The 72089-nt window shown below is 40.1% G+C and overlaps 1 long non-coding RNA gene and 1 pseudogene across 1 annotated transcript; both read left to right on the forward strand.

The window, feature by feature from the left end:
- Positions 1-6147: 6147 nt before the first annotated feature.
- On the forward strand, positions 6148-27136 carry LOC105376872 (uncharacterized). Its single transcript, XR_935606.3, has 3 exons — positions 6148-6234; positions 22116-22318; positions 25926-27136. It is a non-coding gene; the product is annotated as an uncharacterized LOC105376872 (long non-coding RNA).
- On the forward strand, positions 48598-48868 carry RN7SL795P (RNA, 7SL, cytoplasmic 795, pseudogene; annotated as a pseudogene).

Here is a 72089-nt window from a genome sequence, read left to right on the forward strand (position 1 = left end):
AAGATTTTTCTTCTTTTTGTGTGCTTTTGAAAAATTCCTGTGAAAAGTATATTCAAAATAAAATGTTATACATCTGTATGACGCTTTTTAGTAACCCAAATATTTGCATTATATTACATCACTTGGTCCTTACAACACCACCATATGTCTTGGAAGGAAAAAGGGGTATATCGCTTTACAGGTGAGGACTTGGTCAAGGGTACGTGAGTAGAAAGTGGACATTCAAGGTTTTGCATGAAGGTTTTTATAGAGCCTCGTTCCGTATTCTTCCCATGACATTATGGTGATGCTTTTACACTTTTATCCATAAACTCTCTTTATTTGTTTGCAAAGTATTCATGGTGTTGGAGTGCTTGTCCCTCTTGGGGATATATGTTGTGGCTTCCCCTTGGATCTCAAACCGTGTAAGTACAAACAATACCACGTGTTCTGTTCTCTTGTCCCCGTCCCTGTGTTCAAGGTAGCAATCAATCACTGTGAATTAGTAGTAATTCCAATTTTATCTGGAACATTTTTACAGTACTGCGAGCCTATGAAAAAAGTAAAATAGTAAAAAAAAAAAAAAAATTAGAGACTGGTAAAGTTTTATTTTATCTGCAAGTCTGTCATAAAAAGTGTACTTTGGCTTCCGGTACTCCCTTCTCCCAGGAATGAGCAATTTACGTGCATTCAGTTTTTGTGGAGGTGACCATTTTCCTTTGAAAACGGCCCAGTCTATTTATTTTAGCACTTGGTTTGGGGACGGGTATTAAATTCCGTTGCTGGCATCGCGCCAAGACAGTAGGCCAGCAGAGGCCGCTGGGCTGAAGCCTGCAGGGGTGCCTCCTCTGCCGGATCTGGCCAAGCCTCCTGCCAGTCGAGGCCCTTTACCTTCCAGTCACACCAAGAACTAAAACAGGATCAGCCAAAGGTACAATGTTTTCCCAAAGCGTTAAAAATCGATGCTTGGCTTGAAATACAGTCTGGTCTTTGATATGGTGTGTGTGTATGTGTGTATGTGGTGTGTGGGTGTGTATGTGTAGGCTGTGTGTGGGGTGTGTGGTGTGTGTGTATGTGTGTTTGTGGTGTGTATGTGGTGTGTGGCTGTGTGTGTGTGTACATGGGGTGTGTGTGTGTGTGTGTGTGAGAGGGAGAGAGTAAATGAGGAAGAGTCTCCACTTATTCTTTATGCCTTTATTCATAAGCTGAAGTTAGGCTCGGACTAATGATGATTATTATAATAGATCCCGCTATTTTTATACTGCTTTATGGTTTAAAACACATACGGGTTGAGCATCCCTAATTCAAAGCTCTGAAATCTGAAATGCTTCAGAATTGGAAAGGTTTTGGGCCCCGACATGTTGCCACAAGTGGAAAATTCCACGCTTGCTTCCTTTACTTTCCAGTGATTCAAAGGACACAAACTTTGTTGTATGAACAAAATTATTTAAAAATACTGTATAAAGTTATCTTCAGCCTATGTATACAAAATGTATATGTATTTTATTTTTATACTTGGGTCCCATCCCCAAGATATCTCATTGTATATATGCAGATATTCCAAAATCCAAAACAGTTCTCATCCCAAGCATTTCAGATAAGGGATATTCAGCCTATGGTAATGTGTGAGATCTGTGTAACTAGTTTGGGTGGCCAGGTTGGTCACTTAATTATAGGACTGACTGGAGACCTGGAACAAGGTCCCCTATATCAGGGGTCCCCAAGTCCCGGGCCACAGACCGGTACCGGTCCATGGGCCGTTAGGAACAGGCTGCACAGCAGGAGGTGAGCAACGGGTGAGTGAGCATTACCACCCGAGCTCCATCTCCCGTCAGATCAGCGATGGCACTAGACTCTCACAGCAGTGCGAACCCTATTGTGAACTGGACATGCGAGGGATCTAGGCTGGGTGCTCCTTATGAGAGTCTAATTAATGCTTGATGATCTGAGGTGGAACAGTTTCATTCCTAAATCATCCCCCTCAACCCCTGTCTATGGAAAAATTGTCTTCCATAAACCTGGTCCCTGGTACCAAAAAGGTTGGGGACCACTGCCCTATATGAAATCACATTCCTTTCTGGCCCCGACCAACTCCCTCCTGCATTCCTAGTCCTTCTAAATTTGTTCTACATTTTGTTTCTTCCCTAGCACTTACCACCTTCTGGTATGCTGTATAATTTATTGATGTGTTATGTAGGTTGTCTGTCTCTCCCTCACAAGGATGTAAGATCCACAAGAGCAGGGGTCTTGCTTTGTTTTATTCACTGATGTATGTCAAGCACTCTGACCAGTGCTTGCCACAGGACACTCAATAGGCAATTGATTGAATGAGTAAAAACCCAACAGAAAAGAAAAGAAGGATTCTTAGCCCAGTATGGAAGTAAAGGGTTATAACTTCTTAAGACGGATGTGAGGCAGAGAAGGGAGGTGGGAGTTGTCCCAGCAGTCCACAGACCTCTGGAAAAACTGGATCTTTCCTGCATGGATCAAGAGAGAAGCAACTCTTTGAACAGTGGGTCTTAATAGTTCAACTGCTACAACATAGACTGGGACAATCCATGTGCAACTCCATAATTTGGTGAGCAGGCCTGAGCTGGGTGTTTTTTTTTTTTTTTGTATGTTTTTGTTTTAAAAGAATATATAGGCATTGGCCGGGCTCAGTGGCTCACACCTGTAATCCCAGCACTTTGGGAGGCTGAGGCGGGCAGATCACAAGGTCAGGAGATCGAGACCATCCTGGCTAACATGGTGAAACACCGTCTCTGCTAAAAATACAAAAAAAAATAGCCGGGCGTGGTGGCGGGTGCCTATAGTCCCACCTACTTGGGAGGCTGAGGCAGGAGAATGGTACGAACCCGGGAGGCAGAGCTTGCAGTGAGCTGAGATCGTGCCACGGCACTCCAGCCTGAGCGACAGAGCAAGACTCCATCTCAAAAAAAAAAAAAAAAAAAAAAAAAATATATATATATATATATATATATACACATACAGGCATTAAGGGACTGGAAGGGGAATCCAAGAAGGAATAATCCATCTATCCTTTCACAATATATTGCTAAAACCCAGTCACAATGCTAGCTTTAACCATAGCATTTATTCTTATTTCCAAACTTCTAAATTATAACAAAGTTCATTTTGCCAGGTCTATATTTAAAATCTATAGGTTTTAAATAATTTAAGAAAAGGTAAAAAAAAGAGTGGCAAGTGTAAAGTAGATCTATATATCAAAAGGGCATGATTCTGGAAAGCCCTAGTGCTATATAAGTGGGCTTGTTAATAATAGATATGTGTTTCGCTTGGAAACTAAGGATCAGAGGATGCTGGTAATTTATTCAAAGACACAGTTACTAGTTGGTAAAACACTGAACTTCTAGTTCAAAGGTTTTTCCAAAGAAGTGGTTTGAATCAGAGGTGCAGTCATTATTCAAATGTCATTGACTATACAAATAAAAGGGATCTTGATGATCAACTGATGTTATTTCCTTATTTTACAAATTAGGACACCTGATCACTGATACGATTTTGCCATGTCCCCACCCAAATCTCACTTTGAATTCTTTTTTTTTTTTTACCTTTTTTTCTTTTCTGTTTGTTCCCATAATCCTCATGTGTTGTGGGAGGGAACCAGTGGGAGGTGATTGAATCATGAGGGTAGTTACCCCCTTACTGTTCTCATGACAGTGAGTGAGTTCTCACGAGATCTGATGGTTTTGTAAGGGGCTTCTCCCCCTTTGCTTGGCACTTCTCTCTCCTGCTGCTATGTGAACAAGGACGTATTTACTTCCCATTCCGCCATGATTGTAAGTTTCCTGAGGCCTTCCCAGCCATATGGAACTGTGAGTCAATTAAACCTCTTTCCTTTATAAATTACCCAGTCTTGGGTATTTCTTCGTAGCAGCATGAGAACCAAGTAATACAGTCGCTGTATTAGTCTGGGTTCTCCAGAGAAAAAAAAGAATGCTTACGTTTTACTTCATTTTGATGGAAATAGTCATCCTTAACTTTTATATATCTAATTCCTCTAGCAGAGTATACTTAATATAATTTTTATATGAAGAAAATATACTGCAGCGTATGTAAAATTCCTGAAATCAAAACAGTTAAAGCCAGTTAAGGAAGGGCCTTCTAATCTAGCGGGCCTTAACCATGGCTGCACGTTGCAGTCACCTGGGGGCTGTGAAAACTACTGATGCCTGGGTCTCACCTTCAGAGGGTCTGATTTAATTGGTCTGTCATGTGGCCAGGGCATAGTGGGTTTTAAATGCTCCCCAGGTGATTGTAATGTACAGCCAAGATTGAAAACCGCTGTTCTAAATAGAAGGCCCGAAACAAAGACTAGGGATCGTCAATGTTAAAATGCAAAATATAATTAGGAGCAGCCCCTTGGAGAATGACTTCTTTTCTTAATTCAATACTTTTGATGTACACATGACTTCTATTAGTATGAGTTTTGTTAGAAATCAACCAACCCAACCACAATGAAACACCCCTATATGCAGGGAGATTGTCTTTCCAAAGGTGTAGCTGTCGGGTTGTGAGAGAGTGAGAATTTCCTCGAGGTCTGAAACTACACCTGTGTGTTTTTTCTACTTCTCTGGGCTGTGTCAGACACAAGCTTGAAAGATGTGTGAGCATACTCCCTTTTCACTGCATGAACTGAGGGGAAAAGGCACTGGGCCTCGGTGGAGAAGGAAGGAGAAGGCAGGGGGTGGCTCATCTGCTAAGGCCAAGTATTAACTGGGCGTAGATAAGAAATTAGTACATGATGAAAGAAGAATTGGAATAGGGATGGGAGAGGGTGGCTCTTGGATCAATCCAGTGGTACAAGACATCAATGATGCCAATCTCAGATTGCAAGCCAAGCTCTTGTGGAGGTCTATGTTCAAGTGGACCGTGTGAGCCTCCAGCTCTACTACCTTCTCCTTGGAAGTGGCTCGAGTTAGTTACCAGACAGGCAGGCTCCACGTTAACTGGAATCCTTAGGCATGATTTGTATCCAGTTCTGACAATGGGGGTAAATAGGACAAAGGAAAGTTTCCGGGTCCTTTAGATGGGGCAACCCTCTGAGAGGCTCAGGCCTATTTTCCTTAGGTGGAGGACAAATGCAACTAATTATACATCTGGTCACAAAACTTTTAGAGATTGAGTTATACCCTCACAGTGGTGTACATTTATGACCGTTTACTTGAGGATGTGGAGAGGGGGAGGGTGAAAGTGCTCTTCCTAATACCATGTGCATGAAAGGGCCACTGATAACTGGCATCTGCTCCCATACACATTGTTCAAGGGACTGCCTCCCTGCAAGCTCTCAAACTGGGCAGAGACATTTCATCATTCCCTGGTGATCCTAAGAAGAATAGCTCTTTGTTCTTTAACAGAGTCAGAATAAAGTAAAATGATGGAGATTCAAAACTACAATTTTGTAAGTATACATTAGCATGCATACTAATGATAAAGATAAGTTATCTTTATTTAAAATCCATTTTGCAGGCTGAGATGTTTTCCCCAATTTCCCATAAGAATTTTTATTGAAATTTGGTCTGAATGATAAAGCAGGAAAGATTTTATTTTCTCTCCAGCTGATTCTGATGGAGGTAAAACAAAATGCCTATATGTTTATACCTGACATGAACTGAGAATTCCCCTGAGAGTCATAGATGGTTTGCTAAACTTTGGTCGTCAGGAAATCCTAGAATGCCACCTTATTCCGAAATAGTTTGCTATTGATGACCACTATAATATCATAAGAGTTGGTGATAGTGAATGGTCAGTTTGTCAAGAGGTCCTGGCCAATGGAAGGGAAGCTGCTTCCCTTATTTAAGTCCCCACTGTAAGATACAGATGGAGTCTGGCACAGCTCCAGGTGTAATTACAAGACTTGATTCAGTTAGGGGCCTGAATGGAAGAGAAGGTGAAGCTTGTCTGCGGTCTGGAGTCAAAGTAGCGAATTCCCAGAAAGCTCTGATTCAATTAAGTGGGGGAGGCCTCTGCCAGTTCCTGTTCTGTTATTGCATTTTTAAGGCTCCTGTCCACAGCAGAATGCCTGCTGGCAGTTACAGTTGATAAACTAAGTAGGAGTTTCCTGCTCCAGAGGGAGTGAAGGCACTGGCAGCCACCACTGGCAGCTGGAACTCCCAAGCTACTCCACGACGCGGGAGGTTGCCTGGCAGTCAGTTTTGATGACCAGGCCTAGGAGCCACTCTCAAATCCAATTCTCCCTACTTTTGAACCGATTCAGAAGACTCGGAGACCTTGGTAAGTTTGATCTTAACGATGGCAGGACTCCTTGGGAAAATATCTTTGGCATGTAAAACACTGGCAAATAGAACAGGGAATGGTCATTTAAATGCTGGTCACATTGCACTGATATCGATTTGAAAATAAAAAGAGGATTACAGCTCTCAGGATTAGGGTAGGATTGATTAATGTAGTTCTTTCTTCAACACCAAAGACACAAATGTCCTGAAGGAAAAATTGATGCTCACTTAGAAAAATAAAGCTAATAATTCCATAGAATTATAATTCTCATAAGGAGATCATCTTTTGTGTCCCAGATGATTTAGAAGAACTGCATTCCCCGATCAGCTTCTGTTCATGGTTAATGGAAACGTTTTTTAAACTGCCACTAATGGCAACAAGGCAGCCCTAATTTAAAGAGCACTGCATTCTGGTTGATGAGCAATATCAGAGTTAGGGAAGTAAGTTTCATGTTTTCGACTCAGAGTTACCGATGAAATACTAGCTTGGAAGTGTTCCTGGTTATTAACCTTTGAAGAAAGGAAGCTCATCAACATTTTATTAAACCTATTTTCTGTAATGTGGCCATCTTATTTACTAATCATCGTTCAGCTTACGCATTTTACTGCAGGCAAATGTTGAGGCGCATTTTGTGTCTATTCTCTTCTCCATCTTAACAAGCAATCATCACTGATATTTGAGATGTTAAAGTCTACAGAGAGAAAGAAATATTGTAGTCTAAAATCTCTATTATTTTTGGAACTAGCCTCTAGATTAAAGAACAAAAGATGGTATCAATTTATAGGCTTTTTTTTGTTTTTTTGAGATGGAGTCTTACTCTGTCACCCGGGTGGGAGTGCAGTGGCATGATCTCAGCTCACTGCAACCTCGATCTCCTAGGCTCAAGCGATCCTCCCACCTCAGCCTCCCAAGTAGCTAGGACCACAGGTGTGTGCAACCACATCTGGCTAATTTTTCATATTTTTGGTAGAGATAGGGTTTCACTATGTTGCCTGGACTGGTCTTGAACTCCTAAGCTCAGGCGATCCACCTGCCTCGGCCTCCCAAAGTGCTGGGATTACAGGCACGAGCCACCACACCCAGCCTAGGCACCATTCTTGATTAAGATTCTAACTGTAGAAGTTCAGGAACCTGAATCTTGAAACATGTGGTCAGTAATTATGGGGGTAATACGGAGAGGGAACACGCATGTTGGGGCAAACTGAAGAAAGCACCCCTGAGCAGAATCATATGGGACCACTGGTATCATAAACCAATGTGTAACATTTTGAACTTTGGAACCAGACAGACTTGGGTTCAAATTTTGCTGCCACTGTATGTGTAGTGGCTGTGTGACCCTTAGTAAATTACTCAATCTCACTAATCCTCAGTTTCCCAATCCCTAAAATGGGGACAATGAAAGTGTCAACATTATAAGATAACTTTGAGGATTAAAGGATAATGTTCCTGGCAAACAGTATGTTCTCAATAAATGTGTGCAATTCTTGGGGGCTGTTATTGGATGTCAAAATGATGGGTCTGAGGAAGTAGGCATCAGGCAGAAGAATATCTATTTTTGACAAGGACTGGTTCTTATAGCCTTTGTTTCCAAGACATTTTAAGAGAGGATTCAGAAGGAACTTGCCCTAGACACATGTGGGCCTAAGTAGAATATGAGTTTTATTGACTCAAGGATAGCAGGGTGTAATTTATGGATTGAGTCAAATTTGATCACTGGTATATTCATCAGCATATCATAAAAGAAAGTCTTGCATTGGCATGACACTCTTCCACCATTTTTTTTCTCTCCTGCATTGTTGGTGCTGACTCTCCCTTGGGTTCCAGCTATTGTAATTTAGGTTTTCTCTAGGAAGATTAAGGTTGTGCTGAGAGTTGGTGGGGGGAATGAGATGAGCATTCCTGGCAGAGAGAACAGTATGAGCGAAAACACAGAGACATGATTTACGGAAGGTGAAAACCACTAAGTGGTAGAATGAGATGGATAATGTGTGTCTCAGCTGATGAAGGGTGACTGAAGAAATGAATTGTATATGTTGTATACAATGCCTTCTTTTTCCCCAGAATCCTTCTTGTTAGGTCCTTATTTTCAATTTTCTCGACATCAAGAATGATTTATTTGTGATGCTCAATTAATTTGCAATTGAATCCAATCAATTCATTGATTCAATTAATATTTATTGAGGTTTTACTGGGTAGATTGTATTATAAATACTTATGTATTGCAAAAATGAGTAAGATGATAGATAATGTTATTTAATAAAGATGATAAACCATATATACAAATGATAGTGACGGACCCAATCATATTTTTACCTTCAAACAGGGATTTTAACTAGTGGGTTTAAGTAGGATGGTTGCATTCCATTCAAAGAAGAAAGACTCGCCAGGCAGTGATGAGTATTTACAAAAATATTCAACATTATTACATGAATTTATACTCAGAAGCTAAACATTGTTATTATGTTTATCAAAAGGGAACATGGGTTAAAAATTGAGAAACTAGCATTGTTATGGGTCTGAAAGTTTGAAAACATTTTTGTTTTCAGTTTCATTGAATTTCCACAACACACATGGTACTTCCATTTCATAAATGAATAAGTCACAGCCCAAATAGGTTAAGCAAGTTTTTCAAAACACAGATAATAAATGATAGGGATAGCACTTACCCCAGAGCTTCTGATGCCAAAGTGTGGGTTCCTTTTACAAAACCCATCACACAACTTCCTAAGTGGTACACATTCATATTCATGTTTGAATTGAGAGGATGTCACAAAGATCAGGGCATCTGACAGGATAGTAGTAGAAGGTAGTCTGAGGTAGTGGAAACTGAAGCGGTGATGGGAGAACTACAAGCAGAGAGCAGGACAGGACATGAAGAAATGTACAATCAGAAATATCTGGGGAGTGATGGGAGAATGTTTTAACTTGGCTGGTGTTTGTAGAGACATAGTGAGAGATAAGAGCAGATGGGAGCTTGTGGCTCAAGTTAATCTAGGGAAGCAGGGGCAATTTTTGAAAAGAGAATCAACAATCATCATGACATTTTAAGAAGGCAAATATGTCAGTGTTGCATGGGATAGATTCCATAAGGGGGGCATTTTTAGATGACAAAATATCCCCTGAAGGTCTTAGCTAATGGTAATAGAAAAGGAGAAACATTGTGAGTATTATCCAAATGCCCACCTGGCCTTGCCCGTGGATTGCTGAGAGGCCTCTCAAACAGGATATTTCCACCAACCTCTCTCTTTCCCCTTGTCTTTCACAGTTTTGTTCCTCTACCTGTCTTCTCAATCTTAATAAGTTGTCTCATCATCGAAGTCACTCAAGCCAGGACACTGTTATCTTCAATTTCTGTTTTCCTGGCAGTGAGTCAGCAAACCCTGTTGTTTTCGTGTGTTAAATACATCTCATATCTATCCACCAATCTCCATCTTCTCTTTGACCACATTAGTCCAAACCTCCATCTTGCCTAAATTTTCCTACTGCTTCTGTTCCCCATCCAGCTATGATAGATATATCTGTATTATATATGTAATATATATTAGGATAGACGTATATAAGACAGACATATCTATATTATATATGTAATATATTCTAATATATATAAATAAATAAATATATAGAAATAAAATAACATGTTGCTCACCTGCCTAAAACAGTTTCATTATTTCCCATTTTCCTGGAAGTAAACTTCAGACTCCTCACTGTGGCCTTCAGGACCAGGAGGATGCAACCCTGAGCATCTCTTCAGCTTCCTTTCCTTTGCCCTCCTCTCTCCCAGCATTCCAGCCACTGCCTGCATTCTGGGATGCACACGGTGGGCATTTCCTACTCAGAACCTTCAGAGCTCTTCCTTCTCTTTGGAAACTGACAGCCTCATCCTCTTGCCCTCTTTGGAGAAGCCTTCCCTGATGTGTGAGTCAGGTCTGTTTCCTTTCTGTTACTGCATCATCACTCCCAGCTCTGTTTCTTTATAGCACTTGTTTTATATTATAATATTTTTTGTTAAGTAATTTACAGTTTTGTTTCAACTACCGAATTATCCATCTATGACGGCAAGAACACATCTGTTTTGTTCACTCCCTTGCACTTAGACCCAGGGCTTGGAACAGTGCATGTTCTACAGTGTATTCAAGTATATGTCGAATGACTGAATGAATGATTTGACAACTGATTGAATGTGGGAAGAAGGGATTCTATGGTTAGAATTCTATGGTTAGAATTTTTAGGAGCCTCTAGGGCTCCTAAAAATGCAGCCTTCCCAGTGTTGTGCTGGTAAACTGGGTATCATCACAGCACTCCCTCACCCCGAAAAGTCTTAATTTATAGTGATTGGGCATATTCAAGGTATAAATGACTCCACCATGGCCAATTTCAAGCTATCAATGAGATTGATGTTGCAGAACCTGACATTGGGAAGGGATGTCCACATCTGGATCTCCAGCACAGCATTTAGTTTTCTCGACTTTCAAGGTCTCTTGTGGACTAACAGTTGTGCTGCTGGTGGTTTTAGAGGAAAAAGTTTAAAAACATCCTATGAACATTTTACATATTTGTAATAAACGTTTCATTACGATTTTCATAGAATGCCATTGCATTCTTAATAATACTTTTACTCTTAAAAGCTGTGCATGAACTCTATGGATTCCACTGGTCTGTCTTATCTAACTTCCAATTTATAGGAAGTTATCTCAACCAGCATATTTTTATATTATTTGCATGGTATTATTCAGATTTGTTAAATTTGCATGTTGAGTTGTTAGTTTTGTGTTGTATCATACTCATAATTCACAAAAATGGATCAAAGGCTTGAAAGTGTTTCATTGAGGAATAAAAATAGTGAGGAAAATAGCAATGCATATATTAAAATCAAAATAATTTCATAAATGCAAATAGTAACTGGGTTTCTAGGTAAATATAAAATGTGAATCTATGTATGCTCATAAATGTTGACTTTTTGAGTGTGAAGATTTTGAACAAGCAGTCGAAAGGTCATGTGTGAATGCCCTAACAGTAGATTTTTTAAGATATAGAATCCATTTATCCCTGTTTATTGTGGCATGATGTCTGGGCTAGAATTCTTTCAAAGTGTGGCACCAATCCATACAAACTTTGAGGCGTTTTAAAAACAAAACCCCATTACCTTTTTTTGGTAAGGCAATTGCAGATATTTAGAATAACAAAAAATTAAATATTTTCAATTTTTAAAATGGACTTTTTTTTCTCCCTCAGTAGTGGTAGAGAAATGACCAGTGCTACAGAGAGATTATGGAAAGGTGAATTCCTTAAAGAAAAATGCGTGCAATTTACAAACTTGACTGACAAGATGCTTGTAAAACCAGCTATAAAAATTGATTGGTTTTCATCCAGGGAACATGGCAATCAAGCCATTGACAAAATTCCATGATCAAACATTAGAATCAGTGTTGGAGGTTGCATAGTACCAGTGGCTGACACTGGAAAATCAAGGACTGTCATGCACATGTGCTCATAGATCTACGCTTCATGTCTGACATGAAGTACCAAGTATAGATGAGGGGAGACAGCTGGATAATTTTTATTTGTTTTTTCTTTTACTGAAAATATATACAATAAAAATTTTGTTGTTTAGTTAATCATTACTTTGTGAGCTGTGCTGGAGCCTGGAAAAGGATCAGTGGCACTAGTATTTTTTTTTTTAACTTTTATTTTTGGTTCTTGGGGACATGTGGAGGTTTGTTACATAGGTAAATTTGTGGCATGGGGGTTGTACAGATTACTTCATCACCCAGGTATTAAGCCTAGTATCCATCAGTTATTTTTCCTGCTTCTCTCCCTTTTCTCACCCTTCACCCTCAGGTAGGCCCCAGTGTGTGCTTTTCCCTCTTTGTGTTCATGAGTTCTCATTTAGCTCTCACTTACAAGTGAGAACATGTGTTATCCGGTTTTCTGTTTCTGCGTTAGCTTGCTAAAGATAATGGCCTCCAGCTCCATCCATGTTCCCTCAAAAGACATGATCTCATTCTTTCTTATGGCTTCATAGTATTCCATGGTGTATATGTACCATATTTTCTTGTTCCAGTCTGTCATTGATAGGTATTTAGATTGATTGCATGTCTTTGCTATTGTTAATAGTGCTGGAATGAATATATGTGTGGATGTATCTTTATGGCAGAATTATTTCTATTCCTTTGGGTATATACTCAGTAATGGGATTGCTGGGTTGAATGGTAGTTCTGTTTTTAGCTCCTTGAGGAATCACCATACTGCTTTCCACAATGATTGAACTAATTTACACTCTCACCAACAGTGTACAAGTGTTCCTCTTTCTCTGCAAACTTGCCAGCATCTGTTATTTTTTTGACTTTTTAACAGTAGCCATTCTGAGGCCGGGCACGGTGGCCCACAGCTGGAATCCCAGCACTTTGGGAGACTGAGGCAGGTGGATCACCTGAGGTCAGGAGTTCGAGACCAGCCTGGCCAACATGCTGAAACCCTGTCTCTACTAAAAATACAAAAAATTACCCAGGTGTGGTGGTGGGCACCTGTAATCTCAGCTACTCAGGAGGCTGAGACAGGAGAATCGCTTGAACCCAGGAGGCAGAGGTTGCAGTGAGCTGAGATTGCACCATTGCACGCCAGCCTGGGCAACAAGAGTGAAACTCTGTCTCAAAACTAACAAAAAAATAAAATAATAGCCATTCTGACTAGTGTGAGATGGTATCTCATTGTGGTTTTGATTAGCATTTCTCTAATGATCAGTGACACTGAGCTTTTTTTCATATGCTTGTTGGCCACATATATATTGATATAGTTTGGCTGTGTATGCACCCAAATCTCATCCGGAATTGTAGCTCCCATAATCCCCACATATTGTGGGAGGGGCCCAGTGTGAGGTAATTGCATCATGGAGGCAGGTTTTTCCTATGCTGTTCTCATGATAGTGCATAAGTCTCACAAGAACTGATGGTTTTATAAAAGGGCAGTTCCCTGGCACATGCTCTCTTGTTGCCTGCCATGTAAGATGTGCCTTTGCTTTTCCTTCATCTTCCTCCATGATTGTGAGACCTCCTCAGCCATATCAAGATGTGAGTCTATTAAATCACTTTTTCTTTATAAATTGCCCAGTCTCAGGTATTTCTTCCAGGCAGTTTGAAAATGGACTAATATAGTAAATTTGTGCTGAGAGTGGGATACTGCTATTAAGATACCTGAAAATGTGGAAGTGATTTTGGAACTGGGTAACAGGCGAATGTTGGAACAGTTTGGAGCCCTCAGAAGAAGACAGGAAGATGTGGGAAAGTTTGGAGCTTTCTAGAGACTTGTTGAGTGGTTTTGACCAAACAGTCCAGGCTGAAGTGGTCTCAGATGGAGATGAGGAACTTATTGGGAACTGGAGTGAAGGTGATTCTAGCTACGCTTTAGCAAAGAGACTGGTGGCATTTTGCCTCTGTCCTAGAGAACTGTAGAACTTTGAACTTGAGAGAGATGATTTAGGGTATCTGGTGGGAGAAATTTCTAAGCAGTGAAAAGTTCAAGAGGAAGCAGAGCAAAAAAGTTTGAAAAATTTGCAGCCTGATGATGCAATAGAAAAGAAAAACCATTTTCTGGGGAGAAATTCAAGCTGGCAGCAGAAATTTGCATAAGTAATGAGGAGTAGAATGTTATTCACCAAGACAATGGAGAAAATGTCTCCAGGGCATGCCAGAGACCTTCATGGCAGCCCCTCCCATCACAGTGGGCCTAGGAGGGAAAAATGGTTTCCTGGGCCAGGTCCAGGGCCCCCCTGCTATGTGCAGCCTTGGGACTTTGTGTTCTGCATCCCATCCGCTTCATCTGTGGCTAAATGGGGTCAATGTACAGCTTGTACTGTGGATTCAGAGGATACAAGCCCCAGGCCTTGGCAGCTTCCATGTGGTGTTGGTCCTGTGGGTGTGCAGAAGGCAAGAATTAAAGTGTGGGAACATCTGCCTAGATTTCAGAGGATGTATGGAAATGCCTGGATGTCTAGGCAGAGGTGTGCTGCAGGGGCGGAGACCTTGTGGAGAACCTCTGCTAGGGCACTGTGGAGGGGAAATGTGGGGTGGGAGCCCCTACACAGAGTCTCAACTGGGGCACTGCCTAGTGGAGCTGTGAGACGAGGGCCACTGTCCCCCAGACCCCAGAATGGTAGATCCACTGACAGCTTGCACCATGTGCCTGGAAAAGCCACAGAAGACTCAATGACAGCCATGAAAACAGCCAGGAGTGGGCCTGTACCCTGAAAAGCCCAGTAGCAGAGCTGCCCAAGACCATGGGGACCCACCTCTAGCATCAGTATCCCCTGGATGTGAGACATGGAGTCAAAGGAGATAATTCTGGAGCTTGAAGATTTGACTGCCCTGCTGGGTTTTGGACTTGCATGGGGCCTCTAGCCCCTTCATTTTAGCCAATTTCTCCCACTTGGAGCAGGTGTATTTACCCAATGCCTGTATCCTCATTGTATATAGGAAGTAACTAACTTGCTTTTGATTTTACAGGCTCATGGTGGAAGGGACTTGCCTTGTCTCAGATAAGACTTTGGACTGTGGACTTTTGAGTTAATGCTGAAATGAGTTTAGACTTTGGGGGACTGTTGGGAAGGCATGATTGGTTTTGAAATGTGAGGACATGAAATTTGGGAGAGGCCAGGGGATGAATGATATGGTTTGGTTGTGTCCCCCCCAAATATCATCTTGAATTGTAGCTCCCACAATCCCTACATGTTATGGGAGGGACCCAGAGGAAGATAATTGAATCATGTAGGGAAAAGAAAGATCAGACTGTCACTGTGCCTATGTAGAAAGGGAAGACATAAGAGACTTCATTTTGAAAAAGACCTGTACTTTAAACAATTGCTTTGCTGAGATGTTGTTAATATGTAGCTTTGCCCCAACCACTTTGCCCCAGCCACTTTGACCCAACCTGGAGCTCACAAAAACATGTGTTCTATAAAATTAAGGTTTAAGGGATCTAGGGCTGTGCAGGACGTGCCTTGGTAACAAAATGTTTACAAGCAGTATACTTGGTAAAAGTCATTGCCATTCTCTAGTCTCAATAAACCAGGGGCACAATGCACTGTGGAAAGCCACAGGGACCTCTGCCCTTGGAAGCAGGGTATTGTCCAAGGTTTCTCCCCATGTGATAGTCTGAAATATGGCCTCGTGGGATGAGAAAGACCTGACTGTCCCCCAGCCCGACACCCGTAAAGGGTCTGTGCTGAGGTGGATTAGTAAAAGAGGAAAGCCTCTTGCAGTTGAGATGGAGGAAGGCCACCGTCTCCTGCTTGCCCCTGGGAACTGAGTATCTCGGTGTAAAACCCGATTGTACATTTGTTCTACTCTGAGATAGGAGAAAAGCTGCCCTGTGGCGGGAGGCAAGACATGTTTGCAGTAATGCTGTCTTGTTATTCTTTACTCCGCTGAGAAGTTTGGGTGGAGAGAAACATAAATCTGGACTACGTGCACGTCCAGGCATAGTACCTTCCCTTGAACTTAATTATGATATAGATTCTTTTGCTTACATGTTTTTTGTTGACCTTCTTATTATCACCCTGCTCTCCTACTACATTCCTTTTTGCTGAAATAATGAAAATAATAATCAATAAAAACTGAGGGAACTCAAAGGCTGGTGCCGGTGCAGGTCCTTGGTGTGCTGAGTGCCGGTCCCCTGGGCCCACTGTTGTTTCTCTATACTTTGTCTCTGTGTCTTATTTCTTTTCTCAGTCTCTCGTCCCACCCAACTAGAAATACCCACGGGTGTGGTGGGGCAGGTCACCCCTTCAAATCATTGGGGTGGATTTTTCCCATGCTATTCTTGTGATAGTGAATAAGTCTCCTGAGAACTGATGATTTTATAAAAGGGCAATTCCCCTGCACACCCTCTTTTTTGCCTGCCACCGTGTAAGATGTACCTTTGCTCTTCCTTCGCCTTCCACCATGATTGTGAGGCCTCCCCAGCCATGTGGAACTGTGAGTCCATGTGAGTTACAGGTGCCTGTTTTTCTTTCTAAATTACCCAGTCTTGGATATTTCTTCATAGTAGTATGAAAATAGACTAATACATATATTTTCTTTTGAAAAGTGTCTGTTCATGTCCTTTTCCCACTTTTTAATGGGGTTGTTTGTTTTTTCTCATAAATTTAAGTTTCTTATAGATGCTGTTAGACCTTTGTCAGATGCTTAGTTTATAAAATATTTTTCCCATTCTGTAGATTGTCTATTTACTCTGTTGATAGTTTCTTGTGCTGTGCAGAAGCTCTTTTGTTTAATTAGATCCCATTTGTCAATTTTTGCTTTTGTTGCAATTGCTCTTGGTGGCTTCATCATGAAACCTTTGCCCATTCCTCTGTCTAGAATGGTACTGCCTCAGTTGCTGTCCAATGTTTTTATAGTTTTGGGTTTTACATTTAAGCCTTTAATCTATCTTGAGTTGATTTTTGTAAATGGTGTAGGGAAGGGGTCCAGTTTTAATCTTCTGCATATCACTAGCCAATTATCTCAAAACAATTTATTGAATAGGGAGTCCTTTCCCCATAGCTTGTTTTTGTTAGCTTTGTCAAAGATCAGATGGTCATAGTTGTGTGGCCTTATTTCTTGGTTCTCTATTCTGTTCCATTGGTCGGTGTGTCTGTTTTGTACCAGTACAATGCTATTTGGGTTACTGTAGCCCTGTAGTATAGTTTGAAGTTTGGTAACATTATGTCTCTAGCTTTGTTCTTTTTGCTTAGGATTGTTTTGGCTATTCTGGCTTTTAAAAAAATTCATATTTTTTTTTGAGATGGAGTCTCGCTCTGTTGTCCAGGCTGGAGTGCAGTGGTGCAATCTCGGCTCACTGCAATCTCCCACTGCTGGGTTCAAGTAATTCTCCTGCCTCAGCCTCCCTAGTAGCTGGGACTACAGGCATGTGCCACCACACGAGGCTAATTTTTGTATTTTTAGTAGAGACAGGGTTACACCATGTAGGCCAGGCTGGTCTTGAACTCCTGACCTTGGGTGATCCACCCGCCTTGGCCTTCCAAAGTGCTGGGATTACAGGTGTGAGCCACTGCACCCAACCTCCACATGAATTTTAAAATAGTTTTTTCTAGTGCTGTGAAAAATGTTGCTGGTAGTTTGATAGGAATGGAATTGAATCTGTAAATTGCTTTGGGTAGTATGGCCATGTTAATGCTGTTGATTCTTCCTATCCATGAACATGGAATGTTTTTTCATTTGTTTGTGTCATCTCTGATTTCTTTGAGCAGTGTCGTGTAGTTCTTATTGTAGAGATCTTTTACCTCTGTGATAAGCTGTATTTCCTAGGTATTTTATTCTTCTTGTGGCAATTGTGAATGAGATTGTATTTGACTTGGCTCTCAGCTTGGCTGTTGTTGGTGTGTAGCAATGTTAGTGATTTTTGTACATTGATTTTGTATTCTGAAATTTTGCTGAAGTTGTTTATCAGCTGAAGGAGCTTTTGGGCTGAGACTATGGGGTTTTCTAGATATAGGATCATGTCATCTACAAACAGGGAGAGTTTGACTTCCTGTGTCCTTATTTGGATGACCTTTATTTCTTTCTCTTGCCTGATTGTTCTGGCCAGGACTTCCAACACTATGTTGAAGAAGAGTGGTGAGAGACAGCATCCTTTCCTTGCACTGGTTTTTAAGGGGAATGCTTCCAGCTTTTCCCCATTCAGTATAATGTTGGCTGTGGATTTGTAATAGATAGCTCTTATTATTTTGAGGTATGTTCCTTCAATACCTAGTTCATTGAGAGTTTTTAACATGAAGGTTTGTTGGATTTTATCAGAAGCCTTTTTTTTGCATCTGTTGGGATAATCATGTGATTTTTGTCTTTAGTTCTGTTCAGGTGGTGAATCACAGTTACTGATTTGCATATGTTGAACCAACCTTGCATCCTTGGGATTAGCCTTTTGATGTGCTGCTGGATTCAGTTTGCAAGTTTTTTTGTTGTTTTTGTTGAGGATTTTTGCATCAATGTTCATCAAGGATATTGGCCCAAAGTTTTCCTTTTTTTTGTTGTGTCTCTGCCAGGTTTTGGTATCAGGATGATGCTGGCCTCATAGGATGAGTTGGGGAGGAATCCCTCCTCCTCAATTTTTTGGAATAGTTTATGTAGGAATGCTATTAGTTCTTCTTTGTACATCTGGTAGAATTTGGCTGTGAATTCATCTGGTCCTGGGCTGTTTTTGGTTGATAGGCTATTTATTACTGATTCGATTTTGGAGCTTATTATTGATCTCTTCAGGGAATCAATTTTTTCCTGGTTCAGTCTTGGAAGGGTGTATGTTTCCAGGAATTTATCCATCTCTTTTAGGTTTTCTAGTTTGTATGCATAGAGGTGTCCATAGTAGATTCTTCCGGTTATTTTTATTTCTGTGCGGTCAGTGGTAACATCCCCTTTGTTATTTCTAATTGTGTTTGTTTGGATCATCTCTCTTTTCTTCTTTATTAGTCTAGCTAGTGGCCTGTCTATCTTATTAATTTTTTTCAAAACACAAACTCCTGGATTTGTTGATCTTCTGAATGGTTTTTCGTGTCTCAATTTTCTACAGTTCAGCTCTGATTTTGGTTATTTCTTGTCTTCTGCTCACTTTGTAGTTGGTTTGCTCTTGCTTTTCTAGTTGTTTCAGTTGTGATATTAGGTTGTTAATTTGAGATCTTTCTAACTTTTTGATGTGGATGTTTTGCACTGTGAGTTTCCATCTTAACACTGCCTTAGCTGTGTCCCAGAGATTCTCATATGTTATAGGTTTGCTCTCATTAGTTTCCAAGAACTCTTGATTTCTCCCTTAATTTCATTTTTTATTCAAAAGTCATTCAGGAGGATGTTGTTTAATTTCCATGTAATTGATGGTTTTGAGCAATTTTTTTAGTCCTGTTCTATTTTTATTTTGCTGTGGTCTGAGAATGTGTTTGGTATGATTTTGGTTCTTTTGCATTTGCTGAGGATTGTTTTATATTTGATTACGTGGTCAGTGTGCTATGTGGTGATGAGAAGAATGTATATTCTGTTGTTTTTGGGTGGAAAGTTCTGTAGAGCTCTATCAGATCCATTTGGTCCAATGTTGAGTTCAGCCTCTAAATACCTTTGTTAACTTTCTGTCTTGATGTTCTGTCTGATACTGTCAATGGAGTTTTGAGGTTTCCCACTATTATTATGTGTGAGTCTATGTCTCTTTAAAGGTCTCTAAGAACTTGTTTTATGAATCTGGGTGCTCCTATGTTGGGTGCATATATATTGGTGATGGGATCTGCTTTTTATGATTTCCGTTTGCTTGGTAGATTTTTTCTCCATCTCTTTATTTTGAGCCTATGGGTGTCATTATGTGTGAGATCGGTTTCTTGAAGACAGGATACCATTGGGTCTTGCTTTTTTATTCAGCTTGCCACTCTGTGCCTTTTAAGTGGGGGCATTTAGCCCATTTACATTCAAGGTTTGTATTGATATGAGTGGTTTTGATCCTGTCCTTGTGTTTTTAGCTGGTTATTATGTTGCTTTATAGTGTGACTGGTCTGTGTATTTAAGTGTGTTCTTGTATTTGCTGGTAATGGTCTTTCCTTTCTATATTTAGTTCTCCTTTAAAGATCTTTTGTAAGCAGATCTGGTGGTAACAAACTCCCTCAAAATTTGCTTATCTGAAAAGGATTTCTTCTTCACGTAGGAAGCTTAGTTTGGCTGGCTATTCTTGGTTATTTTTTTTTTCTTTAAGAATGTTGACTATAGGCCCCTAGTTTCTTCTGGCTTGTAGGGTTTCAGCTGGGGGGTGGACTGCTAGCCTGATGGTGTTCCCTTTGTAGGCAATCTGCCCTTTTTCTCTAGCTGCCTCTACCATTCTTTCATTTCAACCTTGGAAAGTCTGATGATTACGTGTTTTAAGGATGATCTTCTTGAGTAGAATCTTGCAGGAGTTCTCTATTTCCTGAATTTGACTGTTGGCCTCTCCAGCGAGACTGGGGAAGTTTTCATAGATGATATCCTGAAATATGTTTTCCAAGTTGTTTGCTTTCTCCCCTTCCTTTTCAGGGACACCAGTGGTTGGTAGATTTGCCTTCTTTATATAATTCCATATTTTTCAGAGGTTTTGTTCATTCCTTTTCATTCTAATTTCTTTATTTTCATTTGACTGTCTTATTTCAGAGAGGCAGTCTTTAATTTCTTAGATTCCTTCCTCAGCATGGTCTATTCCACTACTGATATTTGCAATTGCATTGTGAAATTCTTGTAGTGTTTTTCAGTTTTGTGAGATCCATTAGGATCTGGCTATGCCATTTTTCAGCTTCTGTATCATTTTATTGTGATATTTAGTTTCCTTGGATTGGGTTTTACTATTCTGAATCTTGAGGATCTTTGTTCCTATCCATATTCTGAATTATATTTCTGTCTTTTCAGCCAACTGAACTTGGTTAAGAACTCTTGTTGGGGCCGGGCGCAGTGGCTCATGCCTGTAATCCTAGCACTTCGGGAGGCTGAGGTGGGCAGATCACAAGGTCAAAAGATTGAGACCATCCTGGCCAACAGGGTGAAACCCCGTCTCTACTAAAAATACAAAAGTTAGCTGCGTGTAGTGGTGCGTGCCTGTAGTCCCGGCTACTTGGGAGGCTGAGGCAGGTGAATGGCTTGAACCTGGGAGGCAGAGGTTGTAGTGAGCCAAGATCACACCACTGCACTCCAGCCTGGTGACACAGCGAGACTCCGTCTTAAAAAAAGAAAAGGAAAGAAAAAAAGAACTCTTGTTGGAGAACTACTGCATTACCTGAGTTCTTGCATTGGTTCTTTCTCATCTCTGCATGTGGGTGTTCCTTTAACTGCAGTGTATATTGAGTACAGTCAATAGACTTCTTTTCTGGATGTTTTCACAGGGATGAGGCTTTTTGTGCAGCATCTTTATTTGTAGCTGACTGCTTGTCTTTGGTTTCACAGTAGGGTATGTTAGTGAGGTATTTTGGGGGTTGAAGCTTTGGAGTGTGATTCAGTAGGTGGTGCTTAGGCATATCGGTCAGTTGTTAGGCTGTTGCTCAGTTGTGTGGCTTCCCTATATTTCCTTACTGTTGCAGCCACACTCCCTCTCAGTGCTCTGAAATTTTGGCTCTTCTCTCACTTGAGTGCTGGCTGTAGATTGCAGCTTGGCACTCCTGAGCTACCCACCACAGCTCTGGGGTGATCTCAGGGTTTATGTTCCCTCCCCAACTTGGAGGCAGCAGAGGAAGGGACATTAGTAGTGGTTGTGTCCAAGGGTCTTTTGCTTGTCTCCTGGGGACTCCACCCCAGAGAAATGCAGGTCGTCAATCACTCAGTGCAATCAGTCCAGGATGGAGAGTCTGTGCTGTGGGCCCAAGCCAGGGGTTCCCTGCATGGGGACTAGTATTTTTAAGATGGCTGAAATATGTTCAATGAACAAGGGCTTTTATATAAAAATAAAGTGATTCCACCAATAGTCAGTGTTTATTCAAAGAGAAAGGTTCATAGTCAACAACATGACTCTGGTTGTTAAAGGAAATAGTGAAAATTGCGGAGAAGATAAAATCTTAGACATAAGGTGTTTTTTATTTACAGTATTTTGAGTGAGGGAGTGGGCTATGAAACTGCATTTAAAAACACCAAAATACATTGCTAATAGAAAAGCTGTTTGCATAAATTTACACGGAGGTAAAATCACTTCTTCATGTTGTTGATAAAACCGGTAAAGATGATTTTGTGATATGTGGTGGTTTGGGAATATATTACTATTTGGCCTAGCCTGAACCTGTCACCTACAACTGAATGATTACAGTTTTCACCATTGAGGTTGTAATATTAGGAATTATTAGAGACCAAACTTGGGCACACTGGGAGCTTAACTCTTTTCCATACTTGATGATTTTCTTCACTACTCAGAAAATGAAATCAATGAGATGTTACTGGGAATATTTATAAACCACATCCTAATGCTGCCACAGATAATGAAAGAATACTTCGCAGAGTCAAGTCAATCCAAGAGAGGATGAGGAATTTATTTTCCATGATTTCCTAAATTTACATAACTCAAACTTCCAGCTTTTGAATCTGAGAGGCCTTCCATTTAGCATCTCTCCAATCCTGTAAGTGATTTTTCATAGCAATTTCTGTACAACTTCTGCATCCATGATCATGATTAAGCTGAATGTATAGAACTAGCTGAGAGTCACCAGTCACTGACTCCCAAGAGGACCATGAATTTGTATCAGAAGGTTCTATTTACCAAATGTAGAGTAACTAGCTGTCCTGTGAATCGGGCAGTCTACTGGACTGGATTTCATGCTTTTCAATGGCAGGAAAGAGAGATTATTTCACAATTAATGTTAGTCTTAAATATTGTTATAACTTTTCTTAAGATTGTACTAAACATGGCAGTCCCTATATGCACCAAAAACCCATTAACAGTGTGCAGATGTCTGAAGTGTGAGAAGCACCGTTCACAACTGTTATTTCCAAATGGTGAGTATGACAGCAGGAAAACTATGGTTTATATTACACTTTAAGCATTTCTGTTTTGTATTTGATTTGTAATGTGCACAGTATTGAGTACAGTGATAAGTCTATACGCTTATGTGAATATACATAGAATGCAAGTACATGCTTAAAAGTTTTTTTATGGTAGGGACCCATAATCAAAAAGTTTGAACACTTATAGGGTTTGCAGGTGTGTCCCCACCTGAATTTCATATTGAAATGTTATCCCCAAGGCTGGAGGTGGGGCCTGGTGGGAAATGATTAGATCTTGGGGGTGGATTTCACATAAATGGTTTAGTACCATCCCCTTTGTGCTGTCCTCGTGGCAGGTGAATTCTCCTGAGATCTGGGTGTTTAAAAGTGTGTGGCACCTCACACTCTCTGTTGCTCTTGCTCCTGCTCCTGCCATATGAGAGGTCTGCTCCTCTTTCGCCTTCTGCCATGACTATAAGCATCCTGAGGCCTCCCCAGAATCTGAGCAGACGTCGACACCATGTTCAATCGTGTCCTCTACAACCTGCAGAACTGTGAGCCAATTAAACCTCTTTTCTTTATAAATGACCAGTCTCAGGTATTTCTTTATGGCAATGCAACAATGGCCTAATACAAAGACTGTTGATAAACTCATCTGAAATAATTTGTGTACACTCCTATGTTGTCAGCACGGTTTGCTTCTTTTAAATCATTGAAAAGTGGTGCTCAAACCTCATCAGTTTTTCAGCCCATCTAACTTTGAGTTTTACCTGGATAGAGACACCTTTAGGAAAGACTCATGCGCTGCTGGTCACAGGTATCCACAGGTGACCAGTGCAGCTGTTCCACACCCCAGCAGTGGCCTCACGGGCTTTCAGGGGCTTCTCTGTAAGCTGTGCTGGAGAAACACTCTCATTCTCAGGAGGATCCTGGGCGTTTGCTGAGTGTAGTGATCTACCTAGGAGCAATCGAGGATGTCTGACCCAGAGTCATTGTACTGCCTTTCAAGACCCCTGATCTGGTTGGCACCTCTGCTGAGAAGGCTCCACTCCCAAGGGAGTAGGGGCAGGGAGGGGCGGGCAGCCTTGCCTAGAGTCTAGGATCCAGTTCTCATTCTCCAGTCACCACGAGCCCCTGCCTGGGGAGCCAAGTGCTCATCTTCTCAGTCCGAACATCTTTGCACCCTCTTTGCTGTGTCTGACAAGTTAGAAGCTAGACAGAGGGACTTTATTGTTAACTGCACATATGCAATTCACATTGCAGATGAAACTGCTGGAAATGTTTATTTTTAAATATAGTTTTGTTTTTAAATAGAGACAGGGTCTCAGCATGTTGCCCAGGGTTTTTTCCAGCTCCTAGCCTCAAGCCATCCTCCCATCTCAGCCTCCCAAAATGCAGTTTTTCAAATTTATTTTTGAAACAGTAATATAACGATATGGCCAAAAATGAACAAGAAGTGCCAGAGTATATTCTATACAGTGCAACTCAGTCTCCTCCCAGCCATATTTCCCAGAGGTCCTTCTACACTTTTCCAGAGTGAAGCTGTTGATAAACAAACACATATATGTTCTTTGTAAACCCAAGATGAGAGTGTATGATCATCTTCATTCTGCACATTTTTCCAATAAACAATGTCTCAGCAATCTTTCTGAATTAGTATATATAATCCTACTCTCACTTTAAATGTTGGTACACTGTAAATATTGGTGTACTATTATTTCTTTCTTTCTCTCTCTCTCTTTCTTTCTTTCTTTTTTTTTTTTTTTGAGAGACACGGTCTTGCTGTGTCGCCCAGGCTAGAGTGCAGTGGCACAATCTCAGCTCACTGCAATCTCTGCCTCCCAGGTTCAAGCAATTCTCCTGCCTGAGCCTCCCAAGTAGCTGGGATTACAGGCTCATACCATCATGCCTGGCTAATTTTTGTATTTTTAGTAGAGACAGGGTTTTGCCATGTTAGCCAGGCTGGTCTCGAACTCCTGACCTCAAGTGATCCACCTACCTTGGCCTCCCAAAGTGCTGGGATTACAGACATGAGCCACCGCGTCCAGCCCATGATTTCTTTATTCAGCCTGCACTCATGGACATTTAGGTTGTTCCCAGATATTTTTTTTTTTTGCTATTAAAAATGAGAATGCTATGAATTTCCTTGTATCAATGGGAATAGATGTGTAGGGAAAATGCCTAGACATGGCTGGGCGTGTGTGTAAGGTGCATTATGATAGATATTGCCAAACTGTTCTGTGTGAAAGTTGTAGAATCAAGTTTTCTTGCCAACAGCATATTAGAGGGGTCATTTGCTTTAATACACAAAGTTTATAAAATATTTTTAGTTTTACCTATTTGATAGTTGTTAGATTAATTAGGTATAATAGTTGCATTTTATTATTAGTGAGGTTGACTATATTGACACGTGCTTAGACACAATCTCCTTCCTTTCTTGAAAATTGCTCACGTGTGTCGTATTAGGTTGTTAGCATTAACTTTCTTACTGGTTTGTATAAATACTTTTTAAATAGTAAGGACTGTAGCCTTTCCATATGTGTTGCAGATACTTTTCCCAGTTTGTTACTTGTATTTTGACATTTAGGTAATGCTGTTTTGCAGAGTAAAGGCTTGTTATTTATTGTAGTCAAATTGCACAATTTTATCTTTATAATTACTAGGTTTTGTTTATCACCTGAAAGGCTTCCTGGTATATTGCTTAAATATTCATTGACAAAGATTTAGTTAAGCTTTCTGTCTTCCCAGTGCTCTTACAGCACCTGGAAAGATGTGAATTTCAAGGATTTATTAAAATGACTGCTTTTGTTTTACTCCGGATAAAACCGAATCAGTTTGAACCCTACAGAGGAGCCCAGAATGATTTCTCTTTGTCTCAGAGGCCTGCCTTTCTCTCTCTGTCTCAGAGGTTTGCCTCCACCTCCCCTGAACCTTGGCCCAGAAGTTTGCCTTCTCTCTCTTCCTTCCCCCTTCTTAGTGGCCTCTGAACCCAAGAATCTGTCCTGGAAGCCAAATGGAAATTCTACACAGAAGCCCGTCTAAGTCTTAGCAGCAATGTTGTACTCGTTTTCTTCTTTAAAATTAATGAATACACAGCCAGAGGTTTATTATGCCACACACATTGTGTTCACCACTCTTCATGATTAAAAGTCTCACTTCTGGGGTCCAGGACAACTTCCTAAATTCATCACCGGGAACTGCATTGCAACATTGCTGATTCTGGCCCTATGATTAATTCTACAGCTTTTGAAGAAACCCAAACTGGACAGACAGTTACTGAATTTTTGTAATGTCCGAGGCTTCCAGGAGGAGTGACACATATCTCTGCTGGATGAGCTCACAGTTCCAATGAGAAGATACAAGCTGAAAGATTGCAGCAGAACTGGGAAGTGAAAGCACGGAGAGGCTGTGGGACATGGAGGAGGGGCGGTAAGATTGAGAAAGAGGTAACAGTTGGGGTGACTTTGGACCTGAGACCTGGGCAGGCATAAGAAGTCTCACTCTCTATTCCATTCTTGGCAGGGGATGTTTCTTTGTACCAGGTAGCTTTGCGCTTGTTTTGTTCCATAAAAGTAAATCTCTGTTCACTAAGGAATTATGGTAGTGAATGGTGACTCTCCGGAATTATAGGGCTAATTCCAAAATAATCTTAGTTTTATTCCCCCACATTGTAATATTAACACTTGGGAATTTTGTTTATCGCGATGTTTAATAATTTGGCCAGCAGAGGGCACTGCATACTGACAGTCTCTCCACACCAGTCGCTCAAATCCTCAAGAGTTCCCGAAGTGTTAGGCTTAACTCAGGGGTGTTTGCAAGTGCTTTGCTCTTCTGTTTCAGACATAAACATATGTCAGAAATTAAAAGAGGGTTGTGAAGCAGGAAATTAGATTAACAGTAGCATATAATTTCCCTCTATTTGTTAATAAAGAGAAAAAATATTGGTATGTACACCCATGTCTACAGGGTTTTAAATGTAGCTGTATTAATTAATGTATTAATAATATGATAACACTACTTCTTGCATAAATCAACATAACTTCTAAATTCTCTTTGAAAATATTTTTGGTTTTATATTGTGGTTTAATTCTCAATCATAAACTAAAAAGTAAAAAAACCTGATGCCTAATGTTATACTTTCTTTCAAACCTTAAGATAGATATTATTGTTTGAATAGTATCAAAATATTGTGGTTCTGCACAAATGCTTTTTATAACTTCTTACGATGATATTTTAATTTCTATTTCCACATATGGATATGAGTATTCGAAAACATTTGACGCACAATTTTCTTCTCTTCATCTCCCCATTATAAAAATGTAAAGGTGTGTTTTAAAACCCGTTTGCTCTTGGTTAAACTTGACAATGTGGAGACCCCTTTGTTAGCTGGTCCTATGAGTTAATGCACAGCCTTTGTGTTTTTCATTTAAGGAATAAACTAAACTGGTACCATCCAATGCTACTGACTTGATTTGCCATAGCCCATCTCTATGATGTAAATATGGATTCCCTGGCATTTGCAGAGTTAAGACAGTCTCCTGGGATCAAAGCCTGCATCACATAAATACAGGAGAAAAGCTACTAAAAATTTCTTACAGTAGGAAAACACTCAAGAAGGTTTTTATATTAAAAATCCCTTATCCCAAAAACTGTAGGCTGTGTTCTGATGATGTATTACTAATTTATCAGATATATTTAATGACAGTTTGTAACATGTTCCTACTAAGTGAAGGAACGGTGCTCTGATAAGCACTGGGCAGAATTGAAGAAGTATGACATTCTCTGATCACTTAATCCATGCTCAATTTGACTAGCAATTTTATTTAGGTTTATTGCTTGCTATATAATATACTTAGTTGTATAAGTAAGATACAGATTAATAGTATTTAAATATTACTTTGGAAGCTTTTAAGGGAAATAATTCTAATTCTGAATAATACTAAATAGCTCTGCAGCATGTTGGGATTTAAATATAGATTCAGTCACTACTGTAGATTAAGTCATGATTTGTCTTTTAAAATTGGAAAGCGAGTTAACTTTTGCCCATTGGTTCTCTTTGCAGTGAGTGACCGCCTGGGTACCTGTGGGCATCTGCATTCCACATTGTGTCTGCAGTGCCCTCTTGTGGCCATGCATCTTTATGCAGATAGAGTCTTCCTCTACTACTATCTTTTGGGGCTTCTTCCATTTCGCTTTGCATTGGTGAGGCTACTGGAATAGGACTTACTTGAGCCCGGTTCATTATCTACAAGTAGGATATTGGTACCAGACAGCACTAGGAAGACTAATACAATCTTGGAGGAGGTACTTCATAGCTTGATGTTCTAAAGATTAGCTTTAAGTCATTACATTTTTGGTCATTTATTTAAAGTGATTATTCCTCATAAAATATGGTTATTATCAAAGAGCCTTTCTCCATTTGTCCCAGATCAACAATGACTGGTAAGAGGTTCAGTACAGAAGAGTCATCATATACAGTCCTAACCACCTCTGGCCTGATCTATTTTACACTGGGGCATGACTGGCATTGACTCCAGTCTTCCACGGCCTAAATAAGATTAGTACTCTGAACACAGTAAGAACTTTGTGATTCCACCTCAGTTCCACCCAAGGCAAGGGGAATACTTCCCCCATTTCACAGACGTTTATATGGTGTCTTTTAGGGAAGAGGCAAAACACAGATTGTTATGGTTAAGACCTGAGTTCTGTAGTCAAACCTAGGCCAGCCCATAGCAAACTTTGTGAATCCAGGCAAAGAATTCAACTTTACTGCCTTCATTTTATCATCTGCATACTGGGGAGAGTAACAGGTTGCTCTGAAGATTAAGTGCCAACAGGCCTGTGAAACATTGAACAGTCATTATTAGTTACTGGTGCTAAAATGCAATTGGTGCTAAAATGGGACTTTTCTATACATTTTTTGATTTTAAATTAATAGACTTTAGTTTTTAGAACCATTTTAGGTTTACAGAAACATTGAACAAATAGTACAGAGATTTGTCATCTATTCTTCCTTGTACAGTTTCTTCTATTAACATCTTCCACTAATATGAGACATTTGTTATAATTCATGAACAAATATTAATACATGGTTATTAACTAAAGTCCATAGTTTACTCTGGGTGTTGTATACTCTGTGGGTTTTGATGTGACTAATGACATATATCCACCACTGTAATATTATACAGAATATTTTCATTGCCCTAAAAATCCTCTGTGTTCTGCCTGTTCATCCCTGCCTCTCTGCTGCTCCTGGCAGCCCCTGATCCTTTTACTCTCTGGATAGTTTTGCCTTTTCCCGAATATTGTACAGTTGGAGTCATGCAGGATAAAGGCCTTTCTGGCTGCCTCCCTTCATTTAGAAATTTGCATTTAAGTTTCCTCCATGTCTTTTCGTGGGTTGATAGCTAATTTCTTGTTATTTTTGAATAATATTTCATTGTCTGGCTGTACCACAGTCTGTCCACTCACCTTTATTCCTATAGTATTTTAACTGCTTCCTTTCCTGTGGCGCCCACTACTGTGAGCCAATGGAGGAAGAATGCTGCAGTACATCCAGTACTATAGCCTTAGAATCTGGGACAATACTCGTTAAATAATAGCTCTTCAATAAGTATTTGTCTAAGTAAGAGAAGTTGAAAGAAAGAACTTTTGAATTGGCCACAGTAGCATTTATTTTGGTAGTGGTGCTAAGGGACAGGGCTTCCAAAGGGCTGTCAAAAGTGAATCCAGTTATTAGTCTGCTTTCTTCTTGGAACCTGAAGGGCTTGGTGATCCTGGGAGCACACTCCCTGCTGCGGAGCCTACGGTGCAGCAACACACTTCCCAGGGAGCTGCACTGGGCCACGGACACGCGTCAGTGGGCATGCCAGCTGGACGTGTATTTCCAGCCGTTCTAGCAACTTCTGCTGTCAGGAGGGACCCCTGTGTTCCTCGGAAGATGGCTCAGTGGTGACTGTCATATCTCTGCCTAGAGAAGAGTTAGTGTGGTCGGGGGATGTGGAGAAGAACTGGCATAGGATGTGATCAGTCATAGTTCCCTGGGGATCCTTATAAATCCATCTGTAAACCATCGAGTGTTTATGGATAAAATCATGGCAGTAAAGTATTTATTATTTAATGACTGCTGCAGGGGAAGTTTTAGAATTTTCACTGGCAAGGTAAGGGAGTATAATTTGTGTTGTAGGTGGTGGTGAAGGTTACTCCTAAAATCAACATTATAAGCTTAAAAAAAAAGAGAAAGGAAGAATAGTGTTTGGTATAAAAGTGACCTGAAAGAAAACTGTCTGAAAGGTTTTTGTTAACAGAGGAAAAATGTTTCTTCCATGGACTCATGTGTTCAGAGAAATTGTTCAATTCAAGGAGAGAAAAAGATTCAATATACAATTATTCTTACTCAATTGTTTTTTTTTTTTTTAAGAGACATGGTCTCACTTTGTTGCCCAGGCTGGAGTGCGGTGTCATGATCATAGCTCACTGTGGCCTTGAACTCTTGGGCTCAACTGATCCTCCTCCCTCAGCCTCCTGAGTAGCTGGGACCAAGGCATGTGCTACCATGCATGGCTAATTTTTTTCTTTTAATTTTTTTGTTTTTAGAGATGGGGTTTTGCTTTGTTGCCCAAGCTGCTCTTGAATTCCTGGGCTCAAGAGATCCTCCCACTTTGGCCTCCCAAAGTGCTGGAATTACAGGCGTGAGCCACCTCACCAGGCCAATTTGTTGTAAATTGAAAAACAGAGGATCAGAGATCCATTCTGTGGCAGGGCATCATAAGGAGAGGCCTGCCCTTGAAAGACCTGTCCCAGCAGCTCAGAGTTCATGTGGGGAGGGCTCAAGGCAATTTTCAATCAATCAGTTATGAACTGGGTTGTTTTAGGCACCTCCTCCTATTCACCCTGGTGGTGATAGAGGGTTTCCCACCCTAGGGTTGTAGAGATGGCCAAACCCACGGCACCTGACACCGGACAGGTGTCCAGCAGGGGATGGGGGAGGTAGGCTTTGTAGTAACAAGAGGAGGAGGATGTGATTGGATGGGGGAGGTAGGCTTTGTAGTAACAAGAGGAGGAGGATGTGATTGGCTTGTTTGGATAACTCCATGGGTTGGCAGGAAACTGAAGCCCGCTACTCAGGGATATATGTGGTCCCATGATAAGGAGTGTCCTTTAGCTAGGGTATTTTTCCCACAGGAGGGAGGGAACTTGAGGTAAGGCCATTGAAGGCCCTCCTGGTTTCCCAGATGTCAAGACAGCATACAAAACTGCATCTTAATTTTAGGCCTTACACCCATGTGTGGGTTAGGGATGTCAAAGGGAGAGTAGCATGTGGAGGCTAATAAATTAAAAATAATTAAATGAGCCAGACGTGGTGGCTCACACCTGTTATCCCAGCACTTTGGGAGGCCGAGGCAGGCGGATCACGAGGTCAGGAGATCGAGACCATCCTGGCTAACACAGTGAAACCCTGTTTCTACTAAAAATACAAAAAATTAGCCGGGCATGGTGGCAGGCGCCTGTAGTCCCAGCCACTTGGGAGGCTGAGGCAGGACAATGGCATGAACCTGGGAGGCGGAGCTTGCAGTGAGCTGATATCACACCACTGCACTCCAGCCTGGGCAACAGAGCGAGACTCTAAAAAATAAATAAATAAATAAATGGCTAGCCAAAGTAACCAGATTCCTTTTTTTCCTCCTTATAAGAGGCAGCCTACATTTAAGGAACAGTTCCACTGTGCTCTCTGAGTCACTTTCTTTGAACTTCATCATGGAGTATTCATAAGAGGCACACAGCTCACCCACCAGGGCAAATGAAGGGAAAAGTTCCAAAGAGGTGCTTCATGCCCCATAGCAGGTAATTTCTGAGCAGTGAATGTTTAGCGTCCCAGACATGAAATTTTAAATTTGGTTTTATACAAGGGTCCCAGGTACCTTCATACACCCACATATTTTTTAGCAAGCTTGTGCATGTGGGCCACAAAGCACAGAATGATTTCTTTCTGCAGACTAGATATGGAGTTTTTATTTATTTTTAATAATTTATTTTATCCTCTGGTGGGATTTTGTATATACTAGTGGATATTCTCCAAAGGCACATACACACAGAGGACATATTTACATGATAATTGCTCAGGTAGACAGGTGTGATGCTTGTACTCATTGAATATGGTGTGACTAATTTATTCCATCATGTCAAAGATCACTGTTGATACGAAGTTCTATTTATTGTCTTTGAGTGTGTTTTATACTATGCTGGGTTATCTGATTTTTATTTTTATTCCTGGGCATTGCTCTATTTTCTTCCAAGGGCCCACCAAATGAGATAGAGGTAAATGTCTAGGTCTGTATTCTCAGATTTTGCTACAGAAAATTATGTATTTTCTAGATTTTCTTTCCAGAGACCCTTAAGACCAAAACTGTGGTTTCTAATTGCACCACTTGTTCTTAATGTTTGGCCACTCATTTACTCCCATAAGGGTTTCCCTCTTCACTGAGAATAAATAGCCAAACCCCTGATTTGTCTCTTTCTTGCAAAGGTGGGTTAGAGTGGGGTGGTCCAGTACACGACTCTAGGAGTGAAGGAGCTGGCCTCACTCTTAAAATTGCAAGTGCTTTTTCCTATTTCCACTCAGTGGCTATGAGATCTGCAGCTCTCAGCCCCTGCCTGTGTGGCACCATCGTGACTCTGCCGAGCGTTCCCATCCAGTGTGGGGAAGGCAAGATTTAGGCCAGTTGTTAAAATCCTGATGAGAGTTAATGCATGCCGAACAGGGATTTACATTCTAGCTTGAGAGTCATTAAAAATGAATGCTATGCTGAGCTATTTTATCTTGGCTTTTGGATTTGGAAAAGCCTCTAATAAAAGCCTCTAAGAAAGACTATGAATAACTTGAAAGTCCCTTCATATTCATAATAGATATTTTGCAGCAAAGAATTTCCAATGTCCAGTTATAATCAGTGACCAATAGTCAGCCACCAGGGTGGGAATTATTACTCTCTGTGACTTCTCAGGCATCTGCTTAACCTGGGTAGGCAGAAAATGAGAATGTTTTATGTCAGTAAATTAAATCTGTTGCAGACAGATCAGCCATTTATGGTAGATGACAAGCCTTAGTCATCGTTTACTGTCAATAATAATATTGTAAGTATGTAGTGGGGATGGTGGGGGCTGTGATGTGTGTCAGTATCTCTATAATAGACTTCTCTCTAAGATGCAAGTATCCAGAGATACGTTTGGCAGATAATAGGTTCAGTTTTATGAGCTTTATTGTTATCTTGGTGATGTGCTGATACCTAAAATCTCAGCATAGGCATAGCTGCAGCAACTGGAACTGCCTGGGGTTATAGATTGCTAAATGTAATTATTCAAGCACAGTTGTGTTGACAGGTGACTTCAGAAATATAGAGATTCTAATCATGGCTCTGCAAAGTTTGGTGGAGATTGCTCCTTGAATAAATAAAATATAAAATTTATACTGATATCGTGTAAATGAGCTTCTAAGAAAGAGCCCTATTAATGAGAAGAAAGCACATTGCATTAGAGGTCAGATGTACTACTTTTAAAATATCTGAGACAGAAGAAGAAGAATTTTGCAAGCATTCATGGAGAGCATTTTTTGGATGTCACTTTAGGTTACTGGTGAGCACTGAAATAATTGAAATCCATTTCTGACTTCACAGATTGAATGAAATTACTTAAACAACACACATGTAGACAAAAAAAAGCCTCTGATTGAATATAAGCCCTATGTAAACAAAGAATGTTAGTTTAGGAGACTAGAAATTCATGTAAAAATATTCTTTTTAATCCTTGGGCTCATTAAAGGGAGCTAAATTGTGCCAGATTAACTGAATCCGGTATTTGGGGTATCCAGGCCATCTAAATCTCTCCCTCTACTCAATTGGGGCTTCCGCCTGCTAAGGAGGGGGAGTAGGGACTCAAAATATATCCAATATATTAAATAAAATATTCATTATAATTTATATAACTTGAAATTTAGTGCTCTTCCAACAGAGTTGCTAGATTTAGCAAGTAAAATTACAGGATGCCCATTAAAATTGAATTTCAAATCAACAAAGAATATTTCTTTTCACTTTTAATAAAGTTTATTTTTTAGAGCAGTTTTGGGTTCCCTGTAAAACTGAGCAGAAAATACAGAAGAGTTCCTATATAACTCCTGACCACCCTCCTCCCTCATATCTGCATCCCCCACCAGCAGAGTGGTACATGTGTTATAATTCATGAAACTATATTGACACATCATTATCACCCAAAGTCCACAGGTTACATTACAATTCACTCTTGGTGTTGTACTTTTGGTGTTGTATGGGTTTTGAGAAATGTATAATGATATGTGTCCACCATTATAGTATCATACAGAGTATTTTCACAGTCATAATGATCTGTGAATCTCTGCTTATTCATCCCCCTCTCCCTTAAACTCCTGGCAACCACTGATCTTCTTACTGCCTCCATAGTTTTTCCTTTCCCAGAATGTTGTAAAGTTGGAATTGTACAGTATGCAGTCTTTTCAGATTGGTTACTTTCACTTAGTAATGTGCCTTTAAGTTTCTTTCATATCTTTCCATGTCTTCATAGCCCATTTCTTTTTAGCCCTGAATCCTATTAATATTCCATTGTCTAGATGTACCACAGTTGACTTACTCATTCACCTGGTGAAGGACATCTTGCTTGCTTCCAAGTTTTGGAATTAAGAATAGAGCTGCTATAAACATCTGTGTGCAGATTTTGGTGTGGACGTAAGCTTTAAATTCATTTGGGCAAATGCCTAGGCGTTTGAATGCTGGATTATATGGTAAGAGTGTGTTTCCCTTTGTAGGAATATTTTTTTTCAGTTTAAGTATGTCCGTAGTGTTGCATGACATCCCTCCCTGCCAAAGATGGAGTGGCTTCCTGCAGTGCAGTGCGTGCAGAAGTCACAACATTTCTAGTCATGGTTGTGACCAATAGGGTAAACTTTTACATTTCTATCTGCCCCTCCAGTTGGGGTAACTCACCCCTACCCACTGGCTGGATACCTTGGCAGCCAATGGGGCTAGAAGGAGCCAGAGACCCCAATCGAGGATGGCTGGGCCAAGACACATTCTTGATCCTGGTTGTGCCAGCCACCCTTAAAATCCCTACTGGACTTGGTGCTGTGGGCTTAGAGGTGCCCTAAGTTCCAGAACTGCCTCTGGGCTTCTTGCCTTTTCTCTCATTCTCCTTCTGTACCATGCTGCTTTCTGGTGCCCAGGCGTTGTTCCTGCTGCTGCTGACTTTGTTCCCCTGAGCTGCTGGGTTCCGATGATACCAAAGATTCCTCAAGGTGGGCTGAAGCCTTCAGGATTGAGGCCCACGGTCTGGAAGGCATGAGCCCTTCTCCGTGGAGCTGTTTGAGGTCAGAAGGAAAAGCAGCCCCTCCTGTGTCAGGGCGATGGCAGTGCCGGGTGTTGCACAGGCTGGGTTCGGCATGACCACTTCCGCTTCCCTGCCAAGATCGCTGTCGCTCAGCCAGTTCTTGAGGCGAGGCTCCAAAGCGGTGGCGTCAAAGCTGGCTGCTCAGTGGAGGCCCCTAGGGAGCTGTGAACGCCCCCGTGGGCAGGCCTCATCAGGCTCAGTAAGTCAGGAGGCTCAAGGTCGCCGCAGGCAGGGGTATTCTGAGTCTCTGAGGGCGGAACCCCTGGTCTCCGGGGAGCTGCCGCTGGGCCCCAGCTGGGGGCACCATGGAAGGCATTTCCGCCCCGGGCACTTTGCCTAGCCGGCTGTCCCCGAAGCCACAGCCTTCTCACTTCCGGGAGTCGAGGCCCTAGGCTGACCTCAGGTGCTAGGGTGCGTCCCTGGCCGCCGTGGGGCCCATTACCTGACGCGGAGCAGCCGTGGGCGCCGTGCGTGCCGGTTCCCTGCGTGCCTGGACCCAGAATGGACCAGGCTGGAGTGCGACGGTGATTTGAGGCAGTCACTGATTATTTCTATGCCTCCGTGGACTCTTCTTTTGGAAAATCTAAGTTCCCTAAAACTCTAACAGTTAATCTGATAAAATGGGACATAAAATACATATTTTTCCTTCCATGTGATGTGAGGAAGTTGAGCTTCAAAAAAACGGTCACAAAAACAAAGAGAGTGCCTGGCGGCCTGGACTCCGGATCCTGTGAAATAAACCCGGCCGGAGCTGCTCTTGTCTGAGGACAGGAGTTCTTGAATCACCTTATTCCTGCGAATAAAGGTGTCCCTCCCACTTGTCAAGCTCTTGAACTGGGTGAATAAACCCAATTTTTGTAAAATCATAATGTTAATTGACTAACGGTGGAAACAAAAATTTAATCATAAGGTTTGTGAATAGGCATGGATTCCAAGCAAAGAGACTGAGATGCTTTAAAATAGATGTTTTTCATCAACCTGTCCACAAAAGAGGCTGTTTTGCCGGACATCCTGGCAGTCATTGATGTCTGAGATTTTTCTGGGACTGTGGATAGGAACGGTCACATGCAAGCTGTGACTCTCATTGTTCTGTGCTTCCAGGGAAGACGAGCTACCTTTTGAATTAAAAGGTAAATAAGCCATTAGGTTAATGTTTATTCTTGCAATTTACGAGCAGTTTTTTTTTTCAATTCGCATATTTGTGCTCCAGTTACCTTAATTTTGTACTTCAATTTCAGATGCAATTCTTCTATTCTTAATATATTCAGGTCTCATTTCAACCAAAATATAAGGCTTTTTAAAGCTAGAGAAATATGTGAGTGATTATGTTTGCTGATAATTAAACACCTCAGCATCACGTATAATCAAGTAAACTTTATTCATTGAGACAAAAATAGATAAAATACAGAAAAACCAAGAAAATAGTTTCATGGATCTGGTTTCAATTCTGTACAACCACCATTTTGGGAGTCCTACTATGTGTCAGGCACAGGAGCTCGTTATTGGATCAACAAGAGAAAGATAATGTCCTATCTATAAGGTGATGACAGAGGAAATGGATATGTTATAGATAATTTTTATTAAATGGTCAAAGGCAATTTTAGATTTAGATAATATTTGGCTATAATTTTGTTATAAAATGTGCACTTAAATTTTAAGGCTTTTAAATGGTAATGATATAAATGTTGCATTGAAATTTCAGTACTAATAATGATCACGTGATGTACTGATACATAAGTCCAGGGAAGAAATAGCCATATAACAGAAGAAACCTCTGATGGTTCTAATCCCTGAATATAGGTTAATGTTTCATGACTTACTAATTTTATTAGTAAAACAGAAAGAATATTGTATAGCGACTTGTACTTATATGAACACAGATATATTCCAATTATTATGTAGTATTTCTTCATGGTCTAAAAAGGGAGTAATCTAAAAAAGACATTTAATATGACCATGACTTGGCATTGGAGAGTTAAAGTGGGTTTACTCTGATTTGCTTTAATAAGTGCTTTATTTTTACATTTTTATTATTAAAAATAATCTCAGAATTTTCTGGTCTTCCTAACGAGGGGAGAAATAAATTTTCAGAATTTTGAGCTAGAGAATATTTGCACTCATATTTCGCCTTTGCTATAGAATTCTAACCAGTATTTGCTGTTGCAAATAAATCTTCTAAAAAAAGAATGGCTAAAAAAATTGCTACTAGATGTGCACCAAATGTTTTTCTAACAGGCAGTTAAACTGGATTATATAAATCAAATGTAATGATGGTTTTTAAGTCACCGTTTTCTCCAGGTCCATTTCATTTTATGATTCTGTCATCAGGTTTCTTTGGTGACAGGCAGGCTTCCTCTGTCTTTTTTCTGCATTCTTGTCATTTTATGTCGGCTTTATTCTTTAATTTGAACTTGAATCACGTCATCTATTCTTTCTTTTTTCTCCTTTAGTTTTGCTTTAGTTATTTCGATTCTACACCTTATATGTTCTTTCTAAGTATTTCATACACAAATAGCTTTTATCTCAAGTACTGAGAACTCTTCTAACCTATATAGGTTTTCTTTACTTTAGGATATGATCCAAAAATATTGAGTTGAATGGACTTACTGGATTAAAAAGGCTGTGATTAAGTATGTTAATTTACATTTTGATTTGTGAAAATCAAAGTTGATTAGCAGTATAATGAACATATTTGAAATAATTTGGGCTCTTTTAGCCAGAATTAGAATAAGATTTGTGAGGAAGAAATTGAATCTGCTTTGGTTATTTAACAGTTTTCTTGCCAGTGTATTTTATGTGGATACAGCACTTAGGAACATCAGAAACATACAGTATTATCATGCTGGAGAGAGACTGTGGGAAATGCTTCTTTTGCTGTATATGTACTCGTTTAGAATTTTGATCCAAGTTCTGGAATGTTTGTTATATCTGTACATATGTTCAACTCTGTCTTGGATTTGTTACAGTGTCCAGAGAGCATATCTAAGACTTTTCCTCTGTTTTTCTGGGGAAGTAAAACATACTTTGATGATTCCAGAAACTTTATCCGTATTTTGCTACACATATATACTTACACATATTTGCACAATGTAAACTCTATATTATGAAAATAACACTTACTCATTAAAAATCAAGAATACAGAAGTCCTGCTCCTCTGGGCTTTCTTAATAATTGGGTGTCTATTCTTCCCAGTTTTTTTCTATGTCTATAGCAGTGGTTCTTATACTTTAGTAAGCGTCAGACTCTACTGGAGGGAGTATTAAAACAGATTGCTGGGTCCCACCCCACAGATTCTAATTTAGTGTGTCAAGGGATGACTGTATTACTAGCTTTAGTTCCTTGATTGATTTCTCTTGAACTCTAAGTAATATTTTACCTTTTAATCTCTTGTTTCATTATATATAGATAATATCTCTTGATTACCTACAGTGTGATATGATGTGATATGAGTATATTAATAACATTATTCTTTCAACTCTTCCTACTTACTTTCCAAATCTTGTTTACTTGTTTGTCAACACAATCTTTGATTCCATTCTTTAACCATAATTGTCTTCTTTTCTTTGTCAAGAGTTTGATAATAACTTGGAAATGAAATAGTTTTCTTGATCTGACTGGATACTTATTGTTCTCTAGAGCACCGTGTAATGCACAATGATTTTCTTTGTTTTTTTTTAACTCTTTGTCTTCCATGGAGTTTCTATTGCCTTTATTTTTTTACTTTACCCTATACATTTACCATAGCCTCATTTTAAAATAACTCAATATACTACCATTTATTCTGTTGATATCCCCTTGCCCAACACTTATCTCTATATCCTTTACTTTATTTTGTTATTTTATTTTATTTATCTTTCTCTGCTTTTAACTGATTGCTCTCTAGGATAGCTACACAGCTGTTATCCTGGGACTGTCCTTCATAGCTCTTCTCAGTTGGATCATCTCTTTACTACATTCCCTAATTTCTTCTTTCTTAGTCCTTCCTCTTGCTGAATTACACCCTTCATTAACTTCCTAAGAGGGAAATCAATATGCTGAGTCATGCATATTTGAAAATGTCTTCAATCAGCCCTTATAAATGATTAAGTGGTTGGCTTATGTAGAATTTTCCATTGAGAATTATTTTCCCGTGAGAAATTTGAAGATATTACTACATTGTCATCTACCTTCCAGTGTTAGTGATTCTCTTTCCTTAGCAGATTATTTTTCTCCCATATTCTCTGGAAGCCTTAATATCTTTTCTTTATTCTCAGTATTCTAAAAATTATCTAATTATTCTCTTTTTTTCTCTTCTCTGTTGTCTCTGTTGGGAATCTGTTAGTTTGATGGAAAACAAACTTGATTTCATCCAATTTTATTTGATGACTATCATCTCTTCTTTATATTCTGCTTTTCTGTAAGATATTCTTCATTGAATGTCTTATCTTCCAAGTGACTGGCAATCATATTTTAATTCCTGAGTATTTTCTGATTCTCTAATTTTTTCATTTTGATAGCAAATATTATTATTTGTGGATAGACTATTTCCTTAGAGGTCTTTGAATGTATCACTTAAAATTTTTTCTTTTCCTTTATTGTTTCTTTTTCCTACCCGCCCCCGCAACCCCCAGGGTTAATTTATTTACTTTCTTAAATCTTGGGTTTTATATTGTCTTTTTAATCTTGGTCCTTATGTTGCAGGATTTCCTGAAATATCTGGTGACACTTGGTTGCACATTCATACTTAAGAATGAGGCACTAAAAACTTATGACTGAGAGCCCAGACTTCATGGATTAGTTTTTTTTTTTTTTAATTTAACAAGGATGTATTCACAGGAATACACGCAAGTAAAGAAAAATAACAGAAAAACTAAAATGAAATGAAGCGTATTCAAACCACTTCCATTCTGTGACTTTTAACTTGTAGTCTCTGCTTATATATGCAGGGTACAGGAGGCCCCCAACATGGGCCAATGCAGTGAAAGAACCCTGCATTCCATGCTCCATGGCTTAGTTCTTGATACTTTCTAAAACACCAAATTACAGATGGCTTTGCTTAGTGCTATGTCTCTTGAAATGACTCTTCTGTTTCTTCCCAATATTGTGCCCAATTTCTTTAAAAAGATCATCTTCCTTTTTTGGAGGTGGTGGCCCGGAGGTGACTTGTATTGCAAAAATAGGCAGCCAGGTGTTTTGCACATAAAAGTTAGGGATGGGATGAAAAAAAATCAACATTTATAGGCTTTTTTTTTTTTTTTTTTGTGGGGGGTGGTGGAGTTTTGCTCTGTCGCCCAGGCTGGAGTGCAGTGGTGTGATCTTGGCTCACTGTAACCTCCGCCTCCTGGGTTCAAGTGATTCTCCTGTCTCAGCTTCCTGAATAGCTGGGATTACAGGCGTGCGCCACCAAGCTGGGCTAATTTTTGTATTTTTAGTAGAGACGGGGTTTCACCATGTTGGCCAGGCTGGTCTTGAACTCCTGACCTCAGGTGATCTGCTCACCTCAGCCTCCCAAAGTGCTGGGATTACAGGCAGGAACCACTGCACCCGACCTATAGGCTGTTTTTCTTCCCATGTCTCAGTAATACTCTCCTTGTTTGCTGGTACTTTTGGGCCTTTAATTTCTCCAAGTCAGCAACTAGCTTGACTGAGACCTCCGTTCCATGTCTTTTAAGTTGTGATTTTCCTGCTGCACTTCGTCTTGCATATACAATCTTATAATTGCTTTCAAAATCTCCATTCCATTAAAAATAAAATTTTTGTGGAACCTTATTCCTTTACTATTATGCTAATGAGGTCTGAGAAATGGGGGCAATAAAAACATGTTCTTAGTCTTGTGTCCGAAGTATAAAATGTCACATGTAAAGTTTATATCCAAGGTATATTACATCTTATTTTGGTGAAATCACAATTTAGAAAGGATTATGATTGGGCTGAATTTTAAAAGTAGTTTGAGACTTTTGTGCGTGAATCAGTGTACAGAATCAGCTGTCAATGGATCCCTGACAAAATCCTTGTTTAATTTTTTGTCACTTACGGGAGACTTTTTTTTTCCCCATGGGAGCTGTTCTAGAACAGCACTGTCCAATAGCACCTTCAGTACTTGGAAATGTTCTATTATTTGCACTATACACTATGGTATCCATGAGCCACATGTGGGTTTTGAGCACTTGAAATGTGGCTAGTGCTACTGAGGGAATGGATTTTATATTTTGTTCAATTTTAACTAAATTAATGTGAATAACCACATGTGGCTGGTAGCACCTTGCTGGACAGGCAGTTCTAGATCAATGGACTGTCATTCATCATCAGGATTTATCTATGTGGATTCTTTTCTATAGCATGAGACATCTCTTTTTTTTAAAAAAAAGTATTTTTTTTTAATCCCACCAAGTATTAGTTCTTTACAGGCAGGAACAGGGTAGTTCATGCTCATTCTTGCATTTTCAGTGCCTAAAACAGTGCCTGGCACTTAGTAGATGATCAAAAGCATTTGTTGGCCAAGTGAATAGAGAATAGAGAAAGCAAACAAGATTTTGAGTGTGTAGATATGACCTTTATCAGGCCATTTCTAGGTAGAGATTTCAGACAAGGATTCAGCTGTAAAGAATAGATGCTTCATTTTCCACTTCAAAATGTCATGTAACAAGCACTTTTATGTTATCATGGAAACACTTCTTATGTTGCATGTGAACCATTTATTCTACTTGGATGCACATTTGCCATTTTATTTGTGCTATTTTTTTACTTAGCTAAACCCTCTGTGTTCTTTCTGATTCAGCTTAGGTGACACCAATGTCCAGGAAGAATTCTTCAGCTCTTCACTCCCACTTCACCCCACCCAGCCCCATGCTTCTCTGGACCTCATTTAAAAGCATCTTCTCTGTTGTGTTAGCTACTCTCACCTTGCATGGTGGTTTCACGTTCACATCTTCTCCATGATACTGTGAACTTTTTCGAGGCAACACCATATCTTAATTAGCTCTGGTACTTAGCATAATACCAGAGAGATGTGGGCATGTGACCAGCTCTTTTCCTCATATTAATTGCTAGGCTGGACTGTTGGCTATAGTATAATACTAATGGCCTACAAGGTAAATACATTTAATAGACAAAGTGTTTGTGTTTGCTCTTCTCTTATTTTAAATGTAGTTATCAGAGACTGAGAAAAAGGACTTATCTTTCTTGGTATTTAATGTATATTTGATATTATTTAGAAATATATATAAATACCAATAATTCATAACTAATAAATTGCATTAATCTTCATCTATGTATTTACTAAACATGATAGAGTTTTTCTCAAGATAGCCTTATTTTGTCTCTGCATTTTCTCTTTTTTGGAGGCAAGAGCAGAACGCTAAATTGCACTTTCCGTCTTGGTAGAAGGCTGTGCTTGATAATTGTGGAGCTGACATGAAAGGCAGCTGCAGTTCTGAAGGGACTGCTGTGTTTTAGATAGGGTTAGGATAGGTGCCATCTTCTCAAGTGAGGTTTGCATATCTGTGAGGCACATTTCAGCAAAGCAAGCAAATGCTGATAAACCGTCCTCTTAGAGCAGGAAAGAGGCAAACAACTCAGTGTTTTTTAAAAAAATGAGACATGTAGAGAGACACGGTCCTGATAACAAAAGAGCCCAGGATGTTTCATGTCTTTCTGGGAGAGAGGAGGGGAAGAAAGACACAGAAACCCAGGATCTCATCCTAACAGCTGTAAGAGGATTAAATACCATGGCCTGAGGAACTGTTTCAGTGCACAGTATCCTGGAGCTGCTGAGGCCACAGGAAGGGAAACAGCTTAGAACCATTTAGGCAGAGCTTTAGGGGGCAGAAGCACAGGACTGACGGAAGGATGGCATGCAGACCCGAGTTGTCTCTACCTCAGCCCAGAGCTCCATAGATGTCAGTGCTCCTTTTTCTGGGCTGCTGGGTGATCTGGACGCCACCCATGGTGGCTGTAGGTAGCCAACCTTGACAGCACATGATGATTCTCCCTGAAAGGCAGTAACCCTCAGGCTTCTTCTCCATGGGACTTGGAAGGAGATGAAAGAGCAATGCCCTGTCTGGTCCCCTTGTTGACACACTGGATTATAGCAGAAATACATAAAATTTTATACCAAGGCTCAGGTGAATTTTAGGATGATATTGTAGCATGGGACAGGTGTAGGCAGACCTTTTCTGTAAAGGTGCAGGTATTAGCTTGTTAGGGCCACCATAACAAAATACCACAGGCTGCATGACTTAAACACTCACAGTTCTGCAGACTGGAAGTCCAAGATCAAGGTGCCGGCAGCATTGCATTCCTCCACAGCCTCTCTCCTTGGTTTGCAGACCGATGCCTTCTCGCTGTGTCCTCGTGGCCTTTCCTCTGCCTGCCCACATGTGTGTTCTAATCTCCTCTTCTTATAGAGATAACAGTCATATTGGATGAGGCCACTCATGGCCTCATTTAACCTAATTATCTCTTTAAAGGCCTATCTTCAAATACAGTCACAGTCTGAGGTACTGGGGGTTAGGACTTCAACATATGAATTTTGGAGGGACACAATTCAGTCCATATTAAGATATATCCTAAATATTTTAAGCTTTTACAGCTTCTTATCCCTGTCATTTAGTGTGAAAGATGCCCAGGCAGTACATAAATGAATGAATGTGGCTGTGTTCCAATAAAACTTTATTTATGGACACATTTAAATTTCATACAATTTTCACACATCATGAAATCTTATTTTTTTTCCAGCCATTTAAAAATGTGAAAACCTTTCTTAGCTCATAGGCTGCCTAAAATCAGTCCGCAGACGGGATTTATCAACCCCTGGAATAGAAATGCTGCTGCAACCCTGTCCAGTGCAATGTTGTGTGTGGCAGCCAATCCTCACAGTCTCTTTCAACCTGAGTGGATTTATGTGGGTTTATGTGTTCTGACAAGTATTTCATAGTGAACTCAGCCTGCTATGGAGACGTTTTGCTCTTTGCTGGGATACCCTTGGACATAGTGAGTAAAGCCATCCATCATCATGAGAGTATTGACGATGTCCTCCCTGCCTGGTGCCAAGGATGGAAAATATATCACACACATTCTACCAGATTCTGGGTTGAATGGCCCCTAATAGGTTGCCTATTCAAACAGCTCTTTGGGATGAGGAGTCACAGGATTGCCTTCAGTTTTAACATCCCCCGCCATTTCAGACTTGAATTAATTCCAATGACATAGGGCAGTGCCTAGGGGAAGAAATCAATAGTTCCTATAATCCTTTTACAGGCATTTCATTAACCAGCACCAGTTGTGGCTCATCCAGGAGCAGGGACCTCAGGCCTTTCAAAAAGCCCTGCTGTGCCACCCAAGGAGGGCCTGCATTTTCTGTCTCCCTAGTTTGGGGTCTTTCAATTGAGCTTATGGCTGGTTCTCCAGCCCTAACGAAGAAGAGGTGATCCATCTCAGGATGAATCCTTAACTTTGGCCATGCCCCTCATTGAAGAGTGTCCACCTTCCTGGGTATGCTTTGTAGACATTGCCCTCTTTCTGGCCTGGTAACATAAGCTGGAGTTGGGTGGGTAGTGCATTCAGAGAGCCTTGGCATTGTGGCCAGGTCTGGGTTTGTGTACAGTACCAATGTTTGTCAGCATGGCCATTTATTCCTGCTTGGTGGCACCCATTCAGCACTGGTGAGCCCATCTGTAAGCAGGTGATCTTCAGTCTAAGCCTGAGAAGGTACCTTGTCTATATACATGCTCTGAACTTCATATCAATAGCATTCTGAATCAGTTCTGGAACTTATTCTAACCAAAGAGTTTAATCAGTTTCCGTATCTCTCTTTGAATCCATTATGACCCCCACACCCTCAGAGAAGATTAAGAAGACCCCAAAAACATCTTAAGGTGAAGTATCTGGAACAGATCAGCAAAAGCCAGAATAAAATGCCTGCTGAGAGCTTTGCAGCATGATCACAGTTATCACTCCACCAGTTCTTGCAGTATGCGGGAAGCCAGACCTCTATTTTTGTCCCAGAAATGTCTGTATCACAGGGCATTCTGGCATAGAGTAGCTTGAAGTCCAAATCTTGAGTGATTTGGCCGGGCTAAACTTGAGTGGTTTGGTCTTATAACACTGAGTGAAACTACAAAATGGTTTAGCTCTCTGAAACTGGTAGTAACAGTCAGAGACATTTTTAGAGTTATTTCCCCTTGCTAGGGGACCTAGAAGCCATGGATTGGGAAGGGAGAGGCAACATGGCCCTAGGGCGAGGCACTGCCTGGCTTTCCCTGCACAAAGCTGGGTGCAGACTTTGTGGAGGCATGCTCTGCAACAGGAGCTAGAGGCAGAGGTGGAGTGACAGGATTCGCAATGGAGCACAAGAGGCGTCCAATACAATTATCCTGCCCTCTGTACCACTGAGATCCACTCAAGTAAGCATGACACATTTCTCCTCGAAGTAGTGGCCAGCTACACTCTCCAAAAATGACTACTACTATGGGTTAGCAATAGAAGAAACAGTAGTACTCCCTGCTTTAGCTGCTCTTGAGACCGTAATTGGGAACACCACCCATTCTATCTTCTCTCATTATTGGTTAACATTTTAGCTGGTCGGCCCTACAGAGTTAAGGGGATTCAAGCCTTGTCCCAGGGGCTGGGGTTGGGGATGTGTTTTCTTCTTTTCTGTTGCGAGAACTGGTGGCTGCAAAGTCCTATTCACTGTTAAAAGCAGCAAGGGCAGCCCAGCCTTCTTTTTTGTCTCTTAATTCACCAACATAAGGAGATACGGTGACCAGGCGGGAGCTGTAGCTTTTGATTCTATGGAAGGTTACTGTGCTCTCTTATGTAAGTGATCATCATGCTGGGAACCAAGACCTTCAATCAAGCAAACCTTAAGGTTGCAGAGCTGGGAAGCATAAATTACTCGAGTGGATCTGCAGGATGGGTGGGTAGAAGGATCAAACCTGCTTCATGCACTTGGTTCCCAGGGGTTTAACCACTGTGGACACAGCATCATACATCAGTATATTAGGGTTCTCCAGAAAACAGAACTGATAGGATCTATAGATATACATATATAATATACAAGAGGTGATTTATTATGGGATTTGGCTCATGTAAATATGAAGACCCAGAAGTCCTAAGATATGCTGTCTACAAGCTGGACAACCAGGAAAGCCAGTGGTACAATTCAGTCTGAGTCTAAAGACCTGAGAATTGGCGGCAGGGGGCGAGGTGGTGGGTTGCTGGAGTAAGTCCTGCAGTTCATAGTCCTGAGAACTGGGAGTTCTAATATCCAAGGGCAGGAGAAGACAGATGTTTCAAGAAGAGAGAGCAAATTCACCCTTCATTATTTTGTTTTATCTGGCCCCTCAATGTATTGGATGATACACACTCACAATGGTGAGGGCAGATCTTCTTTACTCAGTTTACTGATTCGCATGCTAATCTCTTCTGGAAACACCCTCGCAGGCATACCCAGAAATAATGTTTTATCAGCTATCAGGTATCCCTTAGCCCAGACAAGTTGTCACATAAAATTAATCATCACAATCAGCCTTAGGTTTAGTGCAGTTACTGCACCCTCCAGGACAATGCCTGTGTAGTAAACTCCCACTGGCAGACTTGCTGGATCAGAATATCCTGGGAGGACTGTGATACTCCTAACTTATTCCAAATTCACCCAAATTCCACTTGGAATTTCACTGAAAATTCCAAAATCACCCAAGGAGCAATAAGCTGATGCATTCAACCCACCAATACCTAACTTTGATAGTTGTTAGGGTCATGGGAAAATTGCTGCTTGTAGGAAGATGGTAGCCACTTGTCCCCTTCATCAAGCAGTACAGATCAAGTTCTTGGGTTCTTACTGTGCCTGTGGCCTTACTTGTCTGAGGACGGGGATTGTTTGAGTTGTCTAGATGAGTTGAGCCTAATCTTGTAAGGGGTTGAGGTGGCTCACCCAAAACCCCACACACATTTCCCTGTGGGGCCCACGCTGCCTCTATATGGCATCCTGCCCACCACAACAGCAGAAACCCACATGTTTGCTGAGATGTGTCCTTGCCCTTGATGTTGAAGTTGGTGCTTTACAATCCTCCATGCCTATAGATTTCATTGGCCATACCCCAGTCTTTTATTGCCATGACTCACCTTGACATCTGTGAACAAAACTTGATCCTGAACTTGAGACAAGGACTCTCTGGGCTTACCCTTGTCCTTAAGTGTGTATTACCTTTGTCGCTGTCTTTCCTTTTTCATATATCAGCTGCATTTCCACTGCAAACTAGAAGGTTCTTCAGGTCATCATGAAACATGAGCTTACTAAGCAGGAATCTCTATAGCCTATCCCTCAGCCTGGCCTGGGTCTCTGGATACATTGTTTGGTTCCTTTTTCTTCCACTTGATAAATAATTTCTACAACCTCATTATATTTTTAGGAACTTTCTAAACTCCACTGACCTTCCTCTACCCTGTCCTTTTGGGAAAGTAGTGGGAAACTTGGCATGCACTTCCTTGTCACTTTGTACATCACTAAAGATCTACTCCATGGCAGTCATGTAGAGGCCAGTGCATTTGAGACCATACACAGATGCCACCACTAGTCCTTTTGAACACAGTGGGTTCTCTGTGCTTCTGTCGTTGGACCTTGACTTTCCTACTGCATCTCCTTGGGGGAGTACAGACAAAGTTGAGTTTCCTCATCCCTCGATGCAGACATTCTATGCCAGGTATACAGTCTAAGTTTGTAATAGTTAATAGAAGCCACTATTTTTTGCTGGCCACTTGTCTGATGTCATCACCTCTGTATCCCAGCACAGCTACTGGACCAGCCACACCATACCCTCACAAGAATGGCCATGGGTCTGGCTCCTCATTTGAGAACTGGCCTGACTTCTATAGACACTTCTTATCAGAGAATTAGGACTTAGATACTTATTGCCTTCTTTCGTCTCCCTGCCCATGTGCCACCTCCTTTGCAAGACTCCAAATCATGAACCCTTCCTTAGAAAAACTCTATTTTTCCACATAGGAAAGTGTCACCCTATGTTAGACTGGCACCTGGCAAATTATTTAAAACTGAAGCCAGAATCAAGAAGGAACACTATGAGAATAACTTCTAGGTGCTAAAATGTTTTATCTCTAGCTGGGTTGCCTGGACTACATATTCTTAGGTTGCATCTGGCTTATTCATTAATTAAAACCTGATCATGTTAATGAGTGTCAGGAGTTTGGGCAGGAGAAAGACAATTAATTCTGTTTTGTCCTTGTTACATCTGATACCTGGGAGATAACTGATCCATGATTTGGAAATCACAAAAGAGACAATAATATTTAGATTTGGGAACCATCAATGTGTATGTGGTAATCAATAACATAAGGGTGGATGAAAGCACTCAAAGTAGAATACAGAAAGAGTATTGGACTGCAAGCAGAACCCTGGAATGCCAACACTAAGATATGTGCAAGAAGGAACTGTCAGAAAGCAGAAAGAAATAGTTTTAGAGTTCAGAAACCTGAGAAAGGACAAATTTCAAGGGATGAAAAATAAGTAAAGCCAGGCATGGTGGCGTGTGCCTGTTATCTCAGCTACTTGGGAGGCTGAGGCAGAAGGATCACTTGATCCCAGGAGTTCTGGGCTGTAGTGCGCTATGCTGGCTGCCCATGCTAAGTCTGGCATCAATATGGTGATTTCCTGCAAGTGGGGACCACCTGGTTGCCTCAGGAGGGGTGAACTGGCCCAGGTCAGAAACGGAGCAGGTCAAAACTCCCACGCTGAAGTGGGATTGCATCTGTGAATAGCCAGTGCACTCCAGCCTGGACAACACCTCATCTCTTAAAAAAAAAATAAGTCAAATGTAGCAGGAAAGTTGCATGAGATAACAGCTCAAAAGTGTTCATTTGGCGGTGACTGACGTCTGAGAGCAATTTCATGGGAATGGTAGAAATTGAAGCTAGATTTGAGAGAATGAAGCAGTGGATGGGAGATGGGGAATGTGGGCTGATTTTTAAAATACGTTTCATTGAGAAGGGATGATAAGAGAAAGGGGAGCGGTGAAGGAGGTAATACGCAGGGGAAGAGGGCATGACAATGTGAGGTCACATTGCCATAAATGTGAGGTGTGTCATAAATGTGAGGTGTTGGAAAGAGATGGAGGATAATAGAAATAACCCAGTCCAAGAGAAAAAGAAATGAGTGGGATTAAGAGGACTCATAGGTGAACTGGCTTGGACAGGAAGGGGACACTTATTTTCTGAATGGTGAAAGTAAGTATGTAGGTGTCAGGTTCACGACTGTGCCAAATGCCCAGCTTGGGGTCAGATTCCAACCCATGCTGAGGTCTGAAGGGAGTGGGTGGATGAGCAGATAGCTGAAAGAACACTTGGGGTCTTAAGCAGGTGAAATGTAGTTTTATTCAGCAGCTCTCTCATCAGCAGCTTACTCACACTAGCTCTTTCATATTGCCCGCCTTGTCTTGGCTGTCTGCTCTGGCTCAGAGGCCGGCTCCCACCCACCGCTGCACGGCCGGCTCTCCCCTGCCTTCAGGGTCAGCAGTTTTCTTTCTCTGGTCACGAGCTGAGCTGGGCTGTGCCCTGGCTCCCCCCGTCCGTCTGCAAAATGGACAGCTTTGGCTCTCTTTCTCTGGGTGCCAGCTCAAGCACATGGACAGTGTCAGCAGGGCAATTATACCTTTATCAGACAATAGTGGCTTAGAGCCAAGTGGTGGCCTTCCCATATTATGGCTACATGCCTATGATAACAAGTGGAGTTATACACCTGTGCTCTAAACTCGCTGAGTCACACAAAATGTAAACATCCTACCTCAGCCTATCCTTGACCAAAGCACAGCCATGTTCCTTACAGTAGGCAAATTCATAGAGGTGTAGGGACAGCAGGAAATGGAGGTAGTTCATGTTCAAGGACCTCAGTTTTCTTACTGAAGTAGGAGCAAGGTCAAGGGGAATGATAAGGTGGGCATTGATAGGAGGCATAATCAGAAGGCTTTGGGGCTGAACCTCACCAAGAACACATACGAGGGTCATCAAGTTGTGACATGATCTTTAGAAGCAACATTGTTTACATGGTAGCATTGTCATGCACCAGCATCCAGGAGCCCAGGGTGTGAGAGCAGTGGAGGCAGATTGTAGGAGTGCTAGCGTTGGGGCATTAAGAGCAACCATGACAGAAAGACAGGGTTGTGAGAGATTTGTGGGAATTGTTGAGAAGTGGCCCAGGTGCCTTATGGTCTGCACTAAATAAGGAAGTACAGGGGCCAGAAAAGGGCCAATCGTGGGAAAAAATGAAGGGGCAGAAAACGAAGGAATTAGAGTCGTAGCAGGCTTAGTGGGAGGAAAGGCAGGACAAATTCTTACATCTCCTCTTAAACCTGCCCCAATCTGGCTTCCATTTCAGCTTCTGCCATGAAGCTGCTCTGGTCAAAATCATCCACCTCTCCTGTTGTTAAATCCTAAAACACTTGCCTATACTCAACTTACTCAACCTAGCAGCATCATTCAATACAGCTGCTCACTCCCTCCTTGTAAACACGTTCATGTTACCTCTGTAAAATCGGAGTCCACTCTTTCTTCTCTATGACTACCTACCTGCCCCATCTTGGTCATCTTTTTGAATCTTCTTTGATACCTCTATGGTCACTAGACCTTGGGATGCACCAAGGCTTAATCCTGGACTTTCTATTCCTTGACAACTCCCTTTCCCTACATTATCATTCAGAGCAAGGCGTTAGGGATTCTTTGCATACTCATACCCTTACATTTTAGTGCAGCACAAATTATTAATACTTCCCTGGGCTATAAATTCTTGTATCCAATTGCCTACCTGACATCTCTACTTCAGCGTAGAGAAGGACCTGTCCAGAACAGAACTCCATTTCCAACCTCCATGTGTTCCTAACAGTAGTTGGAAAAAATCTTTTAAATTCTTTATTAGAGTTAACAGTATAATTAGAGTTAACAATATGTTTGTTTTACTTTAAATCCTCCAGGTTTAGCTTATGTAAGATAAATGCCTTTTTAAAAATTGGTTCCAATTAGGTCTTAAGCACAGCTTGTGTGGGTCTCTTTAACAGCAGCTCTAGGCTCTTTTCCATCTTTCTGCACTCACTCACTCACCTCTTTCTGGAATGAAGGAGGCTAGCTAGAGAGATGAAGGAATGCCTACCCCGATAATCTGAATGTTTCCACTCCAACTGTCATGATATTATAGTGTATTATACTATGAGCGCTCCGCTTCTTTTGGCGTGTGTGTGTGTGTGTGTGTGTGTGTGTGTTGTGTTGCTTCCAAAATAAAGCACACCTGTTGCTTTCTTTTCTAATCTGGTATTTTGCATTATTATTACCTAAAATTTAGTCTCTGAATTTGGTGGGGTTATAGTCAGAGACAAGAGAGTACAAGGACAATGGGATTATTTCCTGATCAGGTATCCTTTTTTTTTTTTAATATTATACTTTAAGTTCTAGGGTATATGTGCACAACGTGCAGGTTTGTTACATATGTATATATGTAACATGTATATATGTGCCACCCATATGTATATACATGTATATATGTGCCACCCATTAACTCGTCATTTGCATTAGGTATATCTCCTAATACTATCCCTCCCCCTCCCCCCACCCCATGACAGGCCTTGCTATGTGATGTTCCCCATCCTGTGTCCAAGTATTCTCATTGTTCAGTTTCCACCTATGACGGAGAACATGTGGTGTTTGGTTTTCTGTCCTTGCAACAGTTTGCTCAGAATGATGGTTTCCGGCTTCATCAATGTCCCTACAAAGGACATGAACTCATCCTTTTTTATGGCTGCATAGTATTCCATGGTGTATATGTGCACATTTTCTTAATCCAGTCTGATCAGGTATCCTTACCTGACATTAAATAATTCTATGACTTCTGACTTCAGAAACACAAAACATGTATTAGATTCATATATTTACCAAATTTGCTAAGTGCCTACTAGATACCAGGTACTAGACATGCTTGATTTTATCAAGAAATAATTAAACATATGGACTTAGATACCAAGAAAATCTAAAGTGTATTTAAAAACAGTTTGCTTTTTATTTTTTGAGGAAGTATATTTAAAAAAAAAAAACTGTGGCTTCCCAAGTAAATGCCTGTGGAAAAACAAGAAATGATTTATCAGCAAGTAAGCTGGGAAACCCACAGAAAAGGTCAACTTAAAGCTATTCATGTATTCTTTAATGTTTAGTGATTTAGAAAATATTCAAAGTTAGGGTATACTTTTTATTAACTGATTATTTTGTATTGTTTAGTCATTCTTGTTTGTTTCATATATTTTCGTATATTTTCTTGTATTTTTTGGTCATTGTTATCAGATGGTTAAAAATGCTTTTTTTCTTTTTTTCTCAGCTAGCCCTGGTTAATTGTTTAATAGAATTTAAAAGGTTATATAAAGAAGAAGTATTGGCTGGGTGCAGTGGCTCACAGCTGTAATCCCAGCACTTTGGGAGGCGGAGGCAGGTGGATCACCTGAGGTCAGGAGTTCAAGACCAGCCTGGCCAACATGGTGAAACCCCATCTCTACTAAAAATATTAAAAAAAAAAAAAAAAGCCAGGCATGGTGGCAGGCACCTGTAATCTCAGCTACTTGGGAGGCTGAAGTAGGAGAATTGCTTGAACCTGAGAGGCAGAGGTTGTAGTGAGCTGAGTGCCATTGCACTCTAGCCTGGGCAATGAGAGCGAAACTCCATTTCAAAAAAAAAAGAAAAAGGAAGTATTTTCCTCTCTTATCCTGTTTGTGATCTAATATCTATGTCAGAATTTCTGTGCAAGAAAAATAAACATTTAAAAAATGAATAGGTAACAGATTGGCTCATTCTTTGAATCATCATGAGAGGACAAAATTCAGAAATAAAAGACTGAGTTGACCTATTTACATGTGAATAATTTGGATGGGAATGAATCAAAGGGACATGATTATCAGAACTCTCTTGGGAGCCTGCGCTCTTGATAAAATGTGTGTGAGAAAAGCCAGAATTCAGAGTGGAACTGGCTCTTTATGAAGTTTATATGTATGAGTCTTTTGAAAAGCTAAATTAACTAGTTTTATACTGAGTCATAAAATAAAGGTGAGGTTATTCACGTTAGTGAAGTAAATTTAAACTCAAATTCCTTAAAAATATTATGAGTACATTGATACTACCAAACTGTTATGCCCTTGGGCAGGGGGCTAAAATTCTGAAGGCATCAGTACTCTCAATATTCCTATTGTTTGAATGGTTGAATTAGCTTCTTGATATGGTAATTTTAGGTTTGTGAGACTCATTCCAGTATGAAGTGTATGAAAATGTTAAAACTATATTACTTACGATTGCCAAGATAAATTCATGTGTGTGTGATCACCTAAATGGCAGTAAAATACGCTGGCCAAGTGTAATTATTTCTACTTTGGCAGCATTTTACTGTAAAAAGTGGTCAAATAAATCACTGCCTACAGTTCTCATTGACACTTTGGGGGAAAAAAGACAAGTCTCTTTATTGCAATTGATATTCTACTTCTTTGGATGAAATATTTCCAACACTACCAAGTACTCTGTGATAAAAATTCTGAGAAAACCTTATTAGTTCATTTAAAGATCAATCCATTTTTCAAATTTATAGAGTATCCATATGTTTAACAATAGATTTAGAACAAAATAAATAAGCCTTAACCACCAAACAAACCTTCATATATTGTTACTTAAAATCTGAGAAATAGTTATCTCATCTTTTTATTCCACTCTCTTGTTCGGCCCACTGTCAGTGTACAGATTTAGCCCTGCTTCTTGAGCTGAGGTTAGAATTTAAAATTTTAAACTGAACTTGCAGGTATCATAAATATATTCTTTTTTAAAGTTCAAACTGTTCCTATGAATCTAAGTTTCCATTGACCCCAATCTCACATTTCTCTTTTCTTTTCTTTTTTTTTTTTTTTTTGAGACAGAGTCTCGCTCTGTCACCCAGGCTGGAGTGCAGTGGTGCCATCTCAGTTCACTGCCACCTCTGCCTCCTGGGTCCAAGTGATTCTCTTGCCTCAGCCTCCCGAGTAGCTGGGACTACAGGCGTGTGCCACCACGTCTGGCTAATTTTTGTATTTTTAGTAGAGATGGGGTTTCACAATGCTGTCCAGGCTGGTCTCGAACTCCTGACCTGGTAATCCGCCTGCCTCAGCCTCCCAAAATACTGGGATTACAGGCGTGAGCCACTGCGCCTGGCCCATTTCTCTTTTCAGAGATAACCACATGCAATTTGTTGTATAAGAAATTACCACAAATTTAGCAGCTTCAAACAGCACCTAGTTATGATCTCAGTGCTGGAGGTCAGACATTCTGGTGGGCCTGGCTGATTTCCCTGCCCACGGGCTCACAAGGCTGAAATGAAGGTTCTCAGCAGGGCCCGGGGTCCTCTTCCAACCTCAGAATCTTAGCAGAATTCATTTCCTTCATGTGTTTTCCACGTGGCTCCTTTCATCTTCAAGCCAGCGAGGTTCGAATCTTTCACCGGCTTTACATGTTCCCCATCTTCTGCATTTCTTCAAATTCCTCTTCTGTCCTCAGCAGGGATAAAGCTCCGCTTTTAAAGGCTGGTATGATGACATTCGGCCTACTTGAATAATCCAGGATAATCTCACTATAAGTTGACTTGTTGGTAACCTAAATGAAATCTTTTGTCATGTAACTCATGGTAGTGACACCCAGGATGAAGGCTGGAAGCCAGAAACCTGCCTACCCAACTATGGCTGTCAGTTTGGTGCTTTCATATTTATTCATATTTTGGAGTCAAATATGCAGCTATTTTTTATGAATTGTTCATGGATACTTAACAAGAATGTTGTCTTCACTGTTTTCTGAATTTTATAAATATGTTAGATATAACTTACTGTTATTTAAATTGTTTAAATGTTGACTTCCCCCATATATAAAGATAGTTTATTTCTAAATTCAATACCTAATGTTATACTAATATGACATGGATATTATGAATACAGATATATCTGTCAAAATGAAATATAAAAGGAAAACATAAATCTAATAGGACTAAACATATTTTCTACATTTAGTAAAAAATAACGATGACATCTTTTCTTCTATGATGCAGAAGAATATTTTTTTCTCTTTCCATCTCCCTTTCTAATAATACTTTTCTGAACTGCTTGCAGCCTTTAGGATATTCCCCTTTTATGTGGTGGTAAAACTGAATATAGCCAAATGTAAAATTCTCCCTGACTTGCAGCTCTGCTCTTCTCAAGCCCACATTATGCTGGTTTCTAGTGTCAGTCCAATGGAATGACATTAACCCAAATATCCTCTCAACAAAGTGTTTGAGCATAGAATAGTTAAGTTTACTTACCAGCAACAGCAAGTTTTTAGATTTGTAGGATTTGTTTTTATCTATTTGCTTTAGACTGACAGTATGCATTTCCTACTACTAGTTTGTATCTGTCTCTTGTGTCTCCTGTGTTTTTTTCATTAGAGATGTTGGGGCCAAGCTGCTTGGAGTATAGGTATTCCTAAATTATCTTCATTGTGAATACCACCTTTAAACATTTTGAAGTACCTGTTTGTCTTTGTAATTTTTTTGATCTTTTAAGTTTTTGGTGGCTGGGTGCAGTGGCTCACACCTGTAATCCCAGCACTTTGGGAAGCTGAGGTGGGCAGATCATGAGTTCAGGAGTTTGAGACCAGCCTGGACAATATGGTGAAACCCCGTCTCTACTAAAAATGCAAAAATTAGCCAGGCATGGTGGCGCGTGCCTATAGTCCCAGCTACTCAGGAGGCTGAGGCAGGAGAATCGCTTGAAAGCTGGAAGTGGAGGTTGCAGTGAGCCGAGATTGTGCCATTGCCATTGCACTCCAGCCTGGGTGACAGAGCGAGACTCTGTCTCAAAAAAAAAAAAGTTTTTGGCTCTGATTTTCATTGCATCTCTTAATAACATCATGATCTTTCTTTCTCTTTTTCTCTCTTTTCCCCTATTTCTTGCCTCTTTTTGGTTTTATTTGGGTTTCGTTTCTTTCTTTTTTTTTTTTTTTTTTTGAGACAGAGTCTCGCTCTGTGGCCAGCCTGGAGTGCAGTGGCACGATCTTGGCTCACTGCAACCTCCGTGTCCCGAGTTCAAGTGATTCTTCTGCCTCAGCCTCCCAAGTAGCTGGGACTACAGGCACGCACCACCATGCCCAGCTAATTTTTGTATTTTTAGTAGAGACGGGGTTTTACCATATTGGCCAGGCTGGTCTTGAACTCCTGACCCCGTGATCCTCCTGCCTCGGCCTCCCAAAGTGCTGGGATTACAGGCGTGAGCCACTGCACCCAGCCGGGTTTCATTTCTTACCCCTCTTTTTTATGGCCAACCTTTTCAGTTCTGTTTAGATTTTTAAAAAAATACATATACATATACATATATATATATATATATACACACATATATATACACATATACATATATATATACTGTTTTTGTTTAGTGATCAATTATTTCTTAAATTGTTGAGTTTAGCTCATTTATAGTTGTTGATATGATAGATATACTTGGTCTTAGTTCTCTTATGTTACATTCATATATTTTCTGGTTTTATACATGTTAAAAAGCATTTTACAATGAGATCTCTGTTTCCTTCTGTTTTCGATGTGTGTGTGTGTGTGTGTGTATGTGTGCGCACACATGTGTGAATTGTATAGCAGTTCTGATAAGATTTGTATTTCTCTGGTTTCATTCTAGAGGCCATTACACTTTAAATTCCTCACAAAATGTTTGGCTATAGATTGTTCTGTTCTTTGGCAACATTTTTATTTATTTACTTTTGTTGTTACTCATCTGATAATGAGTTTTACTGGTGCCTTCTCTCTCATTTATTGCATTGTCACATTGGTTCCCTGCCCGTTCCTTTTATTTATTTTGCTTGATTTTGAATAAGTTGGGCTTTCCTGGACCACCCAAGGAAAGCAAGTTTCCTGTGGGGTATTAGACTAGTGCAGAATTTCATTCCTGGTGCTTTTCTTTTCCTCTGCATTGGAAATTATGACTTATTTGTAGCCATATCTCACCTGGTTTTTGAAACAAAGCTGTGTCCTATGGAGCTTGTTTCAGCAGCTTAGCTTAACCAGTTTCTCACAACTGTGTCGCCAAAAAAGGGATACACCTTTTGCCCTGAACATCTGTCCTGCGTTTTTGGAAGTGTCGTGTTTCTCGTGCTCTCTGAGCTATGCTGTCCTCTGCGTTGCTCTGGTTCTAGCTCAGGATTGTTTTTTCCCAGTTCTTACAAGAAGAAATGAAGATGCTTGCTGATTTATGGGCTCTGCTTATATTGGGAATTTGGGTAGGGGAAGGGAAGGCCTCTGGAAGTTTAAAAATTTTGGATATTCGTGCATTGTATGTGTTACATTTTGCAAACACTTTCTTCCAGACTAGGCTTTTCTTTTGCAGTAGAGATTAAAGTTTTTATGTAGGCCCATTTATCCATTTTTTTCCCTTATTGCTCCTCTGCTTTGCATCTTATTTAAGAAAGGTTCCCACCTCCCTTTAAGGTTATAAACAATTCTGTTTTTTTCCACGCTACCAGAATTTTGTTTTTCACACTGAGTCCTTTAGTGCATCGAGGATTGATGTCTGTTATTAATGTGATGCAGAGATCTAACCTTACTTTTATTAAAGAAAAATTTATAGCCAATTGTTCCAACACAGTGTGGGCAAATTGAATAGTATATCCTTTCCCACTGCTTTGAAATGCCACCTTTTAATATTTTCAGCTCTAAATAATTGGGATTGTTTCTGAATACTTTGTTTTGTTTCACTGATCTATTTATCATCTCTGGAACCTTTACTCACACTGTTTAATTTCCTACAGTGTTGTATAATACCAAGCAAGCATTAATTTATTCTTTTTCAAGATTTCTTTGCTATTCATGTTGCTTTTCTCTTTTACGTGACTTTTAGGATCAAGTTTTCAAGTTCTGTGAAGTTCTAAGAAATTAAAGTATTAATTGAAGTTTCATTGAATATATAAATTAAGGAAAATTACCAGCAATTTTGGCATTAAGTTTCCTTATGTAAGAATGGATTTCTCTCTCCACTTAGTTTCAGGATGTTTATCTGGATCATGCACTTCTCTTGAAAGATTTATTTATAAGTGCTTTACAGTTTTTTAATAAGGCTTTTGTGAATGCAGTTTATTGTGATATTGTTCATTTGGCTGGTCTGAGTATGGAGGGAAGCTATTGCTTTTTCTCTTCGTTAATCTTATGTGCGACCATTTTATGACCTGCACCTCACTCATGCTATTCTTCACAGCTGCAGTATTTCCCTGCCACTTCGCTATGGCTTCGTCATTCTTCAAGGGTTAGCTGAAAACCTAGCTGCCTTCATAAATGTCTTTCTTGAATATTCCTTTCCTTAAAAATTTTCCTTTGCTCTGAAAATAAACTTGCAGCCTATTTACACAGATAAGGCATTTGTGCTATGTTTCCTGTTCCATCGATGTCTTATTTTCTCCCCAGATTATAAACTGCATAAGGACTATGGCAAAGTTTCAAAATTATTCTTTTAGCACAAATGATTTAATTATGAGATTGTAATTTTCAGTAAACATTTGATTTACTAACAATTCTAGTAACCATTTGATCTAGTTATTCCATAGACTGGAATTATTTTAGCATGTTAATATATTAGTTGGTTCTAATAATTCTAAAAAGATTTATAAGGAACATACAGTTTTTGACAGAATCTGCTTTTGCGGTGGTTTGTTTCTCTTTTTTTTTTTTTTTGCTGAACCAATTGATGATAACAACTGAGAATCATTCTTCTGCTTAGAAAGTTACTTTTCCAGAAAGAATTTGAAATGAGAGCAAAAATCTGAGAAGGCAGTCTTCTAATCATACATTACGATCCACAAAGAATGAACAAGACTCATGGACTGGAAGGTGTTCAATTTTGTATGCAGTTTCACTGGGCCTGGGTATACTATACCCTGGAGCGTTTGTCATCATAAGCAGAGGAGGTTTATGAGCCTGGGACCCAGGGGGTCAGATATGGTGTGCTGCTGCATTGCCTATTACTGTTATTTACACTCACACTGGAACTGAATTGGGTTCTTGTTTCTTTTCATTTAATAATGTTTACATTGTGGAAATAAGCTGGCAATAAAATTTCGTGGTCATTTTTAATCTAGCCAGTGAATTCTGCTTTCTCTGGAAATAGAAGTGTTGCTTGGTTGATTTTGCAGCCTTCTTTTCTCCTTCCTCCTGCCACCCCATCCCTCGCCCCGATTTTCCAATTAGGTTCCAGATGCTGATCTGTTTACCTGCGTCACCTGCACAGCCAGCTGCTTCCAGGAGCCTGGATATTTGTATTTGCCTCACTTTATATTACACCTGGGGGATTAATTACCAAGTACAAGCCTATAAAGAATCTGGAAGAATATAAAACGCTTTGGTGCAGGTTTAGTAGAAAGGAAGTTTGAATCAGCTTCCAGTCATTAAAATGGTGTGGTTAGAAATCACACTCTATATGAGACTGTAAGTGGCCTGAAGATGAGGTTTCTTTATTTTCTTGTGCAGGGATCACAAATATCTTGTTCTGGTTCAATTTGCAGGTATAAGGAATGTATAATTAAATCCTTCAAATTAGGATGCATGTGTATGTGTAAATGTATCACCTTAAACACAATTCATGACCTAATTTTTAGTGTCCGGAAGCATGAACTTGTAGTCTCAGTGCAAGCATGAGCTAATAGCAAACTACTGGGAGGCAGGTATGTCAAGGACTTGATGAAGAGTCACTGAGGGCACCTGGCACATTCTTCCCAGGGGTCATCAAAGATAAAGTAGACTGTCATTCATGCAGAAAGATGAAAAGAAAACAAATATCTCCTGAATGTATTTTCCAACCCTGTGTTAATGATTAGAAAACCCTCCTTTCGCTTAGGTAATCTCTACAGATATACCTTCAAATAACCCCACAGTAGCTGTGGGGGTTCGTAGGTAATTGAAAATTTCTGTATAACATTTTCATTTTAGAATCTGACTCTGGTTTGAGTTTTATGCCCTGACTTGAAAAGCACACAGAAGTTCGGGCCTGATATCAGCATATTCTTGAATGCTCATTTTGGGCCTTGTAACTGAGTTTTACAAATATTCCTTTTCAGCTAGGCAGCAAGGAGCATATGCCCCTGGAAGTGTAGTTTTGGAAGGAAGAAAAATTCCCACACAATACGTGATGAGAGGGCTGAACAATTTCCATCTCAGGCAGGGAATTTTACATTCTAGTCAGGTTAAATGGAAAGCAAAACAAATGAGGGAATGGAGCACACAGGCTAATTAGTAATTCTCTTCTATCAGAACTTCTGGCACAACCCTGGTATTGAACCTGCACGATACTTTGCCACATAACTTTTCCTCTTAATTGTCATGACTTATTTTTTTCAAGGCTGGTTCAACCTCATGCTGCTGGTTCTAGGGTACCCCTGCCTGGAGGCTGCTATCGCACTCATCTCAACCATATATATAAATATGGAGATTTATGTGGAGAAACAGTACTTTCTCACAAATGGTGGACTAGTTAAGCTGGGGTGTGGAAGAACAAAGATTTCTTTCTTTAGTTATTTTAACTTTTAGGTACAGGGGTACATGTTGGGAAAAAGCTGAGTATTGGGAAGGAAACTGAGGCAGGGCCTGCATAATATCCTCTGGAATGTGTCTAGACTTGCTGGCTCCTTGCTCCTAGGTTCCTAGGCTCCTATTCCCATTATCTCAAATATCAGAACATGTTCCATATAAATGCTAAACCATCACAGCTGTAAATCATGTGCTTAATGCAACGTGTCCTTTTTGACCTCCGTATTCTCACCACCTGTTTCTCTGTTGGGTTATCAATAAATAGCGTGGGCTCCCAGAGCTTGGGGCCTTCGCAGCCTCCGCACACTAGCGATGGCCCCCTGGTGTCCCACCTTTTTCTCTCTCACTGTCTTTTTCTCAATCCTTTGACTCTGCCAGACTTTGTCACCCCCACGACCTGGTGTTGGGTCTGATCACCACAACAGGTACATGTGAAGGTTTGTTACATAGGTAAACTTGTGTCACGGGAGTTTGTTGTACAGATTATTTAATCACCCAGATGTTAAGCCTAGTACCTAATAGTCATCTTTTCTGCTCCCTTCCCTCCTCCACCCTCCACCTTTAAGTAGACGCCAGTGTCTCTTGTTTCCATCTCTGTGTTCATTAGTTCTTATCATTTAGCTCCTGCTTGTAAGTGGGAACATGTGGTATTTGGTTTTCTGTTTTTGTGTTAGTTTGCTAAGGATAATGGCCTCTAGCTCCATCCATGTTCCCACAAAAGACATGATCTCATTCTTCTTTATGGCTGCATAGTATTCCATGGTGTAAATGTACCATATTTTCTTGATCCAGTCTGTCATTGATGGGCATTTAGGTTGATTCCATGTCTTTGCTATTGTGAATAGTGCTGCAATGAACATACATGTGCATGTGTCTTTATGGTAGAATGATTTATATTCCTCTGGGTATATACCCAGTTTTGGGATTCTCGGGTTGAGTGGTTGCTCTGCTTTTAGGTCTTTGAGGAATCACCATGCCGCTTTCCACAATGATTGAACTAATTTACACTCCCACCAACGGTGTATAAGTGTTACCTTTTCTCTGCAATGTCACCAGCATCTGTTATTTTTTGTCTTTTAATAATGGCCATTCTGACTGGTGTGAGATGGTATCTCATTATGGTTTTGATTTGCATTTCTGTAATGATCAGTGATGCTGAGCTTTTCTTTATATGTTTATGAGCCACACAAATGTCTTCTTTTGAAAAGTGTCTGTCATGTCCTTTTCCCACTTTTTAATGGAGTTGTTTTTCTCTTGTAAATTAGGAACAAATAATTCTTGTCCTAAATTGGAAACCATAAATCTGAGTATCTTCAAGCAGGAGTGAAAACATCATGGCTAAGTCTTCATATCACTGATACTTGCGGGAGTTCCCGATCTGGCTGAACCACTGGAGAGAAGACGGTTCCCTTGAGAAATAGCCAGCACTGTCTGCCAGTTAGATGGGAAAAGTTAGAGGTACAAAATGGCTTTCCTCTTGTTCTTTAAATCAATTCTGAGCTTTGCTCTAGGCCCTGCTGTCAGAGACTTTGTTAATAGCCCAAAGGAAAGCCCTATATTTGGCCAGAATAAAAATGAAGCTTCCTGGTGAGGATGGAGAGTTCTGTGTTTCCATTAAGCACCTGGTGATCTGTTCCCTTTCAACTTAGCTCTCTGACTACTATTTCTGGAAACCAGAACCATTTCAGTGGGGTTCTAAGCTGTCGGGAAGTCTGTACTACTTTCATCTTCCTGAACCACTTCTCTAGGTGGGAGCTGGTAGAAACCTGAGGAGAAAACCCATTCTTTCCCTGTTAGATATAAAATTCATCTACCACCTTGTACTAAATTTGACATGTAAGAGCAATAGGCGATGGTCTGATACTCAGTGAAATAAATGATGGATTACAAAGTGATGGCAGTGTCCCCTCTGCACTAGACTGTGAACACCTACTTAATACCGTGTCTTTTGACCTATGTACTCCTCAATGTCTAACACAGAGCAAGCACTCAATAAATGAGTTTATCAATACAGAAGTCCTCAGAGAAAAAGGCAAATAATTATGTTACGTACAAAGCCAGTATAGTAAGTGTGATTTTAATGGAAAAGACGTAGTACACATTTAGAAGTTTAAGCCTTACATCTCCAGTAATAATAAACTAGAAAAGAAAACGGACATTTTAGCCCTCATAGCATATCTAAAAGTTAAGCTCTATTAGAGTTTTTGCAAGCTAAGTGTGGTTGTACATGAAGACCACCTAAATGAGAGCAAGCGGGGATTATTTATGCAGTGCTTGCTCCAGTGAGGGAGTCAGCCACCATCACTTGCATTTGACAGAGAGTCGAAGGCAGGCAGGTGAGGGGAAAGCTTTGTAGTGTGCAAGGGAAGGCTCCAGGAATGCCCTGATTGGAGGCTGTTGGCACCAGGAAGCTGGAGGAGGGGGTATCCTATGTGATGGGTTAGGGGTGCATATTTGGCTTTCTCTGATTGTTTCTAAGTTGGATGTGGGGCCAAAAATTAGGGAAACTGTGGCCGGGCACGGTGGCTCATGCCTGTAATCCCAGCACTTTGGGAGGCTGAGGTGGGCGGATCACAAGGTCAGGAGATCGAGACCATCCTGGCTAACACGGTGAAACCCAGTCTCTACCGTAAATACAAAAAATTAGCTGGCCATGGTGGCAGGCGCCTGTAGTCCCAGCTACTTGGGAGACTGAGGTAGGAGAGTGGTGTGAACCTGGGAGGCGGAGCTTGCAGTGAGCCGAGATGGTGCCACTGCACTCCAGCCTGGTCAACAGAGTGAGATTCCATCTCAAAAAAAAAAAAAAAAAAAATCAGGGAAGCTGTTAGTTATTAATCAAGGCCTGGCCCTGTGCAACTGTTACAGAGGCTTTTGTTTGGCTTCCTGGACTGGTTGCTAGAGATAGCAGTTTGACTTTCTGCAAGTCTGACTTGTAAACAGTTTGACTTTCTGCAAATCTGACTTTCTGGGCTGGCTGCTGCAGATTGTGGGTCAGAGTTCTGTATTTATATGTGGTGTGGTCATTGTCTGTTTCTATATTCAGTCTCCCATTGTTTTGAGGATAGCAGTGCTGATAGTCAAGATATTTAAAGATAGACCAGCACAGTGGCTTACCCCTATGTATACTTTGGGAGGCCAAGGTGGGCAGATCGCTTGAGCCCAGGAGTTCAAGACCAGCCTGGGCAACACGACAAACCTTGGTCTCTACTAAAAATGCAAAAAATTAGCCAGGCATGGAGGCACACACCTGTGGTCCTAGCTACTCATGAGGCTGAGGTGGGAGGATTGCCTGAGCCCAGGAGATAGAGGGTGCAGGGAGCCAAGATCATGCCACTATACTCCAGTCTGGGCAACAAAGTGAGACCCTGTCTTAAAAAAAAAAAAAATTTAAACACTCATGGAAAACTCTTTACATTATAGGTGAAAACTTAGCCAAAGGTTTGTTTATACATAAAAAAGATTTTCTTTGTGTTAACAATAGTCTGAACATTCTTGAAATGGAGTGGTTCTGACCTTAATTTGTAGGAGCTATTTAGGCCATAATTAGAAATGTTCAACTGAGAGACAATTTTCCAAAGAGACAGTGAAAGAGTCCAATTAATTTAGCTTCGCAATTGGAACAAAAGTTATTCCTGAGGACAACAGGGATGGTAAATTATTTTGGAGCAAAATGTAGAGGGATGCAAGAAGTAAGGATAAAAACATCCTGGAAAAGGAAGGCAGGAGAAATGCAGGTGTCAGAGTTTACTGCAAAATGAATGGATGCCTGAAAGGTCAGGTGTGCTATCAGCTCAGACACAGAGTGGAATTAAAAAAGACCAATGGAAAATTACAGCAGCACAAGAAATAATTACAAGGAGAAGCAGTGATGAGATTAAAAAGTGTGTAACAAGAAAATAGCTTGAAGTCTGAGGCAAATCATAAAGCAGATACTTTATCAAGTAAAATGCTAAAATGATAGTATGCTTTGTAAAAAATAGAGGTTTTGATTCTGGTGGTTTGACTAAAGATTGAGTGCTTTTCATTATAAAATAGATGAGTTGGTTTTTTTTTTTTTTTTTTTTTTGGTGAGAGCTTTTAAAGAGCAAGGTGACTACAGGTTCAATAATAAACTGGCATTAAAATAATAAAGGAGGAACACAGAAAGTAAACCTGTGGCTTATGGTACTTTAAATTTTGATCCATAAAAATCAACATTATCAATTTATGCTATTGTCATTTTGTGACTCTTAGTTGCTTTTGTAAAATTTTTGGATTTAAAAAAGTTAGCTTGATAATATATTTTCATACCCAGTTTATTTAAGTACTGACTTTAAAAGAGAATATATTTATTTTTAATAAGACAGGCTATGAATAAATAACAAAATACAATATAATTTTCACTGAAAACTCATTTTTCTCCAATATATCCAAGAGAGCAGTGCAAGAAAAAGCAAGCTCAGATATTAATTTATTCATTTTAAATTTTATAATTCTTAAAGGAAATTTGGAAAGTACAAATAGAGAAATATTAATAATTCCATTATTCAATAAAATCTGATTTTAAAAGTTGTGTTTTAAGGTTCCTTACAGTATTTTTTCTTAAGTATAATTATTTTTTAAACGTAGTTTTAAAATTTTATTTTCTTTACTAAGTAATTATAACACTTATAATTTAGGAAAAAGACCTCACACAATTCACTTGCATTTCTTGCCTGGAAGGACAAATTGGCTACCTTCATTTTGCTAAGTATTCTTTTTTTTTTTTCTTTATGTGTCTGCATGTATATTTTTTTCTTTTTTTAGAAACTTTTTATTATGCAAAATTTCAAACCCACACATGGATGGAGAGAATAATCTGATAAACTCCTGTGTTTCATTCTCTACTTCCACCACTAGACCTACTCACTGATTTGAGTTTGAATCTTGTGGTAAACATCTGTGGGGAATAGGCATTTCTAGAGGAAATTCAATAACAAGATAATAATAAGAAACAGCAATCATGATGAGTTATTTTGCTTTAAATCTTGACAGAGGAGCCATTATGGAAGAGGGCATCAGCCTGTCTATATTTTTAGGTTCCTTAATGTTGTTAATTCAGTCAGTTTTGGTAGTTTTAGGTGGTGATGCCCAACAGGACTTTTGTGATTTGGTGTAGTATTAGTCAGGGTTCTCCAGAGAAACAGAACCAAGAGGATACAGATATACAGATGTAGATATAGATGATATAGATAGATACAGATGGATGGATGGAGTGATAGGTAGGTAGGTAGGTAGGTAGATAGAGAAAGAGGAGATTATGGGAATTGGTTCATGTGATTATGGGGGCTGAGAAGTCCCATGATCTGCTGTTTGCAAGCTGGAGAACTAGGAAAATGAGTAGAATAATTCAGTCCTAGTCCCAAGGTCTGAGAACCAGAAACTCCAGTGTCTGAGGGCAGAAGAAGATGGATGTCGCAGCTCAGGGAAAAAGAGAATCCACCCTTCCTCTGCCTCATTGTTCTATTCAGGCCCACACTGGTTTGGGTGCTGCCCACCCATACTGGCAGGGATGGATCTTTTTTACTCAGTCCGCTGATTCTAATGCTAATCTTGTCCAGAAACTTCCTCACATATACACCTGGAAATCATGTTTTACCAGCTATCTGGGTACCCCTTAGCTCAGTTAAATGACACATAAAATTAACCATTGTGGGTGTTTTATCAAAACCCCCTCATCTCATGCATTCCTTTTAAAGTTCTTATTTTATTCCTAACTTTAATTTTTCTGTTCTTGAGTTCTCAGTTTTGATTCTTTCTTGGTTGGAGTTGATTTTTCACGATTTTGTGAAAGGAATGATCATTAAATACAGTGCATGTTGTCCATAAGACAATAGTCTGATAGTATTTAGTATAGAAGAAAAGATACAAATAGGAAAACATTTTTTTTTCTCTTTAGGTAACCTCTTGTTTATTTTTTGCCTATGCTGTGGATTTTTAAACTATCCTTGCCATTAAAATTATTGTGGTTCATTTGTTTTGTTTGAATTGTCTTGGCCTGGAGTGTGGTGACCCTTTTTGAATATTCTAGTTCTTAGAAGGCTCTGGGTCATAGGACCTTCCCATCTTCTCCCTGTCTATTAACTTATTTCTTCATCACAGAGATCTTATGCCTCCCTTCCCCAAGTATAATCATGGCTGCCTTTTCTTGAGCCCTTGCTAGGTGCCAGGAACAACGCTTTCCACACGTCATGGGATTATTTTGTGTTTGTCATCTGCATTCTAGATCCATTTTTTTTCTATAGCATCAGCTTAGCTGTATACTATTTCCAGTATCAACTTTTTTCCTAAATTTTTAATTGTGGTAAAATATTCATAACATAAAACTTAGCACAACAATTTTTTAAAGTGTATAGTCCAGTGGCATTAAGTAGATTTAAATTGTTGTATAACCATCACCACCATCCCCATATCTCCAGAATTCTTTTTCATTTTGTAAAACAAACTCTATACCCATTCAGCAATAACTCCTCACTTCCTCAAGCCCCTGGCATCCACCATTCCACTTTCTGACTCTATGATTTTGATGACTCTAAGTAGCTCATTTAAGTGGAATTATACAGTATTTGTCTTGTGATTGGACTATTTCACTTAGGGTAATGTCCTCAAGGTTCATCTATATTGCAGCACATGACAGAATTTTTGTTCTTTTTAGGGCTGCGTAATATTCCATTGCATGGTAATATGGTTTGCCTGTGTCCCCACCCAAATCTCATCTTGAATTGTAGTTCCCATAATCCCCATGTATTGGGGTAGGCACCTGGTGGTAGGTAATTGAATCCCGGGGGCGGTTAGCCCCACGCTGCTGTTCTCGTGATAGTGAGTGAGTTCTCATGAGATCTGGTGCTTTTATAACAGGCTTGTTTCCCTTTTGCTAGGCACTTCTTGCTGCTGCCATGTGAAGGATGTGTTTGCTTCCTCTTTCACCATGATTGAAAGTTTCCTGAGGCCTCCCTACCCATGCTGAACTGTGAGTCAATTAAACCTCTTTCCTGTATAAATTACCCAGTTTTGGGTATGTCTTTATTAGCAGCATGAGAACAGACTGATACACATGTATATTCCCCAATTTGCTTATCCATTCATCCATTGATGGACACTTGAGTAGGTTACATATTTGGACTATTGTGAATAATGTTGTGAGTATTGGGGTACAGATATCACTTTGAGATCCTGCTTTCTGTTCTTTCATGTATAGAGGGTTGCTAGGTTATATGGTAATCCTTTTTTTAAATTTTGAGGAACTACCATAGTGTTTTCTACAGTGACTATATTGTTTTATAATCCTAGCAGCAGTGCACAAGGGTTCCAATTACTCTATATTCTCATCAAAACCTGTTATTTTCTGGGTTGTTTTTGTTTGTTTGTTTTTTGTTTTGGATCATAGCCATTTTAATGGGTGTGAGGCTTTATCTAATTGTAGTTTTGATTTGCATTTTCCCAATGATTAGTGATGTTGAGAATCTTTTCACATGCTTATTGGCCATTTGTATATCTTTGGAGAAATGTCTTTTTAAGTCCTTTTCCCATTTTTCAATCAGGTTGCTTTTGGTTGAGTTATAAAAATTCTCTATACTAAATATTAATCCCTTATTAGATATATGATTTCCAAATATTCTCTCCCATTCTGTGGGGTTGCTTTTTTACTCTGTTGATAGTGTCTTTTGAGTCACAAAATTTTAAACTTTCAGGAACTCCAATTTGTCTGTTTTTCTCTTTTGTTGTCTGTACCTTTGGTATTATGTACAAGAAATCATTGCCAAATCCCAGTGGGAAATATAATGACCTTTTCTATTTTAGAATCTATTTGCAATTCTTTCTTATTCTACCTATCTAATATCCTGTTGGCTTTTATTTAATTATAGCCTATTGCTTAATTTTCCCCTCATGACGTTTTACTCCTATTTCATAAAGAAGGTGATTTCCTGAGCATTTTTTAATTGTGTTAAAATAAACATAACAAAGTTTACCATTTTACTCAATACTAAGTAAAATAAGCCAGTCACAAAAGAACAAATATGATATGATTCTACTTGTATGAGGTACCTATGAAATGGGAGAGTTCCCTGATTCTCCTCGCAGGACGTGTGACAGGGTGTGGCTTGCCTGCTTGGTCATCCCGCAGCTCAAACCCCTACCAGGAGCATCCAGACAGGAAGGTACAGAGGCCCAGGTGAGGGTGTTTGGGCTTAGGCCCCATGGCAGCGTCTAGCGATGGGTGTCTGTGACTCCTGAAGCCCAAATGGGCGTGTGTTACCAAGCTCTTTCAGATTTGCCTTCTCTACCCAGCACTTCCTGCCCCGCTCCCCTATTACCTAGAGTAGTGAAATTCAAGGAGACAGAATGGCTGCCAAGGGTTGGGGATGAGGGAATAGGGAGTTATTGTTTTATGAGTACAGAGTTTCAGTTGAGAAAGATGAAAAAAGTTCTAGAGATGGATGGTGTTGATGGTTGCACAACAATGTAAATGTATCTGATCTTGAGTCTTTTAAAAAATACCAACCACTTGGCGGGCGCCTGTAATCCCAGCCTCTCAGGAGGCTGAGGGAGGAGAATGGTGTGAACCTGGGAGGTGGAGCTTGCAGTGAGCCGAGATTGGGCCACTGCACTCCAGCCTGGGCGACAGAGCGAGACTCTATCTCAAAAAAAAAAAAAAAAAAAAAAAAAAAAGGCCAATCACTTATAGATGTTTCTTCTCTTTTTGTGCTAAGTTAGTTTTACATCTGTGTTCAGAATCTTTGAGATAATACCCCTTTTCTACATTTCTGCATTTTTTTTTCTGTGAGCCCCACTAGTATTTCTCCATTTTTACCTTTTCATTTACTTATTCTCACATTATAAGAGATGGATGACCTATACAGACTTGGCCTTTGGGGCTTTGGCTTCATTCAATATCATCTTGGGTACCACTGAATACCGTTCAATCTAGAGCTGGGTGGTAGGTTGAGATGTATATTTCCTAGCCCAGATCCCAGAATCTAGAAGAAGTTAAATCTGATATGACTTTGATAAATAAGACAGTATGTTCTTCTAACCCCATCTCCCGTTCTCTGACACTGAACATATATATGAAGTATATATAACATATACCGAGTATTTAAAATTTTAGAATAAAAATGTGCATTACTGCACATCTTCCTGTCTTTCATTCTCTGGTTGAGTTTTCTTGCAGGGGTTGTGCTTTCCAAGATCAAATTTATGATTGTTAGTTCTTCTTCCTCCCTTCCTTTCTCCAGTTGTCATCCCAGTGTTGCAGTTTACAGTTAGACTGCTTTATCAGAATAGAAGTATTGATGGGGAGGGAAGAACAGGACACAGACACTGGTTTTAAAAAAAAGCAAAACCTCCACATGTGTGTGTGTGTGTGTATTTTTAAGTTCTAAGGTAGATGTGCAGGTTTGTTGCATAGGTAAATGCGTGCCATGGTGGAAAACTTCCCAATATTAAAGCAGAGGTTATACACGAAAATGTCTGGAAGAGACAGGAAGGTAACAAATATGAGTGAAGTTGCCTTGGTTGAGTTTATGGGGAGCTGAGGTTCCCAAATAGAGGAACAGTTGCTGCTCAGCTCTAACCATACTTGCCAGGTGTTTGGTTTTTAAAGAGAAGGAAGAAATCTAAATTTTTGTGAAACCACCCAATTGTTTGGACACTAAATAAGACTGAAATATAACTATAAACATACAAATTACTATGTGTACCCAACAAAATCTGGTACCTAGGCAAAAAGGACAGCTGCATTGCATATAGTTTGCAGTCATAGTATGTCTGAACAAGGGATTATTCCCTAGGGAGAGAAAGAGTGTTGTCACCTACTTTGGGATGATGAGTTTTTCTTAGTGTCAGTGTAATCATCAATGCCTAAATTTGTGAGGTGCTGAATTCCAGTTCCTGCTATTTCTTGTGCTTTTAACGATAAAAACAACAGAAACATCAAATGTCTTTTTAAACCCATGAACAATTTCCTCACTTATCTCAGAACAAGTAAATAATATAAAATACTTGATAGGAGGAAATTTAGATTTAGGTTAAGTGAGACATTCTAAATCTTTCAATATTTTTGTCTCTTCCTATAATGGGTTTCATATCTGACTTATTTTCTGGCTCTGGCTTTGTACACTTGTGAATTTTCACCTTAGTTGTGCAACTTTCTGCTTTATTAAGAAATAGTGAAGTCAAAACAAACTAGATACTGTAGCCTGCTTTTATTCTATTTCCTTCTTTACATGAACAGAATAGCCAAGTTTAGAGTAAGAGATTATGTCTTGTTCCTATGTTATATTTAAGGTGTTTCTGCTGTAAATGGAAACAATGCCTCTAAGATCCCATTCCTTATACCACATGATGCATCACAGTCCTCTTTACAGGAATGTGTAATAAAAACAGTTTCATTCTTTCTCAGCTCGAAGCCACACATTGCGAGATGTATTCTTCAGCACTGGCTGTTGTAACAAAATACCACACACTGAGTGGCTTAAACGACACATTTATTTTCTCCAGATTTGGTGGTAGAAGTTCAAGATTGAGGTGTTAGCAGGGCTGGTTTCTGGTGAGTTCTTTCTTCCTGGCGTGCAGAGGGCTGCCCACTTGCTATGTTCTCACGTGGCCTTTCCTCTGTGCCCTCGAGGAGAGACAGGGAGAGCTTTGGTGTTCTTTCCTCTTATTAAAAGGACACCAGTCCTATCAGATTATGGTTCCACCCTTATGACCTCATTTCACCATAATTACTTTCCTAAATGCTCTATCTCCAACTATAGTCACATTAGGGGTTAGGATTTCAACACAGGAATTTTGTGAGGGACATATTTCAGTCCATAACAGCCACCTTGTAAACAGCTCCTCTTCAGGGAACCTCATTCTTTTCTCCTGTGCTTCATAGAGTGAAAGGACCCTAATAATCTAATCATACAAATTGTACGCTGGAATCATATAGATGACTACATAAATAGCAGAGACGCAGAAGCTAGATACTCTTACGTTTTCTTTCTTTCTTTCTTTCTTTTTTTTTTTTTTTTGAGACGGAGTTTTGCTCTGTCGCCCAGGCTGGAGTGCAGTGGCGCGATCTCCGCTCACTGCAAGCTCCGCCTCCCAGGTTCACGCCATTCTCCTGCCTCAGCCTCCAGAGTAGCTGGGACTACAGGCACCCGCCACCACGCCCAGCTAAATTTTTTTTTTTTTTTTTTTAGTAGAGACGGGGTTTCACCGTGTTAGCCAGGATGGTCTCGATCTCCTGACCTCGTGATCTGCCCGCCTCGGTCTCCCAAAGTGCTGGGATGACAGGCGTGAGCCACTGCACCCGGCCTCTTACATTTTCTTCATATTGATAGGGAAAGCTTTTGAGTTTACTTCATGAAAATGAAAATAATTTTAAATGGCTAAAATATTATAATTCTTTAAATAT

This window comes from Homo sapiens, chromosome 18 (genome assembly GCF_000001405.40).
Source record: "Homo sapiens chromosome 18, GRCh38.p14 Primary Assembly".
NCBI classification, from domain to species: Eukaryota; Metazoa; Chordata; class Mammalia; order Primates; family Hominidae; genus Homo; species Homo sapiens.